We start from the raw sequence: 72,089 nt of genomic DNA, 5'->3' as shown, positions 1-72,089 counted from the left end.
CTTGAAAAACCAGCCTTTGAGAGAAAGGACTTATGGCTTATTTGTTTCTATATGTCAGTAAGTTTTTAAAAAGTGGCATTTGATTAAATTTCCCTCTTCTGCTATTTGGGTCAAATCAACATTGTGTTCTGTTCAGGATACCATTTAACAGATATTTAAGTGAATGAATGAAGGAGGAGAAATGTATTGGGTGGAATTTATAACAAGTAAAAAGGAAGGGGACCTCACGAAAAGCCATTAGAATAGCTACCTTCTTGTTTCAGCTCATATGTCATATTCTCATACTAACTTCCTTTGACTACTCTATCTTAATTAGCACCCTCCAGCTTTCTCTTATGTATCTGTTTATTTTATTATACCACTTATCACATTATGAATTTATTGCATTCTCTGTGTTTGTTCATTGTGTATCTTTGGCCTTCTGGTGGAAACCCTATTTCTTTTTTTTTTTTCCCTTATTTATCATTGTATCACGAGAGCCTACAGAGTGGCATCCAATTTTTGAATAAAGGAAAAAGACGTTCTTAACTAGTTTATAAATAGATCACATAATTTCATTCGAGGGACATGAAAGGCCCAAAATATCTCTTTTCTATCTACTACTGATGCAAAAGTTTTCAATATTGGAACTTCATTACACAGCTGTTGGGTTGGAAACGCTTAACCTGTTAATACCATAAACTGTTAATACATAATGTGCATTTTTTTTTTTTTTTTTTTTTTTTTTTTTGCGTTACGCGGGCTTCTCACTGTTGTGGTCTCTCCCGCTGCGGAGCGCAGACTCCGGACGCGCAGGCTCAGCGGCCCTGGCTCACAGGCCCAGCCGCTCCACGGCATGTGGGATCTTCCCGGACCGGGTCACGAACCCGTGTCCCCTGCATCGGCAGGCGGGTTCTCCACCACCGCACCACCAGGGAAGCCCCCATAATGTGCATTTTGAGTTCCTTTTAAAAATGGCCTCTAGTGGACACAATATTTGATTGCACGTAGAGGGGATAGAGAGAGGAAGAATTAAAGAGTATAGAACACTCCATGGAAGAACTAATCAGAATAGGAATCAGCTCCCTGAACGTATGAAATGGGGAGAGGGCAACAGAATGGAGAGACGTGTACTGTGTCTTACACTTTCTGATATGTGCAGCTCTCAGACAAGGCCTTCAACAAATGTTTCCAGCAAGGCACCAATTACTGTTCTAACAAATACGTATTTATCTCAAACTTCTTTCAAAACATTCTGCAAGATACTTTTACAGATTCACATGGAGAAGATTTTCCTGTCCTGTTGGAAGCTGTAATCTAATAAGTTGAAAAAAAAAATGTACAGAAGCATTAACTGAGTTTTCCCTAGACTCTAACCCGAGTTTTTTGTCACACTCAAAATAGAACTCACCTTGGAGTCACCAGTAATGGGGACCTGCATTACAAATACCGAGGGGAGTTAAAAAAAAAAAAAAAAAGACAAAGTTTCTAGTTCTATCTAGTTTTATAATGGTGTGATACTGTACTTACCAATTTGTATGTAATTGGCTATTAAAAAACAAAGTGTTTTAATAGGTGAAGTTTCTGGAGAAATATCATATAGTAAGGGAGATATAATTGACAAAATATTTGGAAAAGTGCAATTCTTTGGAAAAGTGCTATTTCTACCTTCTATTGAAAACAATTGAAAATGTTCTTGAATAGGCAGATTTATGACTATAAGTTTCTTAAATCTTGATGGAATTTGTGGCTTTAACTCTTCCTGAACTCTTTCCTCAGGAGAGAGATTTTCTAAATTATTCCATAAGGACAGCATTACCCTGATACCAAAACCTGTCATAGATATTTTAAAAAACTATAGATTAATATCTCCCATGAACATAGATGAAAAAATTGTAATCAAATTTTAGCAAATCAAATCTAACAAAAGATAAAAAGAATAATATATGGTGGCCAATGGAATTATCCTGGGAAAGCAAGGTTCACTTAACACTTGAAAAATTGTTCAGTGTAACTTACTATGTCAACAAACTAAAGAAAAATCAGATGATAACTCGGTAGAATCAGAAAAAGCACTTGACCAAATACCACATTCATTCTTCATAAAAATCGTCAGCAAACTAGAAATAAAAGGAAGCTTGTCCATCTTGATAAAGAATGTCTACAAAAATCCTACAATTAACATCTCACTGATTGGTACAAGATGGAATACTTTCTAAGATCAGAAAAGAGTCAAAGATGTCTGATTGCACCACTTATTTTAAGCATTATATTGGAGGTTTTATCCAGTGCAATAAAGCAAGATAAAGGCATACAGACTAGAAAGTAAGATGCAGAATTGTCTTTTTTTTTTCTGTTTTCTTTTTCACACAATCATCTATGTAGAAAATCCAATGGAATCTTAAAAGCAAACAAAAAATCAAACGAAAAATTCTAAAACTGCTCAGTGAGTTTAGCAATTTTTCAAATATACAAAAATCAAATGTATTTCTATATGCTACCAAGAAACAATGAGAAACTGAAACTTTAAAGTACCATCTAAAATAGCATCAAGAAATACTTAGAGATAAGTCTACCAAAAAAAAAAAAAAAGTAAAACATCTGTATCCTGAATACTATGAAACTATGCTGAAAGAAATTAAAGGTGACCTAAATAAATGGAATGATATATGATTTTCATGGGTCAGAAGGCTTCCAGCAAATTTTTGGAGGGATAATGGAACAATATGACTACTGTTAATAATACTGTATTATAAACTTCATTTTAAAATAAACTTTTACTTTAGAATAGTTTTAGAATTATACAGAACTTGAGCAGATAATATAGAGTTCCCGTACACCCTACACTTAGATTTCCCTCTTGTTAACAAGTTATATTAGCATATATGTCAGACCTAATGAACAAATACTGATACATTATTATTAACTAAAATCCATACATTATTCAAGTTTCCTTAGTTTTTACCTAGTAACCATTTAAATATATTTTTAATGAGAGTTCCATCCAGGATGTCACATTACCTTTAGTAGTTACGTCTCTTTAGGCTCCTCTAGCCTGTTACAGCTCTCAGACTTTCCTTGTTTTTGATGGTACTGGCAGTTTTGAGGAACACTGATGAGGTATTTTAGAATGGCCTTCATTTGGGATTCATTGATGTTTTTCTGTGATTAGACTGAGATTATGGGTTTTTATGAGGACAGTCATAGAGGTAAAGTACCATTTTCATCACATCATAGAAAGGGTATATGCTATCAACATGCTCTATGACTGTTGATGTTTTCATTGCTCTCTTGGCTGAGATAATGTATGTCAGGTTTCTTCAGTTTAAATTTACTCAGCTCCATCTCCTTCCTTAGTGTTTAATCACTGAAAGGAAGTCACTGTGTGAGCCTACACTTAGGGAATAAGGAGTTATGTTCTACTTCCTAGAGGGGTGAGTATCTACACAAATTATTTTGAATTCTCTGCAAAGGTCTATTCTCTCCATTTGTGTGTTCAATCATTTGTATAAGTTTGGACTCATGTATATTCTATACTTTGAGTTATAATCTAATACTACTTTATTATTTTTGTTGCTCAAATTGTCTTGACATTGGCTACTGGGAGCTCTTTAATTTAGTTATTGTCTCCTTTGACATACTTCCATTATTGCTGTATTGCTTTTTAAGCACTTCCATTTTTTAGCACCTTCCATAGAGATGTTTAGGCTTTATCTTATATATACTGTGTCCCAATACTGGACTGAGCCATTTCTCCAAAGAACCCTGGTTCTTTTCATTGGAAAATGGTATTAGAAACCAAGATCTGGGCACTAGATGTGCTTAGTGTTACTTGGGTGCGTATCATTGCTTCTATGCTTCTCAGCTCATAGAGCAAGGAAATATGTGTGTATACTAACCCATGTATATGCAACATGTATAAATATTTCCAAAGGTATTCATCTGTATCTATACTAAGCTAAACATGAATTCATACCAATGTTTTCAACTACCAATATCATAAAGACCATTCTTTCCTTTCACCCTTGCTTATCTGTAACCTCCTATGACAGTGATAAACCTGGCTATCACTGTCTACCATGCATTAATTTTCAATTCATATACATTTATAGTAGTCTCAGAATTTTTAAACCATAACCTTGAGAAAACAGCTTTACAAACTAGAGGATGTTGCTTTTGTACAGCCCTTTTGCCTTTGGTCTTGTAGTCACTGATGTTTCTTAGGTCAGCACCTTTTCCCCCATCCCTTCAGTGAGAGTATTTCATAGCCTTATAATATTGTTAGATTGTTTTGTCACAGTCTGAATTTTACCCTGAGATCCTCTATCCTCCTACATGTTTTTAAAAATTTGCATAATTAAGGTTCATTTATTTGTGCAAATTCTGTGGTTTGACATACACATGGTACCATGTATCCTTCATTACAGTATCATATAGAATAACTTTGCCACCCCTAAAAAATCCTCTTTTGTCTATTCAGCCTTCCTCTTCTCAAAACTCTTGGTAAAAACACTGAATCTATTTACTACCACTATAGTTTTAACTTTTCCAGAATGTCATAAAAATGGAATTATATGATATATACCGTTCTTTTACTTAGCAAAGATTCACCTATGTTTCTGTATGGCTTGATAGTTCATTAATTTTATTATTGAACAATATTCCATTGTTTCTTTATTCATTCACCCATTGAAGGACATTTTGTTCCCAATTTTTCGTGATTATGAATAAAGTTGTATATATCTTTACAATGCATATTTTTCTGTGGACTTAACATTTTCAAAAAAAAGATGGATCAGTATCTGAAAGCACAGTGGCTGGATTATATGTTAAGATTATGTTTATCTTTGTAAGAAACTGCCAAACTTCCAGAGTGGCTGTGTCATTTTTCTATTCCCACCAGCAATGAATGAGAGTTCCTGTTGCTCCATGTGCTCTTCAGCAACTGCTGTTGTCAGGTTTTTTTTGGTTTTTTTTTTGGTGTGTTTTTTGGCTTTTAGCCACCCTAATAGGTATGTAGTGGTATCTAATAGTGTCTTTAAATGGAAATTTCCTGATGAGAAAGGATGGTAAGCATCTTTTCATATACTTATTTGCCATCTATATATATCTTCTTTGGTGAAGTGTCTGTTCAGATCTGTTGCACATTTTTTAGTTAGGTATTTTGTTTTCTTATTTTAGAGTTTCAGTAGTTCTTTGTATATTTTGGATACAAATCATTCCTCTGATATGTGATTTCCAAACATTTTCTCTCAGTCTGTGACTTGTCTTTTTATTCTCTTAACACTGTCTTTTATATAGCACTTAATTTTTTTTTTCATGAAGTTCAGCATATCAATTTTTTCTTTCATGGATCAAGAGCTGACTGGGAGTCAGATTATGTTTAATATTTGTTTAGTTATGTCTCCCACTTTGGCTTTGCTACTCTGACATGTACATTACTCAGTTACTCCTACAACTTTTTCATTAGTAACACACTGTTAATATCCTGGAGGCTTGTTGGTAGGGTGGTAGCATGTGGGTGAGGCTGATTCTAAAAATATTCTGATTTAGTCTCAGTTGTTTAGTGGGCCTGTATCTTGGGGCAGTAGTGTTCACAAGTGTTTTTTTTTTTTTTTTTGCGGTACGTGGGCCTCTCACTGCTGTGTCCTCTCCCGTTGCGGGGCACAGGCTCCGGACGCGCAGGTGCAGCAGCCGTGGCTCACAGGCCCAGCCGCTCCGCGGTATGTGGGATCTTCCCGGACTGGGGCACGAACCCGTGTCCCCTGCATCGGCAGGCGGACTCTTAACCACTCCGCCACCAGGGAAGCCCTACAAGTGTTTCTGTTACACCTGTAGTGATACATAGCTTTTTTTTTTTCCTACAGTGTTCCAAATGTATTTTTTGAAGCCCTATTCTCTGTTTTGTTTTCTTTTTTTTTTTTTAACCTCTTAAGTGAGACAGGAGGACTGGAGGGGTTGGAGTGGGGAGGATTTACTTTCCTACATCTGAAATAAAGTTTCAGAATTGTGTTCTGATGAAGTCCTTTTGTTATGGACAAATCTCCCTGTTTCACATTGTTACTCTTCTTCCTCTTCTGCCTGGGTCAAGAAAGGGATATTTATTGAATCCTCACTATGAAAGTGTGCTGGGGTCCTAGAAGGAAAGCTCAGGTAAGTGTCAAGACTGCCCCCTCACAAAAGAATGCAGTCCCTAGACATGTTTTACTCTCATCCTGGTCTTCACTGAGCTTCTGTTAGCTTGTCAAAATTATTACTTATATATTCTTACCAGTTTATGACTTTAAGTGGCTTCTGCTCAGCAGATCTTGGTTGGACATTCATCTTTCTGGATATGCATGTCTGTCTGGATTTGGGTGACAATTTGCCCTGTAACCTAAGTTTTCTGATGGATCCACAAAGTCACTGATTTTCAATTTCTGAAACATTTTCTTGTTGTAAGGATGGCAGTAATATTTCCAAGCTCTTTACAGTTGGAGCTAAAACCAAAATTTCTCTTTTCATTTCTTTTTCTTTTCTTTCTTTCTTTTTAAAAATCCTTCATCTAATACCCCACCTCCTCCCCCTTCTCACTACTGGTGACTACAAAGTTGATCTCTTTTTCTATGAGTTTGTTTCTGAAGTATAATTGACCTACAACACTATGCTAGTTCCTGGTATACAACATAGTGATTTGATATCTTCAAACATTACAAAATAACCCCATGATAAGTCTAGTTACCATCTGTCACCATAAAAAGATATTACACTATTGTTGTCTGTATTCCCCACACTGTACATTTCATTTATTTTGTAACTGTAGGTTTATACATTTTAATCTCCCTCACCTATTTCTCTCACTCCCCTACCCTCCTCCCTCTGGCAACTACCTGTTGGTTCTCTGTATCTATGGCTCTGTTTCTGTTTTGACACATTTGTTCATTGTTTTGTTTTTCAGATTCTACATATAAGTGAAATCATATGTTATTTGTATTTCTCTGACTTATTTCACTTAGCATGATGCCCTCTAGGTCCATCTATGTTGTCACAAGTGGCAAAATTCATTCGTTTTTTATGTCTGAGTAATATTACATTGTGTATATATATAAAACACATCTTTTTTTTTTTTTAAACACATCTTCTTTATCCATTCATCTATTGATAGGTACATAGATTGTTTCCATATTTTGGCTATTGTAAATAATGCTGCAGTGAACATGGGGGTGCACATATCTTTTCTGATTAGTGTTTTCATTTTCTTCAGATAAATACCCAGGAGTGGAATTGCTGGATTGTATGGTAGTTCTATTTTTAATTTTTTGAGGAACCTCCATACTGTTTTCTACAGTGGCTGTACAAATGTACATTTCCACCAACAGTGCATGAGGGTTCCCTTTTCTCCACATTTTGTCCAATGCTTGTTATTTTGTCTTTTTGATAATGGCCATTCTGACAGGTGTGAGGTAATATTTCATGTGGTTTGATTTGCATTTCTCTGATGATTAATGATGTTGAGCATCTTTTCATGTTCATGTTGGCCATTTGTATGTTGTCTTTGAAAAAAATATCTGTTCAGGTGATCTACCCATTTTTTCAATTGGGTTGTTTGTTTTTAATGTTGAATTGTATGAGTTCTTTATATATTTTGGATATTAACCCCTTATCAGTATATCATTTGTAAATATATTCTCCCATTTAGTAGCTGGCCTTTTCATTTTGTTGATAGTTTCTTTTGCTGTGCAAAAACTTTTTAGTTTTATGTAGTCCCATTTGCTTATTTTTGCTTTTGTTTCCCTTGCTTGAGGAGACAGATCCAAAAGAAATATTGCTAAGACTGATGTCAAAGAGTGTACTGCCTATGTTTTCTTCTAGAAGTTTTATGGTTTCAGGCCTTATATTTAAGTCTATAATCCATTTCAAGTTTATTTTTGTGTATGGTGGGAGAAAGTAGTCCAGTTTCATTCTTTTGCATGTGGCTGGTCAGTATTTCTAACATTATTTATTGAAGAGGCTGTCTTTTTCCCATTGCATAGCCTTGCCTCCTTTGTCATAGATTTATTGACCATATAAGTGTGAGTTCACTTCTGGGCTCTCTATTCTGTTCCATTGACTTATATGTCTGTTTTTGTGTCAATACCTTATTGTTTTGATGACTGTAGCTTTGTAGTATAGTTTGAAATAGTGATGCTTTGTTCATTTTTCCCAAGATTGTTTTGGCTATTTGGGGTCTTTTATGTTATATACACACAAATACATACATATTTTTGGAATTATTCTAGTTCTGTGAAAAATGCAATTGGTATTCTGATAGGAATTGCATCGAATCTATAGATTACCTTAGGTAGTATGTTCATTTTAATTATATTCTTCCAATTCATTAATATGGTGTATCTTTCCATTTGTGTCATCATCAATTTTGTTCATCAGTGTCTTATAGTTTTCTGAGTACAGGTCTTTTACCTCCTTAGTTAGATTTATTCCTAGATATTTTATTCTTTTTGATGAGATTATAAATGGAATTATTTTCTTAATTTCTCTTTCTCTAATTCACTGTTAGAGTATAGAAACACAACAGAATTTCTCTATATTAATTTTGTATCCTGAAGCTTTACTGAATTCATTGAGGAGTTCTAATAGTTTTTTGCTGGCATTTTTAGGATTTTCTATATATAGTATCATGTCATCTGCAAACAGTGACCACATTGCTTCTTTCTTTCCAATTTCATTCCTTTTATTTCTTTGTCTTGTCCAATTGCTGTAGCTAGGGCTTCCAATACTATGTTAAATAAATGTGGTGAGAGTGGGTATCCTTGTCTTTTTCCTGATCTTACAGGAAATACTTGCAGTTTTCACCAATGAGTATGATGTTAGCTGTGGGCTTGTCATACACGGCCATTGTTATGTTGAGATATGTTCCCTGCATACCCACTTTGTTGAGAGTTTTTATCATAAATCAGTGTTGAATTCTGTCAAAAGCTTTTTCTGCATCAAGATGATCATATGATTTTTATCCTTTAATTTGTTAATGTGGTATATATCACAGTGATTTTAATTCATTTTTTCAAAATTATTTGTCAAGGGTTTATTTTGTGCATATAACTTTTAAGCACTAAGAATGCAAAGGTAAACAAAATAAATGTGAATTTTGCCCTTATGGACCCTATGCAAAAGGAGACATTAAATAAATAATTATACACATAGCTAATCAATCTCATACATATAACAATAAATAAAACAAAAGATAAATACAACAAAGGAAAAACAGGGGTTGCTGTGAGAATGCATATTAAGGTAACCTGCATAATCAATATGCTAGAGTATCAAGAAATTAAATGAAATTAAACCACTGAATTATCATACATTTATTAGATACCTGCATGCATGTATCTTTAGCATATTTTAGCAGCAATCACACAGGTGAGAGAGGAGCGAATATGATTTCTGCATTTATTCAAGAAAATTTAAAAAATATGAGTATTGGGCTCATTGTAATCTTCAGAGTATAAAATAATGATATATGGGAAGAATGTTAAATGCTCAGTTAAGGCATTTGATTTACTATAAAAAGTATATCAGCTTGGGCTTCCCTGGTGGCGCAGTGGTTGAGAATCCGCCTGCCGATGCAGGAAACACGGGTTCGTGCCCTGGTCCGGGAAGATCCCACATGCCGCGGAGCAACTAAGCCCGTGAGCCATGGCCACTAGGCCTGTGCGTCCGGAGCCTGTGCTCCGCAACGGGAGAGGCCACAACAGTGAGAGGCCCGCATACCGGAAAAAAAAAAAAAAAAAAAAAAAAAAAGTATATCAGCTTCATTTCTTTTAAGGAATCAAATGAACATTTTTTGGTTAATTGCTGCTAATGGGGGCCAAGTGAAACGTGTGTTTCTAGTTAAACATCAGATTTTTAAAGGACAAAGCAGTTTTATATAAACAACTTTTGGCAGTAGCCTTTTAAAAGCTTGTTATGCATTGAAAAAGTGAATAGCATTATTTGAGAATGTTAAGCATTTCCCAGAACAACTGAGCACAAAGCCATTTATCTACAGTTTCATCTAAAATTATACATAAAGACAGGGTTCTTGGGTAGGTCGAGGTATAGAGGATTCTATATTTCAAGATTAAACTTTTTAAAGTAGCATTTAGTCCTTGACCATTAAGGTATTGATAACAGAGCCACCATTTCTTCACCAACTTTACAAATCAAATGAACAAGCATTTACTGAATTCTCACTATGTGCTTAGCCTTATGGTAGTCACTTTGGTGTATTAGAAGACAAGGTTACGGTTTCTGTATTGAGATAAAACAGTATTTTGGAGAAAATATGTGTAATTCAGGAAATCCAGTAATACATACTTAATTGTTAAATTATTTGAAAAAGACAAGTTCACAACAGGTTTAGAAAATGAATAATGGAGAGAGTCTTTCTTTTTCTTTTCTTTTTTTTTTTTTTGCGGTACGCGGGCCTCTCACTGTTGTGGCCTCTCCCGTTGCGGAGCACAGGCTCCGGACGCGCAGGCTCAGCGGCCATGGCTCACGGGCCTAGCCGCTCCGCTACATGTGGGATCTTTCCAGACTGGGGCACGAATCCGTGTCGTTGCATCGGCAGGCGGACTCTCAACCACTGCGCCACCAGGGAAGCCCGGAGAGTCTTTCATGGCGGGAATTGTCAAACGGTTTGACTGAGGAGGGAGGAAATGTGCTGGATTTGACTTAAAGTATGCCTGAGATCACCAGAAGAGAGGAAAGGAAATTATTCAGGTCAGGATTCAGTATGTGTGGAGGTTGGGATAAGATTAATGAACTTTGAATCCATTAGGCTAGTACCTGGGAGGGCCTGAATGGTCTGTGTTACAGAGCAGGGTTCACTCTAAATTCTAAGACTTTATTTTGCTTCCCAGGCTGGAAACTACTCAGAAGAGACGTGTAGACTCACTGATCTTTTTTTTTTTTTTTTTTTTTTTTTTTTTTTTTTTTTTTTTTTTTTTGCGGTATGCGGACCTCTCACTGCTGCGGCCTCTCCCATCGCGGAGCACAGGCTCCGGACGCGCAGGCCCAGCGGCCACGGCTCACGGGCCCAGCCGCTCCGCGGCACGCGGGATCCTCCCGGACTGGGGCATGAACCCGCGCCTCCTGCATCGGCAGGCGGACTCCCAACCACTGCGCCACCAGGGAAGCCCCTCACTGATCATTTTTGATACATAGCAGATCAGTCTAATCCAAAACATTGCCCAGAACAATGACCTGGCTGGTTGATGGCATTTACTTGGGTGATTTAGTTTCGTGTGTTCAAGTAGAATAGGACATTTTAGTGAGTAAAATTTTGTAATCCCAGACACACAGATTCTTTATCTCTATTCATATCAAATATCCCTATATTTTAAAAGTTTTTCTTTGTGGTCTTAAGAATGGAGCATCAAAACAAGTCATTGACTGTAATTCTGCATTTTAGTGTGGGAATTATAAGAAATGGTAGCAATTTTCATGAACCCTATAGACAAATTATTGATAAATAATTTGTAAAATGTTTACCATATGCTGGCCCTTGTGAGAGAATTGTGTTGTTTTGGTGGATTATGTGAAGTTAAAGAGCCTGTGTGTTTTATTCTCTCCAGAGTGCTACTGACATTTGTTAACCATAGGTGTTTGGGTACACTAAACACTAACCACAAAATAACATACACACCTATAGAAATACAATTTAGGTTTGAAAAATAACACAAATAGCCAGCTCAGACCCTCACATTAATTCCTTTTCTGGTTTTTGATACAAAGTCCCTGTGGACAGAATGAAAGAAAGGCATACTGAGAGAGGGAAGAGAAAATCAAGCTGCCAGCAGATAAGATGCTTGAGTGCTTCATGGAAGAGAGATTAAACCTCCAGCTTTCTCATGGGTGACAAGGGGTGAAGACTGCTGCATCACCCACTGCTCAGTGTTGTTTGGGGGCTGATAACAGGCAGAACAGAGCCAATGTGGAGCCTTTTCTCTGACTCGCTCACAGAACTCACTGTGAGTGAACAACACAGTGACCTGGCAACAGAGCTGCATTACTTGGAGCTTGTTTTCTGTTGTTACTTTGCTTTAAATCTCAGTTGTCAGCTAAGCAAACATTTGATGGCAGGAAGCAATCCGTTGAACATGCAGGAATCAGGATGGACAAATGGGCTTGTTACTTAATCTTGGCCATAATTTGCATATTCTCACCAGAGGAGACATAAAAATACTCCGCAGATTCTTCTAGAGGCCTCATGTTCATTAGCAGAATTGGCATTAGACATTAGTTACATTTTCTGGGTATTACCACTTGGTTCCCTGCAAAATCAAATCTGGAATTCTATTAAAACATAATTTGCATGTAGAATCCATATAATTGATAGGATATTTTGCAGGCATTCCAATGAGGTAGCTCTCTTTATATTGGCATGTAATATTTTTTGAGAATTATTAAGTAACCAAAGGAACAGAACAGAGCTCAGAGTAAGGAATATTTGAGTTGCAAAATGATAGATCATACATATGTATTATCTATTGACCTGAAATAAATTGCCAGATATTTCTCTAGCAAAGGTGGGTTTACCTGGGATCAGCAAAGCATTGCAGTTCAAGGTCTGCAACCAGGGAGAGCCATGTGCAAGCCCCCACATGGCAAGGGAAGAATGCTTTTACAGAAAGGAAAAGAAGTTAGGAGGGCTATAGCAAACAGAGTCCATGTCTTTTAATTGGCTAAGACATTGCCAGGAAAGGAGTCTTTCTTTTCTATTGGTCTCTGCTATCTTCCCAGGGCTTGAGAGCCCCCCCTTCTCATCTCCTGACTCTATTTGAGATCTCTCCTGACTCTATTATAGATTCCAAATTTATTTGAGATAGATTTTTTACATATCTACTCTGGAAGGATAATAAAAATGTCACTATGCAGGCAGACAGGGAACGAGTGTGTGGTGGAATTTATAATTTATATATATATATAATTTATAATTTATCTGAAATGATGAACATTATTTTCACATGTGATTTATGAACATAGAAACATTTAAAAGAATACCAAGGAAATATAGTACAAATATTAATGTTTAGCTATTTAATATTGAAATTGAAATTACAAATTCAGGGGATGATTTTTCTCCTATCTATATTTAAAATGGTATTGTGTTCTCCATTATCTCCTAGGGAAGTTGAAATCTTCATGAAGTTTCAGGAAAGCCGAGCACTGTATTTTTAAAGTGCCATGTAATAGGAATTAGCATCATTTGTGCATAAGTAGTTGATGGACTCAAATATATGCAAGATCAAAAAATAATTTATATTTAAAGAACAAATATGTAATGTTATATCAAGACCAATGGCTGTATTTTATTTTATTTTTTTACTTCTATGTAATTTCTTATACTCTCATTCTCTCCTTCCCTTTTCAATTCTTTCTCCTTTACTTCTCAAAAGGCACATAAGTTATACGTATGGCAGTATTTGATCATTTACACTCCTTTGTTTGCTGATGATGGTGAAAGTAATTTAATACAGGAATTCCTGGTTTTACTGTGCTTCACTTTATTGCAGTTTGCAGACACTGCGTTTTTTACACATTAAAGGTTTGTGGTAACAGTGTGTTGAGCAAGTCTATTGGTGCCTTTTTTCTAACAACATTTGTTCACTTCCTGTCTCTGTGTCACAGTTTGGTAATTTTTGCAATATTTCAAACTTTTTCACTATTATTATATTATGGTGATCTGTGATCAGTGATTTTAAAATTGTTTTTAATATTAATTTTTATTGGAGTATAGTTGATTTACAATGCTGACTTAGTTTCTGCTGTACAGTGAAGTGAATCAGATAGGGACTTCCCTGGTGGTGCAGTGGTTAAGAATCTGCTTGCCAATTCAGGGGACACGGGTTCGATCCCTGGTCGGGGAAGATCCCACATGCTGCGGAACAACTAAGCCCATGCACCACAACTACTGAGCCTGCGCTCTAGAGCCTGCGAGCCACACTACTGAAGTCCACGCACCTAGAGCCCATTCTCCACAACGAGAGAAGCCACCACAGTGAGAAGCACAGGCACCACAACAAAGAGTAGCCCCACTCGCCACAACTAGAGAAAGACTACATGCAGCAACGAAGGCCCAACGCAGCCAAAAAAAAAAGTCAATCAGTTATATGTATACATATATCCACTCTTTTTTAGATTCTTTTCCCACATAGGTCATTGCAGAGTACTGAGTAGAGTTCCCTGTGCTATACAGTAGGTTCTTATTAGATATCTATCTTATATATAGTAGTGTGTATATGTCAATCACAATCTCCCAATTTATCCCTCTCCCCACTTTCCCCCTTGGTAACCATAAATTTGTTTTCTACATCTGTGACTCTATTTCTGTTTTATAAATAGGTTCATTTGTACCATTTTTTTAAAGATTCACATGTAAGCGATATCATATGATGTTTGTCTTTCTCTGTCTGACTTACTTCACTCAGTATGACAATCTCTAGGTCCATCCACGTTGCTGCAAATGGCATTATTTCATTCCTTTTTATGGCTGAGTAATACTCCATTGTATATATGTACCACATCTTCTTTATCCATTCCTCTGTTGATAGACATTTACGTTGCTTCCATGTCCTAGATATTGTAAATACTGCTGCAATAAACATTGGGGTGCGTGTATCTTTTTGAATTATGGTTTTCTCCAGATATATGCCCAGGAGTGGGATTGCTGGATCATATGGTAGTTCTATTTTTAGTTTTTTAAGGAATCTCTGTACTGTTCTCTTTAGTGGCTGTGCCAATTTACATTCCCACCAACAGTGTACAAGGGTTCCATTTTCTCTGCACCCTCTCCAGCATTTACTGTTTGTAGATTTTTTTATGATGGCCATTCTGACCAGTGTGAGATGATACCTCATTATAGTTTTGATTTGCATTTCTCTAATAATTAGTGATGTTGAACACCTATTGTAATTGTTTTGAGGCACCACGATGTGTGCCTATATAAAACAGTGAACTTCACTGATAAATATGTGTGTTCTGACTGCTTCACCAACCAGCTGTTACCCCATCTCTCTCTGTCTCCTCAGGCCGCCCTAGTCCCTGAAACACAACAATACTGATATTAATTGATATTAATATTGGGCCAATTAATCATTCTGCAGTGGCCTCTAATGTTCAAGCAAAAGGAAGAGTCACATGTCTCTCGCTTTAAATCAAAAGCTAGAAATTATTAAGCCTAGTGAGGAAGCCATGCCAGAAGCTGAGATAGACTGAAAGCTAGGCCTCTTGTGCCAAACAGTTAGTCCAGTTGTGAATGCAAAGAAAAAGTTCTTAAATTAAAAGTGCTACCAGTGAACATGAGAATAAGAGAGGGAAACAGCCTTAGAAGATCAAAACAGCCACAACATTCCTTTAAGTCAAATCCTAGTCCAGAGCAAGGACCTAATTCTCTTCAATTTTATGAAGGCTGGGAGAGGTGAGGAAGCTGCAGAAGTCTGAAGCTAGCAGAGGTTGGTTCATGAGGTTTAAGGAAAGAAGCCGTCTCCATAACATCAAAGTGCAGGTTGAAATAACAAGGGCTGATGTAAAAGCTGCAGCAAGTTATCCAGAAGATCTAGCTGTGATCATTAATGAAGGTGGCTACAGTAAACATCAGATTTTCAATGCAGACTAAACAGTCTTATAATGGAAGAAGATGAAATCTAGGACTTTCATAGCTAGAGAGAAGTTAATACCTAGCTTTCAAGCTTCAAGGGACAGGCTTACTCTCTTATTAGGGACTGATGTAGCTGATGACATGAAATTAGAGACAGTGCTCATTGACCATTCTAAAAACCCCAAGACCCTTAAAATTATGCTAAATCTGCTCTACCTGTGCTCTGTAAGTGCAACAGCAAAGCCTGGATGGCAGCATGTCTGTTTATAACATAGTTTACTGTTGAGACCTACTGCTCAGAAAAAAATAAATTCAAAATATTATGTCTTATTGACATATGGTCACCCAAGAGCCCTGATGGAGATGTACAATGAGATTAATGTTTTCATGCCTGCTAACAAAACATCCATTCTGTAGCCCATGAATCAAGGAGTCATTTCAACTTTCAAGTCTTGTGATTTAAGAAATAGATTTTGTAGGGCTATAGCTGCCATAGTGATTCCTCTGAGGGATCTTGGAAAAGTGAATTGAAGACCTTCTGGAAATGATTCACCATTATAGATGCTATTAAGAACATCCATGATTCATGGGAAGAGGTCGAAATATTAGCATTAACAGGAGTTTAGAAGAAGTTGATTCCAACCCTCATGGATAACTTGGTGGGGTTCAAGACTTCAGTGGAGAAAGTAACTGCAGATGTGGTAGAAATAGCAAGAAAACTAGAATTAGAAGTGGAGTGACTTGCTGCAATCTCATGATGAAACATAGATGAGGAATTGCTTCTTTTTGATGAACAAAGAAAGTGTTTTCTTGAGATGGAAACTACTGGTGAAGATGACGAGAAAGTTGTTGAAATGACAAAAGGATTTAGAATATTACATCAACTTAGTTGATAAAGCAGTGGCAGGATTTGAGGGGATTGACTCCAATTTTGAAAGAAGTTCTGCTGTGGGTAAAATGCTATCAAAAGCATTGCATGCTACAGAGAAATTGTTCGTGAAAGGAAGAGTCAATGGATGCAGTAAACTTCAATTGTTGTCTTCAAGAAATTGCCACAACCATAGCAACCTTTAGCAACTATCACCCTGATCAGTCAGCAGCTGTCAACATCGAGGCAAGACCCTCCATCAGCAAAAAAGACTACAAACACTGAAGGCTCAGATGATGGTTAACATTTTTTAGCAATGAACTATTTTTTTTTATTAAGGTATATACTTTTTAAAAGACTTAAAGCTATTGTATACTTAATACACTATGGTGTAAAAATAACTTAAAAAATTTTTTTAAAATTTTTGTTTTGTTTTTATTTTTTGTTCTTTTAAAAATAACTTTTATATGCCCTGGGTAACTAAAAAATTCATGTGACTCACTTTATTGTGATATTCTCTTTATCATGTTGGTCTGGAACTGAACCCACAATATCTCTGAGGTATATCTGGTTAAATATTTCATGATCGTTGACTACTAGTTGATACCAGCAAATATCTCTACCTTTACTCAAATGTCTCCAAATCTCCGAACACTGTGCTAAAATTGTAACTCCCCACCTGGACTCCAAACCATCACACATGTACTGTCCCCTCTACTGTCTCCCTGACTCCATACATACTTGTTGAATACAAGAAAAGTTTAAACTCTGAAGTCTAAATCACTCTTGGATTTTCAAGCTTTTGGTGGATGAAAGCAACAAAGCAATAAATTGATTCTTTTCTCCCCTCCATCCCTAATCATAGCTTTTCTTTGGAACGCCAAGGTTTTCATTTCTCTGGATAATTATGTTCCTTCTGCCTTCACCTACTATCATTCACTCTCTTAATATGATTTTCTCTATTTATTCATGCTTTTTAGTTGTCAAAAATACATGAAGCTCTTTTCTCTTTCAAGCAAGTTAATCCTAGCCTAGAGCTACTATTTTCTTTGTTTCTTTAAAGGGTTTGCTAATATTTTTTAAACAGCATAAAATAAATTATTGCTCTTGGTTAAAAGCAAAAGTAGAATTTGCTGAGCACAAAAACAAATGAATTGGGGCTTCCCTGGTGGCGCAGTGGTTGAGAATCCGCCTGCCGATGCAGGGGACACGGGTTCGTGCCCCGGTCCGGGAAGATCCCACATGCCGCGGAGCGGCTGGGCCCGTGAGCCATGGCCGCTGAGCCTGCGCGTCCGGAGCCTGTGCTTCGCAACGGGAGAAGCCACAACAGTGAGAGGCCCGCATATCACAAAAAAAAAAAAAAAAAAAAAAAAAAAAAAAAAAAAAAACAAATGAATTATCTAGTTTCAAGACCCCTTAAAAATCACTAATATATTGATATTTTGTTTATTCAAAAATATTGACCACCTACTACATGTAAGATACGATTTTAGGCTCACATGGATACATATATTTCAGCTAAAAATTAAGAATAAAAATTAGTTCTAAAATTTCATTTTATTTCATGGTCTCTTTTAGAGTAGGGCACAAAGGACAATCATTTAATCTTTTTCCTTTTTCTGCCACTAATAATTTGACTCTGTGAACTAGAACTTTCTTCTTCTTTAGGCCATTCATATGAAAACATTCATATGAAGGCATTGTTAAATATATCATTGGAGGGCAAGAATTTGTTTTCATAAGTTGTATTTGTCTCTCTTTGTAAATACAAAACAGTTTTTTAATGAAGATTTTTTTTACATTAATAATAGAATTTTGTTTTGTTTCCTTTCATCAGTGATGACATATATGTTATCATATATATAATATACAGAACAAGGAATAATCACAATTTAATAGATACTTTGAGCAAAACATCATAAAATCAGTATATGTTTACTTTGTAATGTAGACCCCTAAGCAGAAGTTAACATTGTAGATGAAGGAACACATTATTCAACATTTATATTCTAGCAAAGTATATGCTCTGAGTCAGCCTCTGGCTACTTCTAAAAAAGAATTAAACTTTCTTGATTAACTAGTCATACCTCCCTAAGAAAATATCAAGCAATGCCTTTATTTCTGCTATAATATGCACTAATTATTACCATACAGGCTTAATGATTAGTAGCACTGACTGGAGATGTGACTATAGTACATTAAAAATATCAATGTAATATAGGTTTTTAATTTATTGCATTTTAAATCTGGTTTGATGTGCACAAGGATGAGATTATAGTTTTTTAAATATAATCTATTATAGGTTTTTAGTAAAGTAAAATTAATATGGCTTTTTAGAGTAATGTCAACATTTACAAGAAAACCAACCAAAGCAAACCACTGAGAATGTGAAAAAAAAAAAAATCCGTGATTTAATGGAAGGTAAATTATCTTATTTAATATATTTCTAACAGTGCATTAAGCCAATGGGAATAAATTAGGGCAATGCTATTATGGAATAATTACATAATCTTAGTAATGAGGTTAGTTTGAAGAAACTAGCTGATATAAGACTGGATTTTAAGACATTAATATGGTTGCTTTGGTGAGAGTATTCCAAAGTTTGGAAAAGAAGAGGTATATCTAGGTGTTTTTATTACTAAGCTTAGAAAACTGTCATTTTCCTTTTGTAATTCATTACATTACAATTGAGAGCTTTGATTTCTTTGTGTTTCTCCTTATGCCTCTTTCTACTGCTCCCTATGCCTCCTGTGTGCTGGACCTTCCCCCTTTCAACCCTCCCTCCCTTCACCATTTACACAGCTATCCCTGCTGCTGCTCGGCTGTACGTCTCTCAAATGAAAGGGAGAATTTTCTCTCTCAATATAAGAGCTGAAAAATCATTCCATTTAATTTAAGGCATCACACATCCATGATCTGATATTAGTAAAGTATATGTGAATGTTTAAATCAAATTAAGTCTAAGGAATCTTTTTCTTGCCTCACTAAGATGTTGGTATAATTACTGTATGTTGGTGGTTTATGATTTCTTTAGCAGAAATATTAATTCCTCTCCTAAGGAATAGTGTTAGAGAATAATTACCGGAGTTGTTAATAGTAATCTAATTAGAAGTCTTAAGAGTGTTGCATCGAATGAAGTGAGCTTGGAAAAAATGTAGCATATTTTAAAAATGTAATAGAATGTATTCAACAAATGTTATTTGTGAATCTTCGTCCATGTTTTGGAAACATGCTAAAACTTAAATGGTATGTTAATCAGAATTATACTATTAAAAGCTGAAAATAGAAGTTTATATGTGATTTTTTTGCATTGTTCTTGGGAAACTCTTGGGAACCCATTCTTTTATTACCTACATCTGTCTTGTAAAATAAGTACCCTTATTTTCTTGTTCAGAGAAAAATGCAATTTACATTCGAATGTGGTATCTAGACAAGTCTAAGTGGAAGGAATAATAAGTGATCACTGTTGTTTCAAAATGGATACGGCCCAGATTCATTGGCTACCGTGATGATTCATTGGCTACCATGTATACACCCTTTTGGTCAGTTTTGTTGGTGTTTGAAACATTATCTTTTTTTCATTGTGAGATGAATATCAAAACTGCTCACCTCTTTTGGTGGCCTTTCAGGTCACTGGGTCAGTTGCTGTGACCCTATGCAGTCCTCGGTCTTACCACCTTCAATTTAAAACTTTTTTGGTGTGCCCTCCTGTTTGTCCATTGGAACATTTCAGCTTGCAGTTGTTTTGCTAGCCTGTGAAAACTGGGCATTGGGAAACTGGTTAGTTGTACTCTAAGGTCTTTTTATTACTGACTCTCATCTTAATTTTTTGTGTTAACCACGGGTTATGGGTGATACGCCCTCCTTTTCTACTGCCTATCTAAGTCATTTCTATCCTTCAATGTCCAGATGGAATATTAACTCTCTCATAAAGCTTTCCCTGATGCTCTCAGCAAAAAGTAATGGATCTCTCAGTACCCAGTGAAATCTTCCTTTTCATCTCCTATGGATTTTTCACTTTCTGCTGTCATTGTTTATGCTAGACCAGTGCTTCCAAAAGGAATGAAGCATGGATGCTTGTCAGAATTGTTGTTTTAGAATTTGAAATTCCTTTAGTACTTTCAGGGATGTATTTGTTGCACTATAATGACTTCAGATTTCCTCTTTTCCAGTGTGGAAATGTTGGTTTTGGTCAAGCTGATGATATTGCCAAACAAACAACCAAATTAACTGACAAAAAACAAAACAAAACAAAAAATTGAGGTGAGAAATGTGGTCTTTTCAGCAGAGATTAGAGTTCTGGAAAGATCATTGATAAATCAGCTTCTCTGGGAAGCATGAGATCTGAGAGAGACTTCAAACTATGTCTTGAGGAAGGATCTAGGGAGGATTAACAAACACATCTGGGCTGGGGCTTGGAGACTGCATCAGTAACAGTAGGAGCTGCGACTGTTCTAACGATGTTTTCTAGCTATTGGTGAGAAAGGTTCTTATAGTATTTTCTTCCTTTTTGATCCATGGACAGTTGAGGTCTTCTCTAATTAGTTCTATTCAGAGTTACACTCTTAGAAAAACCTTGTGATTCATGTTCTTCCTGAATCCCCTTAACAGAAATGAAAGCAATTTTTGTGGGACTGGGAAGGTCAAGGCCCTGTGGTAAGTCTATTCAGAAGGTTAAGAAGATCCATCACTGCAACAATTACCTCAAGAAGCAGGTTGGGGGAATTGGGAGCATTTCTCATACTAGAAAGTGGAACTCAGTGAAAGCCTAGGTGGGGTATAGAATGGAAATCTGTCTCTTGGTATTCTTGAGTGCAGATGATTCAGAGTGTTTTTATTTTTAACAAGGAGGACTCCTTGATGGTGGAATATGAAACAGTAATCCCTGGGAAGAGGAAGGAAATGAGAAATCCAGAAAAGTTACTTCTGAAGGCCTGCCAGTCTATTTTATAAATAATATATTTTATTTATTTATTTAAATCTTTTTAAAATTTTTATTTTATATTGGACTATAGTTGATTTACGTTGTGTTAGTTTCAGGTGTACAGCAAAGTGACTCAGTTATACATATACATATATGTATTCTTTTGCAAATTCTTCTCCCATTTAGGTTATTAGAGAATATTGAGCAGAGTTCCCTGTGTTTTACAGTAGGTCCTTGTTGGTTATCTATTTTAAATACAGTAGTGATGTATATGTCAATCCCAAACTCCCAATTTATCCCTTACCCCTGCCTTTCCCCTTTGGTAACCATAAGTTTGTTTTCTAAGTCTGTGAATCTGTCTCTGTTTTGTAAATAAGTTCATTTGCATCAATTTTTTTAGATTCCCCATATAAGTGATATCATATGATATTTGTCTTTCTCTATCTGACTTACTTCACTTAGTATGAGAATCTCCATGTCCATTCATGTTGCTGCAAATGGTAGTTTTTCATTATTTTCTATGGCTAATATTCCAAATCTTTATCCATTCCTCTGTCGATGGACATTTAGGTTGCTTCCATATCTTGGCTATTGTAAATAATGCTGCAATGAACACTGTGGTGCATGTACCTTTTCAAATGATGGTTTTCTCCAGATATATGCCCAGGAGTGAGATTGTTGGATCATATGGTAGTTCTATTTTTAGTTTTTTTAAAGAACCTCCATACTGTTCTCCATAGTGGCTGTACCAGTTTACATTCCCATCAACAGTGTAGGATGGTTCATTTCTCTCCACACCCTCTCCAGCATTTATTGTTTGTAGACTTTTTGATGATGGCCATTCTATCTGGTGTGAGGTGATAATGTCATTTTAGTTTTGATTTACATTTCTCTATTAGTGATATTGAGTATCTTTTCATGTGCCCCTTGGCCATCTGTATGTCTTCTTTGGAGAAATGTCTATTTAGGTCTTCTGCCCATTTTTTGATTGGGTTGTTTGTTTTTTTGATATTGAGCTGCATGAGCTGTTTATAAATTTTGGAGACTAATCCCTTGCCAGTTGCATCGTTTGCAAATATTTTCTCCCATTCTGTGGGTTGTCTTTTCACTTTATTTATGGTTTCCTTTGCTGTGCAAAAGGTTTTGAGTTTAATTATGTCCCATTTGTTTGTTTTTGTTTTTATTTCCATTACTCTAGGAGACAGATTGAAAAAAATATTGCTCCTGCCTGTCTTTGAGTCCAGTATTTGACTTTCTTAAGGCTGCTCATGATAGAACATGGGGCTTTATACTCTGGGCAGAAGGACAGTTTTAAAACAAGCCATTGTTTGTTTAACAATTCTATTATCTGCACTTAATTTTTAAAGCCTCCCAGTATGTCTAATCATTACCAAGGAAATCAGGTGAAAGTATTTTGGGAAAAAGTTAGGGTCGAGTATAAAATTATGGGGAAGGGGATTCTAGGATTCACTGTTTGGGAGATAATATTTAACAATGTATGAAATTCCCCAAGGTTAAAGTAAGACTTAAGGGGAAATAATTGGGGTTACTTTGACATATGGAACTTTTTTTTTTTTAGTAATTAACATTTAAATGTCCTGTGTTATATTTGTTAAGCATGATGATTTCCATTATAGACCAGTAGGATCTGGTCCATTTCACATCCTTTCAAAGAAAAGTGTGAAATGGACAGATACATCCTCCAAGGAGATTCTGAAGTCAGTTACTGGGGTTGTGACCCTCATGTGTGGATGAATTCTTTAGAATGCTTGGCCTAATTTGGGGGATTTTTTTAAAATTAAATAAAAATTATAACACTGTATTTTGGGGTTTATGATGTATTTAGATGTGAACTATATTACAACAATAATATAAAGTCTGGGGGTATAAACAAAATTACACTATTCAAGATTCTTACAGTTTGCCTGAAATGGTGTGGTATTGTCTAAGTAGACATTACATTACTTTACATAGTGTAAAGTCTTTAATCCATTTTGAGATGATTTTTCTGTATGGTGTAAGATAAGAGACCAGTTTTCTCAATACCATTTATTGAAAAGACTATCTTTTCTCCATTGTATATTCTTGGCGCTTTTGTCAGAAGTTAATTGACAATGTGATGTTTATTTCTGGGCTGTCAATTCTGTTCCATTATTACATGTGTCTGTTCTTTTAGTTGAATAAATTTGACATGTAATGTGTAAATTTAAGGTGTACAGCATGTTACTTTGATACTTTTATACACTGTAATGTGATTGCCAATGTAGCAATATTTATCAAATTATATAATTATAGTGCAATATTATTGTCTATATTAATTATACTGTGCATTAGATTTCTGTTGCTTATTTACTCACTGTATCAAGTTTGTACCCTTGAATTATCAATCTTATCCTCCCTACCCTCCCATCCCCTAGTAGCTACCATTTTACTCTCTGTTTTTTAAAGGTTAAATTGTTTTTAGATTCCACATATAAGTGATATCATACAGTACTTGTCATTCTCTGATTTAACCTCACTTAGCATAATGTGCTCAAGGTCTATCCATCTTGTCTAAAATGGCAGGATATCCTCCTTTCTCATGGCTGAATAATATTCCATTGTGTATATGTATCACATCTTATTTATTCATTCATCTGTTGATGGTCATTTGGGTTGTTTCCAAGTTTTTGGTCATCATATTGTGAAAACTGCTTCAGTAAACATGGGAGTGCATATATCTTATCACAATTGTGTTTTTATTTCCTTTCAGTATATAGTCAAAATTGCTTGATCCTGTGGTAGATGACTTTTAATTTTTGAGGAATCTCTATATTGTTTATAGTGGTTGAACCAATTTACATTCCTGCCACCAGTGTACAAGGGTTCCCGTTTCACCACATCCTTGCTAGCACCTGTTGTCTCTTGTCATCTTGATGATAGCCATTCTACAGGTGTGAGGTGATATCTCATTGTGGTTTTGATTTGCATTTTCCAGATGATTAGTGATGTTGAGCATCTTTTCATGTTCTTCTTGGCCATATTGATGTCCTCTTTGGAAAAATGTCTATTTAGTTCTTCTGCCCATTTTGAATTGGATTGTGTGTTTGTTATTAAGTTGTATGAGTTCTTTACATTTTGGATATTAACTCCTTATCCAATATATGGTTTGTAAAAATTTTTTCCTATTCTATAGACTTTACATTTTGTTAATTAGTTTTTTTTTTCTGTGCAGAAGCTTTTGAGCTTGATGTAGTGCCATTTGTTGATTTTTGCTTTTGTTTTTTGTGATTTGGGCATCACGTCTAAAAAATAATTGCCAAGACCAAGATTGATAAGCTTCTTCCCTACATTTTCTTCCCTACCTTTCTTCTATGGTATCAGTTCTTATGTTAACATCTTTGATCCATATTCAGTTAGATTTTGTGAGTAGTGTGAGATAGGGGTCCAATTTCATAGTTTGTATATGTTTTTTTAGTTTTTCCAGAAGCATTTGTTGAAAAGACTATCCTTTCTCCCCTATCCTTTCTTTGCTTCTTTGTCAAATATTAGTTGACCATGTATGCCATGATTTAATTCTGGGCTCTCTATTCTGTTTCATTGCTCTATGTGTCTATTTGTGTGCCAGTACCATACTGTTTTTATTACTATAGCTTTGTAGTACAGTTTGAAATCAGGAAGTGTGATGACTCTGTCTTTGTTATTCTTTCTCAGGATTGCTTTGGCTATTCAGGGTCTTTTTTAGTTGCACACAAAGTTTAGAATTATTTCTTCTATTTCTGTGAACAATACCTTTGGTATTTTGATGGGGATTGCATTTAATCTGTAGATGGTTTTGGGTAGTATGTCCATTTTAACAATATTAATTCTTCCGATCCATGGACATGAGATGGAAAAATATGGAATGCCTCACAAATTTGCAAGTCATCTTTGCACAGGGGCCATGTTGTTCTCTGTGTATTGTCTCAATTTTAGTATATGTGGTGCCGAAACGAGCTCTGGGGATCTTTAACAGGGGGACACTTCTGATGGCATGCCCAGCAACAGAGGCCCTAAAACTCAGGGCTGTCATTAGTCCATAAATAACCTTTACCTGAATTAGACAAAAACCTATGGACAAGGCCCAATGCCAAGGTGTGTAGTTCTACATATGGACTATAAGCTGGATCTTATCTTTACATACCCATTTTGCCAGGTAGTTTTGAAGAGTGCATGACCAACAAAACAATGTATAATCTTTGCTAATTCTTCTATTTTTATTTAATTCCAGGCCACATAGAAGAGATTGGCAATATAATTTCACAGATTAATATACAGTCACTTTCTTTTTGGCTTTTCCCCTTGTTTAAAACTCATGCCTGGTTTGCAAAACAACAAATAATTCATAGGAAAGTTATATCCTTTGTTGTAATCTTGACATCTTCAAAAGCAATACATTGTAAATAAGCTGTTATGAGATAGGACAAGTAGAAGCTTTAAGACAGAAGTATTTAGGCTCTTGTACATTTCTTACATACAAATTTCATAATAATTATGTTGAATTGAAATTGTATGTATATTTTTCTGCTTATTCCCAAAACACTCTCCTTAAAGGTAAGGAGAATGCATTTCACATTTGAGTTCCAATCAAAAAGCACAGTGCCTGGCACATAGTTGGCGTTGAATGAATGCATGATATTCCTTATTTTTCACTCTCTTACTTCCTTAAGGAATACTAAAGGAAAGGATCTGAGATAAAAATTTTGAAATCACAACATGTAGATTCTTTGTAATGAGACAAACATGTAAGAATTTCCTGTACTCCTTCATTTCTTTTCAAGACTACTATAGTTGTGTAGCATAAATTATATTTATAAAACTTTACCTTACATTACTATTTATTATAACTAATGGTTAAAACTTTAATACCAAGGCTCTTTTACTTTACTTTATAAAGTTTTTCTCTTATTCCTGGACTTTGAGTGAGAAAATTGTGTCAAGTCTCTGTGTCAGTCATTACTAATTATATGATATTGAGTACCTAATGACTCTAAGCTCAGAGTTATATTTCTTTATATTAGAAATATATGAGAATATATTTTCATTTGCAATTGTGTTACATTTGTTCAACTTCTACACAAATGCAACATATAATTATTGTTATTGTTGTACTAGTACCCATTGAATACCCACTGGTAACATTGCTGTGTGATAAAAATATAATAACTTGGCAAATTGTAGCTTGGTTTTGAAATAAAAAAATGGATTTGAAATTGCCTAGAATAGGAATAAACTGGAAGAAACAACACACTGTATTCAAAGTATAATTGTATTCAGCCCATGATTTAACATACCTTGCAGCCAATGTTGAGTTAATTTTTATGTAATGCATGTGGTACTCATTTGTTTACTTTTTGATCTCTCCTTAAAAGTATTCTGTGTGAAGGACATTATAGAATTTGTAAACTACATTATAGAAAAGGACACTTTTAAGACATTTAAACTTGATCTTATACTATCCCAGAAGTACCATGATCTCAAGGCTACAAATTTGTAATAATCCAATAAAATAAAACTCTCTTCTCTGCTATCTAGGTTTAGTGCCTGCACTACGAAGACAATTTTTGTAGCCTTACCATTGGAAGTTGCCATGTTTAAATCCTTTCCATTTGCTGGAAAACTTCATTGTTGCTGACAAGGAATCAAGTAGAAAATTGGAGGCTTGGATATGAAACTCTCTCTGGTGATTGTTTAGCATAAGTGAACATTTTTGTTTGGGGATGGAAATAAACTCCCTGCATCTATTTTTAAGAAATACTTATAGTGTAAATATGTCATTCATGATTTTTCAAACATAAGCTTTGAAAAATGAGCTTGGGAATGGTCTATATTTAAATCTAAAAAGAACTCATGACAAAATGATACTAACTATAGTGCTTTCAATGTTTTGTGTCATTTAGAGAGAAAAATATAAAGCTGTCCTGACTTTCTGTGGTAATTAGTGCCTCTTTTATGGTAGCATAAAATGCTCTAATGGTAATGTTGTAAGAAGTCATTTGGTTTTATCAACTGCTGAAATTACTTTTGATGTTGTTACTAAAAATAGCGGGATATGTAGGTGTGTAAGGACTCAGGGTGCAGCAGCTTGGCACATGCCTGTCTAAAACTCGCACTCTTCTGAGGTTCAGATGAAAGGCCTGATTTTGTAGTTTTGTCCCTCACACTGAGGGAAGGTCATTGACTGATATTCCTTCAGCTCCTTTTATGGAGGTGACAAAAGGAGAGTGTCTGACAAAAGGAGGTCAGGGTGGAAGAATGAGGGAGAAAGCAAGAATTAGGGAGAGACTTGAATTTTTAAACCAGTTTTTTCTATTTACCATTATTTTTTTACCCTCCTAACAAAGATTAATCTGGCAAGTTCCCTAAATTGGATGGCTGAATTTATCCTTTTAAGCTTTTTAAAAGCAAGAGAATTTTTCAATGATACTTCTGTATAATTGTGAATAAGACTAATGCCAGAGAAGAGAAAACAAAACAAAACAAAAACAAAGCAAGATAAAAGACAGGAAGAGAGAAAGAAAAATGAGAGTGAAAAGTCTTCAAACTTCCGTACTTTTAAAGATGGTGAGAGGCTGTGCTCTTTTTCAATTCAATGACTCTCTTAACTTTTTTTTTCTTGCTATCACTGCTCATTCTTGTCTCGTTGCTCGTTCCTGTCTTCTCATTTCCCTTTCCAAATTTTCATCTTTACAAAGTTCTCATGTTACAGTTAAAATTATTATTGTAATACTGACTGCTAGGACCTTTCCATTTATTCCAATTTCCACTGGATGGTTAGGGCTAATGAACCTGTGAACACCAAACCTTTCTAATTCTGGGTGTGGTGACAGGTGGAGAAAGTAGTCCTGATTTTGGAATAAAAGTGTGAGATTGCTTGTAATTAGTAGTCATGAGAGTAGGTTCATAGGACTATGAATGGATTTAAATGGATAACGTAGTTTATCCATTTAGTGAACACAGTTCTAATTGTTCAGCTGACTATTTTCACTTTCTGGGCAGACAGGATGACCACATTCACAAGCCTAATTCAGAGTCCATTTGGGACTGCGGGACTGCAAGAGGAACTGATGTGTCACTTCTCGTCTGCGGCAGTTATGAGTTAGTGTGTTTCTTCCTCTGTTACATCTCTCTCTTGCCCTGCCTTGGCAATCCTAGAAACCATGGAAGGCAGCCATCAGGAAATGGAGGCATATTTCAGCTGCATTGAATTTTTCCTAAATGAGAAATAAATTTTTATAGTAGTAAGTCCCTGATATTCCAGGATTTGTTTGTTACTACAGCAGAACTTACCTGATCATGACAGCTACATTTAGTATAGTATCCTGGCACATACTGTCCATTAAATGATATTTATCATTATTATGATAGTATTCTGTGGGCCTATTGGGAGATGTTATACAATTATTCTTCCTTCATTGATAATGATTTTTATTAAAATGAAATTAAGATATATTATGCAAATATGATGGAATATATATTAGATACTTATTACAATTTTTGACTCCCTGTGGGGTATGGTTTAGGATGAGAGCAACAGAATCATTTTCACTTAGGTGTCTTTTTATCTGTGCAATATCTTATATAAGTAGTAATTAATTTTCAGAGCTATGACCTAAATAACTAAGAAAATAGAGTTTTAGAAGATAAGGGAAAAAAGTGGAAAAAAGTAAGATATACAAGAAAGAGAAGAAAGAAAAAAAATTGTCTGTGGAGTTATTTTATAATATCACCTCCCTTAATAGACTACAACAGTACCTGTGTATGTTTCTAAGACTAATAAACAGGGGAGCCCAAATCACTGAGTAAAGTAAATGGCTAAAATAATAAAGAAGCTGAGTAGTGAATAAAGCACTTCTAAGTGTCAAAGTTGTGGCCATCAATCACAGTTTGGCCCACCTATATTGCTGGAAGTTTTGGGACAATATTCAGTAAAAATGACTAGACACAGATAGGTCCTATAATTAGATTATTTGTCACTCTAAAGAATCAAATTTGTCAATTAGTGAGTCTAACTTCAGTTTTTTTAGCTGAACCTCCAAAGTACACATTACACAGTTATGATCTCAACACCCCAGTTGTACACTTTGTTGAGAACTGCACACATATTTGACATCCTCAAAGTACCCTCCTGTTAGAAAAATGTAGCAGTGTGCTTTAGCAGTGAATGTAAACTCCACTTCCTCTTAAGATGCTCATGATTAGTTTGACATCTGGGAAATTGTTCTTTAATATGAATAGAGGAGTTTTATATCCTATTATATAGGATAGGTATTTAGATATTTTGGAAACCTTTTAAATTATTATACTTTTTCATGTCATCTTGACAGAAAAATGGCTATCTACATGAAGGAAAGTAAAAAGGGATTCATGTATCTGTTAGTTAGATTTCATTGTAGCACACATATTTCTTGCCTGTGGACTAGATAATCTGTGGGTTGGCTGAGATCAGCTAGGATTGGATTGGGGGTTGTTCCATGTATCTCTCATTCTGAAACAGAGGTGAAAGGCATTGCAGTCATTGGGGGTGTGCTCTTTTCATGGTGGATAGCAGGAAGGCAAGAGGAGCCAATGGAAATACCTGATGCCTTTCAAAGTCTCTGCCTGACATTTCACCATTTCATATCTGCCCATATTGCTTTACTCATGTGAGCAACACCAGAGTAGTCAATGGGGGTAGAGATGTATAGTCCTCCTCTAGAGGCAGTTCTTATAGCCTCTGTGATATGTAATTCTATCATCGGGAGAAAATGGAATAGGAGTGATCAGAATCCATTCATTCACATTAGCTAACACCACATATGATGGTGGCCTCTAGACAGATGAAAGACCTAAAGTTGAAAGGTAAAAGTATAAAGTTAATAGAAGAAAATCTAGAAGACTATCTAGGGTAGTAGAACTTCTTAAAAATGTAAAAGTACAAACCAAAAGAAAGAAAATGAATAAATCTGACTATATCAAGAAAAATTTTAATGAAAGGCACCATGTATCAAGTTAATAAACAGATAATAGATTGGGGGCATATATTTCTGACACTTAAAATCAACTAAGAATCAATACCTAGAGTATGAGAAATTCTTCTGTAAAGAGAAATTCTGATACAATTAAGTGTGAAAGATATGAGATGGAATTTTCAAAAAATTAAAACTAAAAAGCTACCAACCATGCATAAGGGGAAGTCATAGAATCATTAGTGATCATAAATATGTAAATTAAAGCAAGAATATCACTTTAGAGCCATTAGCGCACTACATAATACTAAGAACGCAATAATGTAATAGGAACGTTCACACACATCTAATGGAGTGTAGATTGTTGTGGACATTTGGAAAGTAATCTAGTACCAGGGAGTCAGTTTGTAGACACACACCCTGTGATAAATCTGTTCTTTTACCAGGTATAAAATCCAAATCTATCCTCATATAAAGTAAAAAAGGGACATGTAAAAGGTTGTTCTTGGTTGTGGACTAAGAAATATTGTGTTTGTTCTTGGTTGAGGACTAAATTGAGGTAAGTGAGGCAACTCAGGTGCAGATTTTAAGGAGGCACTCACTCTAAAGGTCATGTAAAACATGAGTACAGGATAGCACACTCACCCTGAGAGTAAGTGCCTCCTTAAGTGTTGTGCCCCATCTGCCTCACTTGCCCTACCCTACTATCAGCTCAGCTGGTAAACTGGAGTCAGATTAAGTGTATGTCACATGGAGAGTGGATAGATGACATGAAATAAATGCACAGGAAGGAGAATTACACATCATTTAGAAAGAACGGATGAAAGATAAATATAGTTGTAGGAGTGAGTTTTAAGTTGTTTAATTAAAAAAAACCATTATTGTCTGTTCATCATTTTGAAAGTGAACACATCAAATGGTATTTTATTTACTTAAGCAAATATTAATTAAAATGAAGCCAAAATAAAAATATTTTGATAAATATACTAGGAGGAAAATTAAATAGTACAGCCTATTTTAAAATGTTCATAAAGCAATGTACTTAAAATTGATCAAGCGAAAACATATATATTTTTACAATGTTAAAATCAAAATCATTTTATGTATCAGAAGTTTTTCAGTATGTGGGGAAAAGGTTTATATTGTTCAATGAAACCTTAGCATATACTTTTTTACTCTCCCCATAATAACTGGCATATCTATTTCTCAAGCCAATTTAAATCTAAAATGTAAAACTGACTTTGAAGTGATGGCTCACTACGATCTATTTCACCCAAAAACTTTGCTGAGTTTTTGGTATAGATTCTCTATATCTGCAAATTATGAATGGTTTAAAATATAGAAATAATATAACTACAAAATTAAGGAAAATGTGGATGGTTTGGAGACTTTTTAGCAGAATTATGAGTTAAAATTCATTGTTGTGGTCCACTCTAAATCTGACTTTTTAATAGCTTTATCAACTATCATACCCTAGATAAGGATAGTAACTGAAGAAGGTAGATTTTAGTATGGCTGAGAACTGCCAGATATCCACGAAGGGATACTGGGTATCTGGAAGAGATCCCTGGTGGTCCCAAAACAAAATCTGTTCTTTCATCTGCTCCAGTCCAGCTTTCTGACTCTGTCTCTCCTTTCTTCAGTATTTTCACATTCTTCTGTGCTGTCATTTATAAAATATATCTGTTAATTAAATGTGTCCTATATCTCTGGGGAATTGATAAATTGATTTGAAAGCACTTAAAAAAATAAAGTTCAGGCCCCAAAATGGCGGCCAGCCGCTACCAGAATTTTCTCAAACTCTGTGAGGAATGGCCAGTGGACGAGACCAAACGAGGCTGGGACTTGGGCGCTTATCAGTGGGAGCGGGTAGTACACACCTTTCGGGAGGGAGAGAACACCCAGATTGCAGAGCCTGAGGCCTGTGATCAGATGTACGAGAGCTTAGTACCTCTCCATTCAAACTACTACAAACACAAGTACCCTCGCCCCAGAGACACAAGCTTCAGTGGCCTGTCCCTGGAAGAACACAAACTGGTCCTGTGCACAGATACTTTGGAAGAGTTTAAGGAGATGAATAAAGGCATGTGGAAGAAACTTTAGAAGTTTGGCCCCAGGGATCCTGAGGAGAAGCATAAGGCCTGGGCTAGGGCCCTATTGCGACCGCGTTACCTAAGCGTGAAGTCGTGTACGTTGCCATCATCAATAAAATGCCCTGATTTCTCCATCAAAAAAAAAAAAATTATATACCTATAATAATTTTTTTAACCTTTTTATTTTATATTGGAGTATAGCTGATTAAGAATGTGATAGTTTCAGGTGCACAGCAAAGTGACTCAGCCATACATACACATGTATTCATTCTCATATACCTATATATAATGATACTGAGTGTTGAAATAGTTATTTTTGGAATATGTTTTAAAATGATGGGAGGGAGACGCAAGAGGGAGGAGATATGGGGATATATGTATATGTATAGCTAATTCACTTTGATATAAAGCAGAAACTAACACACCATTGTAAAGCAATTATACTCCAATAAATGTTAAAAAAATGGAACAGTAAAATAAGGTCACAGTCTAAATTTTCTTACATAAGAGGTACTTTTTCTCACCATGAGTTTGTTTTTCAGCCCTATTTAATTTGGAAACTGGCCTGTTTGAATACCTAGAGCGGAAACTTCCTCACCCAGCAATTAAAGAAGGGCATAATGTCAGATTTTAAACTTTGTTTTCCATGTAGGACAGCAAACTGTTACCTCCTTGTATAGGTGCTTTTAATTACAGACTAGATTGGTCAATGGGATAGTGCCACCCAAACGATATACATAAAATGACCAAGATTTAGAGACATCAGGTTTTACCGTGTGCAGAGTAATAGCAAGATGGGTGTCATATTCACCTCCTTTTCCTTGTACACAGATTACATGTTCATTAGGTTACAGATATCATGATAGTAATCTAATTTGGGACAAACGGAATAGATTTCATGCCAGGTTTGTGTTTGGGAAGCCACAGGGTTGGTGCAATGCTGCTTCCTGGGGGGATCTACAGAGAAGACTGACCAAACCTGGGGACAAGGAGATATCTTTCTCACCTTGTAATTCTCCCCTTCAAGATGTGCAAGACTCATAAATGTAAGGAAAAGAACTATCAAGGATAGTTCTTTAGTATCTTTAGTATCAGAGTAAGGCTAGTCTTTCCCCTGTTGCGAATACTATTACTATGATTATAACTACCACTAGTACTATTATTTATTAAATACTTATTTTTAAAAAGGTTTATGTGGATAATGTTATATGTATAAAGATTATGTGTATTATAATATTATTGCTCTTTTAAATAAGAGAAAAAGCTAAGCTTGGAGAGGTGAGGTGATTTACTCAAAGTCATACTTCCAGGGTTAAAAGAGAAGCATTCTGAATTATGAATCCACATTCTTGGTAAATTAAAAAGACAAGACTATTAGCACTTTAAACTTTTTATTTAAAGCTTTTTTATTTCACCAAAAATTATCTAGTTTTTTCATAATATTGTCCCTGATATAAACCAGATACTAGAAACTACCATGCATTACCTCCATGTATATACTATACACATTTTCCATTCAAGTTGTACCACAACTCATGATTTATAGTTTGGTTGGTGATGCTTTTAATACATGAAATGTTTTCTGACTGGAAGCTACAATTTTATAATTTTAAGAGGCATAGGCAATCATATGACTAATCATCATAGATGTCACTCCTATTATTTATGTCACATAAGTATATGCATTTTATTTTATATTCCAACACCAAGAAAAAGTGGATGAATTAACTCTATAAGGAGCTGATACTTTATTTAAAATTGATAGAGAATAATGTGTTGCTTTTCTCTACTAGGTGAAAGTTCAAAATTATAATTTAAATGCATCATTTGTAAATTAAGGTTAATTAACTGCATTCATTAAAGCTATACTTATCTACAATGATTCTGACTTGATTATGAATGTTATGATTGAGTTATAGTTATGCAAATGCCACTGAAACTTATTGTCATGTGTTACTTAAGTCATAACCTCATAGTTATGGTAAGTTACTCAAAATATATTTTCTTGTAAAAATATAATGATGTCATGTCTAGTATCTGTGGATATTTATATATATATTTATATATAGTCTATGACCAAAACCTAGTAATTTCTCTAATAACCACTAAATAACTAATAATAATAATACCCTCCAAGAGAATGATGAGTACTTGAGTTTCATGGTGGTGTTAAGTGTTCTCTGAATGGAGTTATATAAAATAATACAAGACAATGTGTACCATCTATTTAGCCTGTAGTCTGTACCAGGTTCAGTGGCAAGCACCTTACTTGCACCATGTCTTTTTATCTTCTCAAGAGCTCCATGAATCCAAGTAATTTTTAATGTGGAGTTCTATGGGCAAGTTCCTTTCTAGACACTGGGGAAGCACCGCTGAACCAACAGACATCTCTGCCCTAGTAGAGCTCACATTCTAGTTGAGGAGAAAGATAAGAGACAAAACAAGTAAAATATATAAACAAAACAATTATAATATTTGTTTTAAGCAGAAGAAGGAAGTAGAGAATTAGGAATAGGAAGTGTCATGGAGAAGGGACATAATTTTAGGAAGGGTTCAAGGAAATTCTCATGAAGAGGTAACACATGACTGAAGACCTGAAGAAAAGCAGAATGAAAGCCGAATACTTATCTGTCAAAGAGCTTTCCAGGCATTAGAGAGAAAATGCAAAGCTCCTAGGATCAGACTTTGCCAGCTGTGATGGAGCCCAATGAGTGGGAGAGTGGTGTGAGATGAGGTTAGAGAGGTAACCTGCTCCAAATCACATGACACAGGTGATAAACCAACAAAGCAAGGACTTCAACTATAAGAGATAAATGACAGGCAATCAATAAGTTAGATAGATTAATGAATAAATGAATTGATGAGTGAATGAGCAGATGAATGATAGATAAGTAGACAAATTGATTAATAACTAGATACCCAGTTTTTTTTATTATTCCTTTAAGAATATTGTTCAGTTTGTCTAAAGCAATGGATAGTTATTAAAGGAGAAAGAAACTGAGTATTTATATGGCTGCCCAGTTTTACACAAACTGTTAGCATAAGAGTTAGATACAGAATTGAATGCACTAGAGAACCTCTAGAATCATTAGAAGAAAGGATAAGAAATATCCTTGAATTTTTTTCTTCCAAAACAAGAATAAACATTTTGCATAACACTTTCATGTTATACTCTAACCAGCACAGCCTACTTTAAAGCACACATAGGGTTACTATTTATGTTCTGGCAGCCTTACTGTAGATCTGATCCTTTCTTACAGTTCTGGAATCTTTGAATCTTTGCCTTGATAAAGAACTAAGCCTCTGTAACAGGCTGTTCTGTGTTGGTACTGCTCACGCTTTATAAATGGAGAAGTCAAACAGAGCGATGAGCAGCAAGACGCAAGACAGGGTAAAACCGGACAAGCTTAGTGGATGGGAAGATATGGCCAAGTGGATGAGAAAGATGGCAATCTGCTCTGTAGTTACCAAAGAAATGTGGTTTTTATTATAATAAACTCTGTTGAGCAGTTATTTTAGTGGTTATTTTAATACCCTGAAAGAACTAGTATGCTAACTTTTTTCCAAGGATAAGTAATTTACAGAGAGACTTTGCTGATTAGATCTTCTGAACTGTAAAGGTTCTTTATTTTTTGTGATGCCAGAAGTGAACAAATCAGATACTCACCTCGTCAAAGGAGAGCATACACCATGGAGGAACGTGGAGTTTCTTATAAGAGGGTGTTAGAAAGAATCTGCATTGGGATTTAAATTCTGGTTGGGTGATTTGGGAAAGGGTATAAGGAAGAGACAGCTCTCAGGAATGAACACAGTCAGAAAGCAGGGGCAGTGCTAGGGGTAAAGAAGTAGCAGGTACTCGTTTAGTGTCTGAACAAGGAGAGTGTTTTCTTGTGGGTGGTGGAGTTACAATGTTTTTGTTTGTTCTTAGACAAAATTATGAATTGGCCTTGCTGTTTTTCATGATTGTGTCTCAGAGTAACCTTGTCTGAAATTGGTATATTGTGAAATCGTTTGTCAGATGGGAGAATAAGTGGCTTAGATGTGACTGTCCGACCAGCTTCTGAATGTCAGGGGCTTCCTTCTCTCTCTTTTTTTCATATATTTCTCAGAACTTTTTAAGCAAGGAAAATTAGCCTACCTCTTGCAGACATATATAATTTTGATAAACTATGTAAATCATATGCAGAGTCTAAAAATATCCCACTCCATGAATATACAGAAGGAATAAAGATTATTCAGCATAGTATTACATTATTAAATATAATCCTAAACAATCTTTAACTTTGAATATATCATTTTCAGAAGCTGTTATTTCCTCTAGTGGCCAAAAAATAATTTCTAGTAATAAAAACTCCTTCAAATCTTGGAAATATATGCCATAACAGTCGTTCACAAACTAGCAAATTCAGTAAAATCAATATTTACATATATATATTTAAAAAACCTCACAGAATATAATTTTTAGTGAATGTACTATTTATTAATAATATGAAATATTCTATACAATGTAAAATACACTTGATTATTTGTCATTTCACTCATATTCTTTGCAGTTCAGTATCTTCAGAGATTTAAATGACTAAGAATTTTTCTACATCTTTTTATCAGAGGCAATATGTTTCTCAGTTTTCCTTATTTCTTCTTCTGAACCTATCTTTTGCCACATTAACTTTTTAAAAATAGACTCTTTTGGAATGGCTTTAGATTTGCAGCAACACTGAGAAAATAGTAAAGAGAGTTCCTATTTACCCCACACCCAGTTTCCCCTAATAACATCTTACATTAGTATGGTACACTTGTTATAATTAATGATCAAATATAATTGTTTTCTTTCTTTGTAATTTATCCCTCCTCCACCCCCTTTCCCCTTTGGTAACCATAAGTTTGTTTTCTATGTCTGTGAGTCTGTTTCTGTTTTGTAAATAAGTTCATTTGTGTGTTATTTTAGATTCTACATATAAGTGATAACATATGGTATTTGTCTTTCTCTTTCTGACTTACTCAGTATGATAATCTCCAAGTCCATCTGTTGCGGCAAATGGCATTATTTCATTCTTTTTTTAATGGCTGAGTAATATTTCATTGTATATATGTACCACATCTCCTTTATCCATTCCTCCGTTGATGGACATTTAGGTTGCTTCCATGTCCTGGCTGCTGTAAATAGTGTTGCAATGAACACTGGGGTGCAGGTATCTTTTCAAATTATAGTTTTGTCCAGATACATGCCCAGGAGTAGGATTGCTGGATCATATGGTAATTCTACTTTTGGTTTTCTGAGGAATCTCCATACTGTTTTCCATAGTGGCTGTACCAATTTACATTCTCACCAACAGTATAACAGGGTTCCCTTTTCTCCATACCCTCTTCAGCATTTGTTACTTGTAGACTTTTAATGATGGCCATTCTGACTGGTGTGAGGTGATACCTCATTATAGATTTTATTTGTATTTTTCTAATAATTAGTGATGTTGAACATGTCAGAAATGTCTAAGAGAAATGTCTGTTTAGGTCTTCTGCCCATTTTTTGATTGGGTTGTTTGTTCTTTTGTTATTAAGCTGTATGAGCTGTTTCCAAATATAATTCTTATTATTAAAGTTGCAGTTTATTCATACTTCCTTATTTTGTTTTCACCCAGTATCCTTCATCTATTCCAGGATCCCATCTAGGATATGGTTTTACATTTAGTCATGTCTCCTTAGGCTCCTCTTGCCTATGACATTTTCTCTGATTTTTCTTATTTTTTTTTTGGATGGACTTGACAGTTTTGAGGAGCACTTTTCAGGTATTTTGGATGATACTGATCTGTTGGAATTTTCTAATGTTTTCCTCTTGAGTAGACTGGGCTTGGGCTTTAGGGAGGAATACCACAGGTAAATTGACATCTTCATCATATCATACCAAGGATATGCATTATTAACATGATTTATCATTGGTGATGTTAACCTTAATCATCTCTGTAAGGTACTATTTGTCAAGTTTCTCCACTGCAAAGTTATTCCCACCCAACCTTTTTTATACTCCATATTTCAGTCTTTGGAAGAAAAGACACTATGCATAGCCCCGTCTTAGGAAATGGATTTATGCTTTTCCTCCTGAGGGCACAGTGTCTATATAAATTATTTGGAAATCTTTTGCATAGCAGATTTGTCTCTTCTCCTACTCTTCTTTAAGTATTCAACCATTCTTTTACATCAGTATGAATTCATGACTAGTTTATACTTAGGGTTATAATCTAATACTACTTTATTGGTTTTCTTGCTTAAATTGTTTCAGCTTTGGCCATTGGGAGCTTTCAGCTGGCTTCTTTGTTTCTTTATGCCCATCAATGTGTGTGTATTTATGTATATGTGTGTATGTTTTTTTTGTACATCCTTATTTTTTGGCAATACAAGATGCTCCAGGTTCAGCTTGTATATCTCCTACCCAGGTTTATAATCAGTCATTTCCCCCAAAAATCTCTGGTTCCTTTTATTGGAGAAAGGTATTAGAAATCAAGGTCTGGGTGTTGGGTGTGCTCATCGCTGCTGGGTTATCATTTCTTCTAGACCCTCTCAGCTGAGATAGCAAGAAAATATGTATAGCAACTCATGTACATGCACACAGCCATAAATAGCTGTATATCTATCCCTCATTATTCATATATGGTACATATTAGTTCATATTGATGTCTTCAACTCAAGATTATTACCACATCAGTCTAGTCTATTTCTTTTGCTTATTGTAAATACTCCAACAGTGAGAAATCAGGTTCCTGTTATTCACAATTCATTTAACTTCTCAGTTTCAGTATACATGCATAACAGTGTCAGAGTTTTAAACTCTTATTGCCACAGGACAAAACTTTATGAATTAGAGTACAGCATTCATGTTCAGTTCCTTTTGCCTTTAGTCTTACAGAAGCCACTCATAAACTAAAAAAGTTACTAAGGTCAGCACCTTTACATCCCAGCCATTTCCAGTAATGCTGTTCAATATGTTTCTAATATGGATACTTTTGTCACAGTCTGTATTCCATTTTCAGATCCTTTGTTGTCTTAAATGATGTTTTTTGAACTTGCATACATTAAGGTTTGGCTTTTATGTTGTAACATTGTAAGGATTTTGACAAATGCAGAACGTCATATATCCACCATTACAGTGTCATACATCATAGTTTCATCACCTGAAAAAAAAAAAAAACACCTATTCAACCCCTCCTTCATACTCCCAAATCCCTGGCTCTGAACATTTTATCATTTCTGTATTTGTTCTTTTCCAGAATGTCATATAATTGGAATCACACAATATATAGCCATTTCAGACTGACTTCTTTCACTTCAAAATGTGTTTAAGATTCCTCCATGTCCTTTCATTCCTTGATAACTCATTTCTTTTTATCACTGAATAGTATATGGATATACCACAGTTTTGTCTATTTGCCTATTGAAGCATATTTTGGTTGCTTCCACTTGTGACAATAATGAATAGGGTTGCTATAAACCATCCTGTGCAGGTTTTTGTGTAGACTTAGATTTTCAAGTAAATATGTAGGAGAGTGACTGCTGGATTATATGGTAAGACAGAGTTTAAATTTCTAAGAAACTGCCAAACTGTTTTCCAGAGTGGCTGTACCAGTTTGCATTCCCAACAACAATGAATGAGAATTCCTTTTTCTCTACATCCTTGCTAGAATTTGGTATTCTCAATTTAAAACTTTTATCCATTCTAATAGGTATGCAGTGTTCGGTCATTGTTGTTTTAATTTGCAATTACGTAATGACAAATAATGTCAAACATTTGTCATGTGCTTATTTGTCATCCATTGTTTTCTTTGATGAGGTATTTATTTAGGTCTCTTAAATTTTTAATTGTATTGTTTTCTTATATTTGAATTCTAAGAGTTCTTTATGTATTTTGGATAGAAGTTCTTTTCAGATACATATTTCCCAAATATTTTCTCCTAGTCTGTGGCCTGTCTTCCTCCTAACAGTATCTTCTGCAAAGTAGAAGAGTCTAACTTTTATAAAGTTCAGTTTCTCAGTTTTTTTCTTTCATGGATTATGCTTTTGGTGTTGCTCACATCATCATCTTTTTAAAAAAAAACTGAGGTATAATTGACATACATTATAATAGTTTCAGGTGTACAACATAATTTGATATTTGTACATATTGTGAAATAATTGCCGCAATAAGGCTAGTTAACATCCATCCCCATATACAGTTACCAAATGATTTCTTGTGATTAGAACTTTAGATATCTACTACTCTCTCAGTAACTTTCAAGTATGTATGTAAAACAGTATTGTTAACTGCAGTTGTCATGCTGAATGTTACATCCCCAGGACATTTATTTTATAACTGGAAGGTTGTATATTTGTTTTCCCCAGTCTGACTTATTTCACTTACCATAATGCCCTCAAGGTCATTTCATGTTGTCACAAAATGGCAAGATTTCATTTTTTCTTATGGCTGAATCCATTTTGTGTGTGTGTGTGTGTGTGTGTGTGTGTGTGTGTGTAATACCCAGTGGGCATGGATTCACTGGGGCCATTATTATAACAGTTTACCTCAAGGATAATTAAAATTTTAACTGGAGTTGAAATCTCAACTAAAAATTTTATGACAAATAAAATTTGAGTCTTACTATCCCTTTAAGATTATAAGCCTTTCGTCATTTCAGTTTTAGTTTTAGGTTTTACGATGTTTGCATGAGAAAATTAGGGAGTGTGAAAATTCATGAAGTGACATTTACAAATTCTTCTTGGCATGACTAGTGTATTCTTTTTCTTTCCCACTGTCCCAGAGGTGACTTGACTTATCCTTCCTAGAACAGGCCCCCTCCTGGCAACTGTTTCTATCCAAACCCTTTAATCAGTGCTCAGCTCTAGGAATTCTTTATAAGGTCCTATCTAGAATAGTCTCAACAGTGCTACATGATTGTTTCTTTTGACCGCATGGAGAGCAGTAATTGGGCAATATTCATGGAGAATGCAAAATGAAATCTGTGTGGTAGAAATATTCAGAGCTGTTGTGTATCTGTTTTATTTCCATTTGGTGCCAGTTTTTTGCAGCTACTTATAAAGATTCTTCTTTGTCAGTGTAGATTGCTAAAAGATCTACTTCCAAATAGCAAAACTAAAACTATAAATGTGTTTCTGCAGTGGTCTGACCTACTATTATTAGTATATAACAAAAAACTCCCATCCTGATGCCTAAAGACAAAGGCTCTCAAGGGTCTCACCCATTAATTGGAAGCTATTTATTTTGAGTATTCCCCAGCCACTTGACTTGCTATTGCTGCCATGGTTCAAAAGTGAATGGTTTTTAATATCTAGAACATTAATTTGAGTCAAATTATATATGCAGCAACATTTGTGCAGAAGGTAAGAATATAATTTAGGTCATAATGGAACACATGGTGAACATCTGAAAATCGGTCAATTGTCCTTTGAAACAGAGGTACTTATTTCTATTTTTGAAATATTGGCAAGTTAAAGGTTTTCTGGCACTGTTTCCTTTTTCATGTGATATGAATGCAGATGCTGTTAGAACTGAAAACTTTTTTTTGTTGTTGGTAGTGCTGCTACTGTTTGGTAAAGAAGGAACTTTGAAATTCTATATGGAGCCATTGGTAAAATGCACTTATAGAAAGATTCTAATTATTGTATGTCAGAGTAATAGAAAATACAGTATTTCTATTTGAGTGACTTGAGGAGTTTGCTGAGGAGTTTGCTGAGCTCCTTAATATGAGTCCTTTATAAATTCCTCTTGATAGGAAACACACTTTAGAATAAATGTATCACTTATTTATGAATATGTATATAGCAAAAATAAATCACTTATTTGAAGTCAGTTACCCATTTGGGTCTCCAAAGGCATTTTGTTTCTTGTTCTCTTCTTAATGTATTTTTGCATTTTGTGGCCATGGTGTATAGCTGTTACACAGCTCTGGGAGGGAGCAACTGTGTATGTTTAATGACAGTTTTCAAACAAATGGAAGTAGGATGACTTGATGAAGAGGCAGATATTTCACTTTACCTGGAGGCACCATTTGGGTTAGATATTTTTATTAAAAAATTCGCTTAATATATTAGTTGGATTCCTTTCATTGTATTTACATTCTTGAGATACATTAGTTTTTTTTGACATTAAAAGGTATTTATTTTATGTATTGCATTATTCATTTCTACAGGACTTAGAAAGAGCAAAGGCTTAAAGCCTTTTCATAAAGAGAAATACCTTTGGATTTGCCTAAATTTTTTTTTTCACACACACACACTGTATTTTATTTTTTACAAGAGATAAATAGACTGACACCAAGCATTGTAAATGTATGACCACAACAAAAGCAACAATGATTGCAATTACCAAACACGAAACACACTCATACTATGTCATAATATTGACATTCAGTCCAGTAATCCTCCAGTGTAACAGCTCCTTTACTTTGCAGTGAAAATTGATTTGTATATTTTTTGCCTCTGTGTCCTTTTGGGATTTTTTTTTATTCAAACAGAAAGTCACAAAAATTATAATCATCCTCATCAGTTCACTCAGTCCCGTGTAATTAATTTTTTTTTCATCTTGATCGTTTGTTAGCACTTTTATGAGTTCATCAGTTTTCCATTAGAGTTCTGAAAATGCTTATTCATTCAGTTCAGCAGTATAGTCAGTTACCAGAAACCTGTACTCGTCAGAGACTTTTCTATGAATTCCTTGAAGATGAAACCATTTATAGGAACATATTTGCAAAAGCATCAGAGTACACCCAGAACTGTCTGTACATGACAAAAGACTTAAAAATGACCATGGTTAAAGATTTGATGAAAGTTCATAATAATGCAATTGACAAGGAAATTTAGTTATTTCTGAGATATACATTTTAAAGTAATAACTAGAATTATGACTTACAACATTATACCAGAACATATAATATTTTTAGAAATTTCATGTAATGTCTGAAACATTTATAGTAACATATTTCCATACAAATAACCCAAAGAAAGTTTAGTATTCATTGTTTGTTTCTTTCTTTATACAGCAGGTTCTTATTAGTCATCAATTTTATACACATGAGTGCATACATGTCAATCCCAATTGCCCAACTCAGCACACCACCATCCCCACCCCACCGCAGTTTTCCCCCCTTGGTGTCCATACGTTTGTTCTCTACATCTGTGTCTCAACTTCTGCCCTGCAAACTGGTTCATCTGTACCATTCTTCTAGGATCCACATACATGAGTTAATATATGGTATTTGTTTTTCTCTGTCTGACTTACTTCACTCTGTATGACAGGCTCTAGATCTGTCCGCGTCTCAACAAATGACTCAATTTCATTCCTTTTTATGGCTGAGTAATATTCCATTGTATATATGTATTACAACTTCTTTATCCATTCGTCTGTCAATGGGCATTTAGGTTGCTTCCATGACCTGGCTATTTTAAATAGTGCTGCAATGAACATTGGGGTGCATGTCTTTTTGAATTATGTTTTTCTCTGGGTATATGCCCAGTAGTGGTATTGCTGGATCATATGGTAATTCTATTTTCAGTTTTAAGGAACATCCATACTGTTCTCCATAATGGCTGTATCAATCTACATTCCCACCAAGAGTGCAAGAGGGTTCCGTTTTCTCCGCACCCTCTCCAGCATTTGTTGTTTGTAGATTTTCTGATGATGCCCATTCTAACTGGTGTGAGGTGATACCTCATTGTAGTTTTGATTTGCATTTCTCTAATAATTAGTGATGTTGAGCAGCTTTTCATGTGCTTCTTGGCCATCTGTATGTCTTCTATGGAGAAATGTCTATTTAGGTCTTCTGCCCATTTTTGGATTGGGTTGTTTGTTTCTTTAATATTCAGCTGCATGAGCTGTTTATATATTTTGGAGATTAATCCTTTGTCCATTGATTCATTTGCAAATATTTTCTCCCATTCTGAGGGTTGTCTTTTCATCTTGTTTATGGCTTCCTTTGCTGTGCAAAAGCTTTGAAGTTTCATTAGGTCCCATTTGTTTATTTTTGTTTTTATTTCCATTATTCTAGGAGGTGGATCAAAAAAGATCTTGCTGTGATTTATGTCAAAGAGTGTTCTTCCTATGTTTTCCTCTAAGAGTTTTATAGTGTCCGGTCATACATTTAGGTCTTTAATCCATTTTGAGTTTATTTTTGTGTATGGTGTTAGGGAGAGTTCTAATTTCATTCTTTTACATGTAGCTGTCCAGTTTTCCCAGGAGCACTTATTGAAGAGACTGTCTTTTCTCCATTGTATATCCTTGCCTCCTTTGTCATAGATTAGTTGATCATAAGTGTGTGGGTTTATCTCTGGGCTTACTATCTTGTTCCATTGTTCTGTGTTTCTGTTTTTGTGCTAGTACCATATTATCTTGATTACCATAGCTTTGTAGTATAGTCTGAAGTCATGGAATCTGATTCCTCCAGCTCCGTTTTTTTCCCTCAAGACTGCTTTGGCTATTCGGGGTCTTTTATGTCTCCATACAAATTTTAAGATGATTTATTCTAGTTCCGAAAATAATGCCATTGGTAATTTGATAGGGATTGCATTGAATCTGTAGATTGCTTTGGGTAGTAGAGTCATTTTCACAATACTGATTCTTCCAATCCAAGAACATGGTATATCTCTCCATCTGTTGGTATCATCTTTAATTTCTTTCATCAGTGTCTTATAGTTTTCTATATACAGGTCTTTTGTCTCCCTAGGTAGGTTTATTCCTAGGTATTTTATTCTTTTGTTGCAATGGTAAATGAGAGTGTTTCTGTAATTTCTCTTTCAGACTTTTCATCATTCGTGTATAGGAATTCAAGAGATTTCTGTGCACTAATTTTGTATCCTGCAACTTTACCAAATTCATTGATTAGCTTTAGTAGTTTTCTGGTGGCATTTTTAGGATTCTCTATGTATAGTATCATGTCATATGCAAACAGTGACAGTTTTACTTCTTATTTTCCAATTTGTATTCCTCTTATTTCTTTTTCTTCTCTGATTGCCGTGGCTAGGACTTCCAAAAGTATGTTGAATAATGGTGCTGAGAGTGGACATCCTTGTCTTGTTCCTGATCTTAGAGGAAATTCTTTGTTTTTCACCATTGAGAATGATGTTTGCTGTGGGTTTGTCATACATGGCCTTTATTATGTTGAGGTAGGTTCCCTCTGTGCCCACTTTCTGGAGAGTTTTTATCATAAATGGGTGTTAAATTTTGTCAAAAGCTTTTTCTGCATCTATTGAGATGATCATATGGTTTTTTTTTGTTTTGTTTTGTTTTGTTTTGCGGTACGCGGGCCTCTCACCGCCGCGGCCTCTCCCGTTGTGGAGCACAAGCTCCGGATGCGCAGGCCCAGCGGCCATGGCTCACGGGCCCAGCCTCTCCGCGGCATGTGGAATCCTCCTGGACCGGGGCACAAACCTGCGCTCCCTGCATCAGCAGGCAGACTCTCAACCACTGCACCACCAGGGAAGCCCGATCATATGGTTTTTATTCTTCAGTTTGTTAATATGGTGTAGCACGTTGATTGATTTGCATATATTGAAGAATCCTTTCATCACTGGGACAAATCCCACTTGATCGTGGTGTATGATCACTTTAACGTGTTGTTGGATTCTGTTTGCTAGTATTTTGTTGAGGAATTTTGCATGTATATTCATCAGCGATATTGGTCTGTAATTTTCTTTTTTTATAGTATCTTTGCATGGTTTTGGTATCAGGGTGATAGTGGCCTCATAGAATGAGTTTGGGAGTGTTCCTTCCTCTGCAATTTTTTGTAAGAGTTTGAGAAGGATGGGTGTTAGCTCTTCTCTAAATGTTTGATAGAATTCACCTGTGGATTCATCTGGTCCTGGAATTTTGTTTGTTGGAAAATTTTTAATCACAGTTTCAATTTCATTACTTGTGATTGGTCTGTTCATATTTACTATTTCTTCCTGGTTCAGTCTTGGAAGGTTATACCTTTCTAAGAATTTGTCCATTTCTTCCAGGTTGTCCATTTTACTGGCATAGAGTTGCTTGTAGTAGTCTCTTAGGATGCTTTGTATTTCTGTGGTGTCTGTTGTAACTTCTCCTTTTTCATTTCTAATTTTATTGATTTGAGTCCTCTCCCTCTTTTTCTTGATGAGTCTGGCTAATGGTTTATCAATTTTGTCTATCTTCTCAAAGAACTAGCTTTTAGTTTTATTGATCTTTGCTATTGTTTTCTTTATTTCTATTTCATTTATGTCCACTCTGATCTTTATGATTTCTTTCCTTCTGCTAACTTTGGGTTTTGTTTGTTCTTCTTTCTCTAGTTCCTTTAGGTGTAAGGTTAGATTGTTTACTTGAGATTTTTCTTGTTTCTTGAGGTAGGCTTGTATAGCTATAAACTTCCCGCTTAGAACTGCTTTTGCTGCATCCCATAGGTGTTGGATCATTGTGTTTTCATTGTCATTTGTCTCTAGGTATTTTTTGATTTCCTGTTTGATTTCTTCAGTGATCTCTTGGTTATTTAGTAACGTATTATTTAGCCTCCATGTGTTTGTGTATTTTATGGTTTCTTCCCTGTAATTCATTTCTAATCTCATAGCATTGTGGTCAGAAAAGATGCTTGATGATTTCCATTTTCTTAAATTTACTGAGGCTTGATTTGTGACCCAAGATGTGATCTATCCTGGAGAATGTTCTGTGTGCAAATGAGAAGTGTAATCTGCTGTTTTTGGATGGAATGTCCTATAAATATCAATTAAATCTATCTGGTCTATTGTGTCATTTAAAGCTTGTTTCCTTATTTATTTCCATTTTGGATGTTCTGTCCATTGGTGTAAGTGAGGTGTTAAAGTCCCCCAGTGTTATTTTGTTAATGTTGATTTTCTCTTTTATAGCTGTTAGCAGTTGCCTTATGTATTGAGGTGCTCCTGCGTTGGGTGCATATATAATTGTTATATCTTCTTTGTGGATTGATCCCTTAATCATTATGTAGTGTCCTTCCTTGTCTCTTGTAACATTATTTATTTTAAAGTCTATTTTATCTGATATGAGTATTGCTACTCCAGCTTTCTTTTGATTTCCATTTGCATGGAATATCTTTTTCCATCCCCTTACTTTCAGTCTGTATGTGTCCCTAGGTCTGGAGTGGGTCTCTTGTAGACAGCATATATATGGATCTTGTTTTTGTATCCATTGAACAAGGCTGTGTCTTTTGGTTGGAGCATTTAACCCATTCACGTTTAAGGTAATTATTGATATGTATGTTCGTATGACCATTTTCTTAGTTGTTTTGGGTTTGTTTTTGTAGGTCCTTTTCTTCTCTTCTGTTTCCCACTTAGAGAAGTTCCTTTAGCATTTGTTGTAGAGCTGGTTTTATGGTGCTGAATTATCTTAGCTTTTGTTTGTCTGTAAAGCTTTTGATTTCTCCATCGAATCTAAATGAGATCCTTGCCAGGTAGAGTAATCTTCGTTGTAGGTTCTTCCCTTTCTCTCTTTAAGTATATCATGCCACTCCCTTCTGGCTTGTAGAGTTTCTGCTGAGAAATCAGCTGGTAACCTTATGGGAATTCCCTTGTATATTATGTATCATTTTTCCATTGCTGCTTTTAATAAGTTTTCTTTGTCTTTAATTTTTGCCAGTTTGATTACTATGTGTCTTGGTGTGTTTCTCCTTGGGTTTATCCTGTATGGGACTCTGCACTTCCTGGACTTCGGTGGCTCTTTCCTTTGCCATGTTAGGGAAGTTTTCAACTATAATCTCTTCAAATATTTTCTTGGGTCCTTTCTTTATCTCTTCTCCTTCTGGGACCCCGATAATGCAAAATTGTTGTGTTTAATGTTGTCCCAGAGGTCTCTCAAGATGTCTTCATTTCTTTTTATTCTTTTTTCTTTATCCTGTTCTGCAGCAGTGAATTCCACCATTCTGTCTCCCAGGTCACTTCTCCATTCTTCTGCCTCAGTTATTCTGCTATTGATTCCTTCTAGTGCAGTTTTCATTTCAGTTATTGTATTGTTCATCTCTGGTTGTTTGTTCTTTAATTGTTCTAGGTCTTTGTTAAACATTTCTTGCATCTTCTTGATCTTTGCCTCCATTCTTTTTCTGAGGTCGTGGATCATCTTCAGTATCATTATTCTGAATTCTTTTTCTGGAAGGTTTCCTATCTCCACTTCATTTAGTTGTTTTTCTGGGGTTTTATCTTGTGCCTTCATCTGGTATATAGCCCTCTGCCTTTTCATTTTGTCTATCTGTGAATGTGGTTTTTGTTTCACAGGCTGCAGGATTGTAGTTCTTCTTGCTTGTGCTGTCTGTCTTCTGGTGGATGAGGCTATCTAAGAGGCTTGTGCAAGTGTCCTGATGGGAGGGACTGGTGGTGGGTAGAGTTGACTGTTTCTCTGGTGGGCAGAGCTCAGTAAAACTTTAATCCACTTGACTGTTGATGGGTGGGGCTGGTTCCCTCCCTGTTGGTTGTTTGGCCTGACATCACCCAACACTAGAGCCTATCTGGGCTCTTTCTTGGGGCTAATGACAGACTCTGGGAGTATCCCCCAGAACTTCTGCCGCCAGCGTCCCTGTCCCCATAGTGAAACAGAGCCACCCCCACCTCTGCAGGAGACCCTCCAACATTAGAAGGTAGGTCTGGTTCAGTCTCTCCTGGGGTCACTGCTCCTTCCCCTGGGTCACAATGCACACACTACTTTGTGTGTGCCCTCCAAGAGTGGAATCTCTGTTTCCGCCAGTCCTGTCAAAGTCCTGCAATCAATTCCCACTAGGCTTCAAAGTCTGATTCTCTAGGAATTTCTCCTCCTGTTGCCGGACCCCCAGGTTGGGAAGCCTGACGTGGGGCTCAGAACCTTCACTCCAGTGGGTGGACTTCTGTGGTATAAGTGTTCACCATTCTGTGAGTCACCCACCCACCAGTTATGGGGTTTGATTTTACTGTGACTGTGCCCCTCCTACCGTCTCATTGTGGCTTCTCCTTTATCTTTGGATGTGGGGTGTCTTTTTTCGTGAGTTCCAGTGTCTTCCTGTCGATGACTGTGCAGCAGCTAGTTGTGATTCTGGTGTTCTCACAAGAGGGTGTGAGAGCACATCCTTCTACTCTGCCATCTTGGTTCCTCCTAGAGATACATTAGTTTTTGAACTCGTGATTATTACTAATAAACTGAAAGCTTTGAGAATATTGTCTTGTTTGTTTGCTCATTACCTGAAACTGGGTATATCAACTTGCTTATGATAATGACACAAAAATATTGGCTAAACTTGAGTCAAACTGAATTCAAATTGAAATTGCTAGGGCAGAGAAAGGAGGATATAAGAGTAGCTAAATCCTTTGCCCTTTCCAAAGCTACCTCGTTATTCCCTTTCCTACAGGGACTTCCGCAGAGGGAAGATTGCTAACTCTCAACAGTCACCAGCCAATTTTCACTCCTTGGAACAAAGCAGAGGAAGATGTTTTTCACCACAGCAAGCTGTGTGACTCGACTATAGCCTGCCCCACTCTGGACTTGAAAGACCTCCCTCATTTAATGCATCAGGTAACTCAGGCCAGTGGTTGCTGGAACAAGCATTCCTCTGATAATGAGCTTCCTTTTTCTGGTAGCTTTTTTTTCCTTACTTTTTTTTTTAAGCAAAGTCTGTGGTTTTACATACCTATATATATTCAAATTACCTTAGTAGTCAAAATCTTCAGTATATGTGAGTCTTTCCACACTGTCTGGAAAGGATATTTTTGGATCAGAAATAAATAGAGACTTCCCCACCAGCAGGATTTTTCTTTGTGTAGGGAAAGTTTGTTTTCAATTCTAGCAACTCTGTGTGTTGTACTCTATGCTCACATTTTACTCAGGCCAAAGTGGCTTTTGATGGAGAATATTGCAGCAGATGGTGATTTTTTTCAGCCTGATAAATGGCAGTTTGGTACAGTCAGAACTTCTTATTTATCTGTGGTGGAATAAGGGGTCCAGGTCTAATAGAATTCTCCTAAATTTCTGGTCGAGACATTTCTGTTAGCTTCATTGTACATTTCTCTTTGCCTGATTTTAGGAATTAAGTCCATTTCCTGGGAACTGCTTAAGTTAGTAAGAAGTAGTGTTGCAGGAAGGGAGACCCCTTCCAGGGCCCAAGAGTGGGCTCTTTTCTAACACTCAGAACTGAATTGTCCGAGGAGACACACATGCTGACAAAGCAAGAGACTTTATTGGGAAGGGGCACCCGGGTGGAGAGCAGGAGGGAAAGGGAACCCAGGAAGGGAAAGGGAACCCAGGAGAACTGCTCTGCCACATGGCTCGCAGTCTCAGGTTTTATGGTGATGGGATTCGTTTCCCGGTTGTCTCTGGCCAATCATTCTGACTCAGAGTCCTTCCTGGTGGCGTGGGCATCACTCAGTCAAGATGGGTTCCAGTGAGGAGGATTCTGGGAGGTTGGTAGGACATATGGACTGGCGTTCCCTTTTGACCTTTCCCGAATTCTTCTGGTTGGCGGTGGCTTCTTAGTCCCATGTTCCTTACCAGGACCTCCTGTCATAAAACAACTCATGCAAATGGTTACCTGGCAAGGGTGGGCAGTTTCAGTCAGTGGTTCCCCTAAGAGTAGGACTTTACAATCCATTTTTTTGTTGTTGTTAATTTAAGATGGCCACAGACTTTTTATTTTGATAAAAATACATAGTCCCATTATATATTCCTTTATACTCTGGTTGTGTGAGGTTGTCTGTATCTTTTATTAATATGGTTCACCAATGACTTTCTCAAGTTGCAATTTTATGGTGTGTAGGAGATTGGCTTGCAGTTGAGTTGTGGGTATCATACCTAGCATATTTAGTTGCCTTTTTTTCATGTCAACAAACCATTGCTCTGTCTCAAGGAAGACAATTTCCCGTGGATCTGAATGACTGATTAGAACAACAGTCACAGGGATAACAAATGACACAGTCCTATTTAATACCTTAGACTGCTCAAGATAATTGGAAAAACTGTCTTAATTATAATATTTGTTTTTCAAATGCCAATTTGGGACATAAATATTGGTAACCATAGAACCTCAAAATTATGTGATGAACCCAAAAGGCTTAATGACCCCAAGGGAAAAAGTGGTTTTATAACCACATAGAGTCTAGTACAATGGATACAGTTTAGTGTATAATAGAGATTATTAAGGTTATTTGTGAAATAGGTACCTTCTCTCTGCCCTCACTTCTTTTCCTTTTTGCATTTTCCCTCCTAACTAGCTGTGTGTGTGGAGTGGGTTGCCCCTGGATTCTGTGTAAACTGCTTTCAGTATGTCTGTACACAGGGAGGGGCTATTAATCTTAGGTAAATCCTAAATATCCTATGCTTTCTTTTTCTCAGACCTTAGCAAAAGAAAAATAAAAACCAAAAAGAGCTGGAGAGCCATATTCTGCCTTGAATATGATCTGTATGTTTTCCAGCCCCCAAACATTCTCTCCATGATGCTTACCTGTCCTTCATGAGTGAGTAGTGAGTCACAGGTACAAAAACCTAAGAATAAATCACACTGGGAGAAGCTGATTAAGGATCCCTGCATAATTACCATGTAGAAAAAAAGCAATTCTTTCCATTTCTAGAAAATATTTCTTTAATTTCCTCCCTTATATTATGAGGTGATTGGGTGAACTAATCTGTAAATCCCTTTGGGAGCAAGCTTTCTAATTTTCTTTTAAGAACCTTTATTGTTATGTAAGAATATCTCATTAAGCTTTACCTTTCCTGGGGAGCAAGAAGGCAGCCGATGATGATGAAATAAAGATTTTTAAAAGGTATGCTTTTTACCAATGAAAATAAAAAGGTGTTAAATACACTTTTAAATAAGCATTTTCTTAAAATCAGGAGTTGAGTGAGCATCTGCTCGATTTCCTTTCTAGAGGCTTTTAATGGCAATTTCTCCTCTTATAAGGAGGCAATATGAAATGCATTGACATTATTAAGGCTGCAAAGCCTATTCCCAAATTCAGTACTTATCTGGTAAGCTGACTAAAGAATAATTTCCCTTTTGATTAGAGTCAATTTTATAGAAACTTCTCATCTCTTTGAGTTTTAATATCTTGTGTTTATCATTTTTATTCAAGACTCTAAAGTAGGATGCATTTTTTGTAGCCTTCAGGCAGAGATATTATAAGCAAGATGAACAGTGAAATCAAATTCTTGTTGTATATTAAAATCCTAATCATGTTTGAAAATGCTTCATCACCCGAAATGGTGTTCTTGAACAAAACACCATAGTGGATGTTAAATTTGCATTCCTTTAAATTCTAATTCGTGATTTTCAAGTGAAACTATCTTGTCTTTCACATATAAACATGCATTCCCCATTGTATATCAAGTACTTTTGCCATATATTCATAAAATGTTGGTAAACATTCATGCAGTATGTATGGTTTTCTTTATCTCTTAGGATTATACCCCCTTTATAACTCTTACAATGTAACTCTTTAAAAATCAATTCACGAAAGGGTTATAATGGATTGACAGTGATTTACATGAAAAGCCTGTTTACTTCTCAAAAAGTCAATGTTACAGGATGGTGTAGCTATATATCTATATTAAAAACTTGGTAAGTACAGTTTAATAAATACACATTTCAGTGGTACTGTAAATGAGTATTGATGAAAGAACTTGTACTTTTGTGAGCGGTATGATTTTCTATGAATTGTATTTTGAAAAAATATGACTTGGAGAACTTTGTCGTCTATATGAATCTAATTATAGTCTATTTTTAACCGTGTACTATGATATTTTTGTACCACAATTTAATGAACAATTCTGAGAGTGGACGTTTAGTCAATCACCAAGGTTTTTAAAAAAAATATTATAAAAATGGAATGTATTATTCTTTGTATGCAGACTTTCCAATATATCTTAAGGAAGCATTTCTTAGTTTAAAATTGTATGCATTTTAAACATAAATATATATTGTGATAGTGTTTTCCAAAAATGTTACACCAGTGTTTATGAACATTTTCCAATTTGACCAATTCTGAACATCAGATATATCAAATGTATCTATTTTTCTTCCTTTTCATTTTGTAGTGTGGTGGAAGACATAAATAAATTCATTTGATTTTACACTTCAGATCACATTTGAGATTAATTTTTATGTACTGTTTTGTGATTTGTCTGTTCATAAACAACATAACCAAATAAGGAGAATGGTTATCTTATTTTCTTCATTCCTTTAGTTTCTTATAAGTTCTGTCTCATATAGGTTTTAAATATTTTCTCTAGTCTGTTACTAGTTTTTTAAAATTTGTTTAATATTATGTAATCAAATGCATTAGTCTGTTCCTTTGATTCCTTCATCTTGTAGCTTTTTAAATGGATCTTCCTTATAAGCATATTTTCTTTTGCAATATGTTTGAAGTTTTATATTTTACATTTAGAATCTGAAATTTATTTATGTAATAAAAGGTAGATTTTGAAAGCATTTTTATTCTAGAAGCTTAAAAGTTTGGCTCCAATACTTTGGTCTATGATCCACTTAAAGTTAATTTGTTTTTGGTGTGAAATAAGGATTAAGCTTTTTCTTTTTCTCATGTGGGTATACATTTTTTCCAGCACTATTTATTGAAAATATTTTTCTTTTTCCACTGGCAACTGTGTCAAAAAAAGGAGCAAAAGGAGGAGAACAAGAAGATGCCTGTGGGGAGGATGGCCCTGGGTACTGGAAAAGGGATGAACCTGTTCTACAGTGAGCACACAAATGTGCACGTGTAAAAAAAAAATGCAAAGAACTAAACACACACAAAATACCTTTAAAACTGGTGAAACCTGAATCAAGTAAGTAGATTGTATCAATGTGATTTTCTGGCTATGATAGTATACTGTACTTATACAATACGTTTCTAGTACAGGAAACTGGGCAGTACTATGTGGGATCTTTCTGTGTTAGTTCCTACAACTACATGTGCGTCTACTATTTTCACAAAATAGAATGTCCAAATTATCTGTGAAAACGTTCTAAAAGAAAGGTTAATATTTGTCACAAAAGTAACTTTAGAAAGTCCTAAATCCTTGAAATGAAATTCAGGGATTATATGAATAAAATATGGGTTTATCAATGACCATAAGAGTGCTAGTAGAGTGAAACAAATTTTTCAAATCAAGACCTATTAAATAAACAGGTAACAATTAGAGGAGGAACTGTTACTAACCTTCGCAATGATCTAATTTGCTAGAGTAACCTTTTTCATCTCTGAAGAATGACCCAAAAGGTACAGTAGAGGGTGAAGGTCAGCAGGAATTAGTTAACACTTTCATAAAGCAGGCTAATGACCAGTTAAATTCCATAAGAGGAGATACTTACTCCACATCTCCATGCAGCATTGGTTTGATTATTTGACCCTGCAGTCAATTAGTTCAAAACACTTATTCAGTAAAAAGCTATTAAACCAGTTGTGCACATAAATGGATTAGATAAAAAATTCAGTTGCCACATAAAAGTAATGACATGATTAATTAGGGTTCTATTTCCATTACAATTATTGAAACTTATCATTTTGAGCAAAATCTTCTGTCTTCAGGAAGTTTATAAGATGCCTGGAAAAACGATAGTACAACCAGTTTCCATGAGACATTTTTTAAAAAATAGGCATATCACCATATCCATGAAAATGCTCCAGGAAGGTAGATTACCATTCAGACAAGATCAAAGATGAAGTGAAGATAGTAGGTTCTCTCTTTCTGAATGTGTTCAGTCACAGATGTAAAATGTTCAATCATAACAGTAATATACATTTGGCCTGGAATAATTCTAAATTGTTTTAAACATGTAGATTGTATCAAAAAAAGGTCCGTCTTAAATATATTTTTAAAAGGGAGAACTTTACAGCTGGATGGACTCAGTAATAATCTATTAACTCTAGCCCCAAACTACATTTGAAAATGAGAAAGGAGAGGCATAGATAAATTAGTGGTGTTCAGACTAGAACCCCCTCCCCTTTTTATAAATTATGCTATACTTTACTTTTCAGAATGCTATTACTTCGTTTGGTTTTTAGGACATTCCTTGGAAATAGTCAAAGGAGGCATTCTGACTCTTCTTTATACTGTTTAGGAAAAGGAAACTCAGAACTAGTGACTACAGAATGTGTCACAGTGGTACTAGCAGAGCCAGAGCTTGGATCCAGCATTTTTTCCATGTACAATACTCTAGGGTAGTACCTTGTTTTCCTAAAATAAGCGGTGCCATTATTATGCCTCTTGTAGTAGGCAGAATAATGGTTCCCCCAAACATGTCCATTTCTAATCTTTACCATCTGTGGATATGTTATCTTACATGGCAAAAAAGATTTTGTAAATTTGATTACATTCAGGATCCTGAGATGGGATATTATTCAACATTATCTGAATAGGTTCAGTATAAGCACAGGGGTTCTTTTAAGAAAAAAGGGAGGCAGAAGAGTCAGAATCAGAGATGTGATTAATGGAAGCAGAGATGTGAGTGATGTGGGACTGGGAGCCAAAGAATGGAGGTGGCCTCTAGAAGTTGGATAAGGCAAGAAAGAGCTTTCAGAAGGAACACATGCCAGCTGACACTTTGATTTGAACCCAGTATAGCCCATTTCAGACTTCTGACCTCCAGATTTGAGAGTAAATTTGTATTGTTTTAGCCACTAACTTTACAATAATTTGTTATAACAGCAACAGGAATCTATTACAAAAGTCTTGAGATAAGGCTTCTTGTAAATAAATATCTCAGTAATTTTGCTCTATATATAATATTTTGATGAGAAATTTGTCTCTCAATAGAAAACCATGAAATAATCAAAACTAATACTTTCATCTTGATTTGTGTTTTTTTTTCTCTTGGCTTCTTTCATTTCTTAAATCAAACTTTTTTCCCCCATTAATCATACCTGAGGAATGTATTTTCCATGTTTTTAATACCCTTCCAGTTTTTAAAATTATTTCTGGGTAATTTTATAAAAAGGGAGGATTATCCTTTCATCGTAGTATGACAGGTTACTGAATTGTGTGTTGTTACAACTTCCTATCAGCAGATGCCAGTATGGCACGGTATGCTAAGAACCTTAATCCTGGGTTCACTATAACGTGAGATGTGAGTATTAATTTTATATAGTCACATTCATATGTATAAAAACATTACTTTAAATTACTAAGATTTGTTTTCTTATGGGCCTCCATTATATTTTGTCTATGAATTAGTCAAGTGGCACTAATTCTGATCATATCTGTTAAAAGACTGTTAATACAAGGTTTGTTACCATGAATTTGTGTCACACCCCCTTTGCTCCTGACATGGCATGAAAGTGCCAGGAATGCTTATGCAGTGTCCTGGATTCAAAGATGTCTGAGGTCGACATCAGTTGAATTATAAAGAACCACTCACTGTAAAATGTTAAAGTACTGTATAGTAATTCCTGGAGTGCAGGACCTTTATTGAACTTATCCTGTCCTAACATGAAGCACTATATGTTTGCTGGGAAAATAAATGGTTGTATAAATGGACCGTGGTACAACTCTCTGTATTCTTCAATCCATCTTCTATTTATCATATTTTTTAAGTGAACATTTGTAGATTCTCCCTAAGGATTTGAGGAGGAATGAACATGAGATATTCAGTGTCCTCAGTAAGTGAACATATTAATGCATTCTAAAGAGTAAAAAGCCCAAGTTCAGTTTTTTTCTTGTTCAGTCACCATGAAACTATGCTTGATTTCCTCTCAAGACCATTTTTTAAAAAGTAGGTAGTATTTATTGGGTCACTCAGTTTTTCTGCTCTTAAAAAATATTCAGCTATAAAATTTGGACATAAATTATAATCCTTTAATTCACCCAGAAAGATGTGAAGTGAAAACAACCCCAAATTTTATGGAAAAATATATTACTATCTTTATCTTGAATATAAATTATATATAAGGAGTGAAAAAGACAAAAATATTATCTTATTTGAAAAACATTTAAATTACCCTTCCTCTCATGCATAAACAAAATATATCTGGTAAGAAAATTTATTATTATATTTGGGTTTAATTCATCAGGCCATCTAATATGCCAGCTGACATGGACTTGTAATATTTGCCAACTCAGAATTCATTCCTTATAAAAAATTACTGTATTGAGATATGATTTATTAAAAATTATACTTAAAATAGATAACCAACAAGGACCTACTGTACAGCACAGGGAACTCTACTCAATATTCTGTAATAATCTAAATGGGAAAAGAATTTGGAAAAGAACAGATATATGTATAACTGAATCACTTTGCTGTATACCTGTTACTAACACAACATTGTACATCTATACTCCAATATAAAAGAAATATAAAAAATAAAAAATTGTACATATTTATGTATACAACTTTATGAATTTGGAGATAAGCATCCATTCATGAAACCATCACCACAGTATATGCTATAAGCATATTCATCACCTTCAAAAGTTGTGTTATTATTTTTGTTGGTATTTATGATAAGGACACTTAATATAAGATCTACCTTCTTAGAAGAATTTTAGGTATACAGTACAGTATTGTTAACTCTAGGAACTATGCTGTAAAGCAGATCTTTGGGAGTTACTCATTTTGTCTACATGAACTCTTTGACTAATGCCTCTTCCTTTTCCTGAGGCAGTGTTTATTCTTAACCTATAAGCTGTGCACATCTTTCAGACATCTAGAGAACCCAGTGTTAAATTATATCTGTTTCATTCTGTTTACCTTCAGTTATCTTCTGTGCTTTTATGAGCTCATTGACTGCTCTAAATCAAATCACTTAAATAGTCTTACAAATATCCACTTGCCTACTCATCCAGAACTCATTATTTATGTTGAGAGAATTATGAAACCTCTAGCTCATTGACATTATGATTTATACCACCTTGAGGCGTGAAGGAAATTACAATAACTTAGTTGTTACCATAAAGCATTATATTTTCAATGCAGACTTCAACATATTTGCAGTTAATACTTCGTCTTTTTTTTTTCCCTTAGTGATAGACTTTGGAAACTTTAGATGAATCAGTATACAAAAATCCCTTGTTTCCTGAGAGCAAATCTCATTTTCATACCCCTAGATTAACAGGATTACATTTTAAAATTTTCAGTTAACCCCACATACATGGACTCATGTCAGTAATACTGATGATATGGCCAAGAGTATTAGTACTTTAGTATCAGGGCTACATAACAATATTCACATTGGGGAAAAAATTTCAAAAGTTTAACGTATACAGGAATTAAAATTATACTTTAAAAGGTGTTGCTCAGAGCTACCAAAAGGAAGAAATGCTAAAAATCACATAGTGTTAAGCAAATATAAGTCCGATAGCTAATGAGTGATCTTGGCATTCCAATTTGTGAAATTTTCAGTATATTCACAATAATGAGAAGTGATAATGCTGAAAGAGTCTCCCTCTAAATTGAACATGGTACAGGAATCCATGTGTTCCACAAAGCATAAAAACACCTATTGACTATATAATCCTTAATGTACATTTTTAAGCTTACTAATTTATAGGTTCTTTTAATGCATATAGGTGATTAGGGAAAATGTTTATCAGGATAATGTGAGTTAAATAGATGCCTCTAAATATATCAAAAGCATGTTCTATGTCCAGGTCCACTCAAATTAAAGGTCTAAATTTACATTTTAATTTTCAAATGAGAACACAGCTCAAATAAATTTAATTACCTATTAAGTTGCACACTCCAAATGCCACATTATTCAACAATTTTAAAACCTAGTTATATACATAACTTTTTCCCCTCCAAAGGATTTCTTTAAACATTTTCTAGCTCCAGTTTGAGTCATATATGTATATGACATATTCAAAGTATTTATTAGTTTTGTTAGAAGGTTTAAAAACATATATAGATCTACATTATGTAGTTTACCTAACCCATTTTGCAACCTCTCTTCTAGGAGTATAATATGGAAAATAAGTAAGTCATTAATATTTTAGTTGGAATTCAGATAAATGGAAATGTATGATTCAATAGGACATGGAGGAGGTAGACATCAGCTATCAGAAGATAACATTTGTAAATATTTATGTACGCAACGTAGAAGCCCCTCCATGTATTAAGCAAATAACAAACCTAAAGGAAGAAATGATAGCAATGCAATACAGTAATATTAGGGGACTTTAATACCTCATACATCAATGGATAAGTCATCTAGCCAAAAAAATAAGGAAACACAGCCTTTAACAGCACACTAGACCAGATAGACTAAACATACATACAGCACATTCCATCCAAAAGCACCAGAATGCACATTCTTCACAAGTGCACATGGAACATTCTCCAGAATAAATCATATGTTAGGCTATGAATCAACCCTTAAAAAATTTAAAAGGACTGAAATCATACCAAGCAACTCTTTTGACCACAATGTTGTGACATTAGAAATCAATTATAAGAAGAAGACTGGGAAATTCACAAATATGTGGAGATTAAACAACATGCTACTGAACAACCAACAGGTAAAAAAGAAATTTAAGGGGAAATCAAAAAATATCTTGAAGCAAACGAAGATTGGACACATACCAATACCTATGGTATGAAGCAAAGTAGTTCTAAGAGAAAAGTTCATAGCAGTAAATGCCTTCCTCAAGAAAAATCTCAAACAAGCTAACTTCACACCTCAAGGAATTACAAAAAGAACAAATGAAGCCTAAACTTAATAAAATATATGAACAAATAGAAATCAGAGCAGAAATAAATGAAATAGAGCTTAAAAAGACAAACCCCTAAACTTCAGGCTAGACCCACCAAAAAAAAAGCTGGGGGGAGGGGAGAGACGACTCAAAATCAGAAGTGAAAGCAGAGACATTACAACTGATACCACAGAAATACAAAGGATCATAAGAGACCACAATTATACACCAACAAGTTGGGCAACCTAGAAGAAATGGATAAATTCCTCAGACATGCAACCTGCCAAAACTAAGTCATGAAGTAATCTGAACAGATCAATTACTAGTAAGTAGACTGAATCAGTAATCAAAAACCTCCAAAACAAATAACAAAAAAACAGTCCAGGATGAGATGGCTTCACTGGTGAATTTTACCAAACATTCAAAGAAGAATTAAATCTCTACTCTTCAAAAAAAAAAAAAAAACCAGAAGGAACAATGCCAAGCTCATTTTGTAAGACCACCATTATCCTGATACCAAGACCAGAGGAGGATGACACAAGAAAATTACAAGCCAATATCCATGATGAACACAGAAGCAGAAAACCTCAACAAAATATCAGCAAATCAAATTCAGCAATACATTTAAAGGATAATACAATTTGATCAAGTGGGCTTTATTCCAGGGATGCAGGGATGATTCAACATCTGCAAAAAATCAACGTGGTGCACCACGTTAACAAAATAGAGGATAAAAAATTATATGATTATCTCAATACATGCCAAAAAGTTGCTTGACAAAAGTCAGCATTCATTTGATAGAAATACGCAACAAAATGGGTATAAAAGGAATGTACCTCAACACCATATATGACGAGTCCACAACTAACACCATACTTAATGGTGAAAAGCTAAAAGCTTTTCCTTTAAGATCAGAGACAAGACAAAAATGCCCACTCTCATCAATTTTATTCAATACAGTATTGGAAATCCTAGCCAGAGTAATTAGATAAGTAAAAGAAATAAAAGACATCCAAATTGAAAAGGAAGAGATAAAACTATCACTATTTGCACATGACATGGTATGCTATAGAGAAAACCCTAAAGACACCATGAAGAGACCATTAGAACTAATCAAAAATTGCAGGATACATAAAATATACAAGTATCTGCTTGCATTTCTATATGCTAATGATGAACTGTCAGAAAGAGAAATGAAGAAAACAATCCCATTTACAATTGCATCAATAAGAATAAAATTCCTAGGAATAAATTTACCAGGGATGTGAAATAACTGTTCCCTGAAAACTGTAAGACATTGATGAAAGAAATTGAAGAAAACACAAATAAATAGATATTCCACGCTTATGGACTGGAAGAATTAATACTGTTATTGTGTACATACTACTCAAAGCAATCTACAGATCAATGCAATCCCTATCAAAATTCCAGTGGCATTTTTTCAAAGACATAGAACAAACAATCCCCAAATTTGTACGGATCCACAAAGACCCCAAATAGAAAAAGCAATCTTGAGAAAAAGGAACAAAGCTTGAGGTATCATGCTCCCTGATTTCAAACTATATCACAGAGAGAGAGTAACCAAAACAGTAATCGTACCAGCACAAAAACAGACAGATAGATCAACGGAACAGAATAGATAGCCGAGAAATAAACCCACACTTATGGGGTCAATTATTTTAGGAGAAATGAGCCAAGAATATACAGTGGGGAAAAGACCATCTCTTCATTAAATCGTGTTCAAAACTGGGCAGCCACATGCAAAAGAACAAAATTGGACCACTATCTTATGCCATACACAAAAATTAAAATGGTTTAAAGACTTGAGTTTAAGACATGACACCTTAAAACATAGGTGTTAAGCTGCTTGACATCAGTATTAGTGATGATTTTTTTGGATTTGACACCAAAAGAAAAGGCAACAAAATAAAAAATATGGGAGACTACATCAAGCTAAAAACCTTCTGCACAGCAAAGGAAACCATCAGCAAAATGACAAATCAACATACAGAATGGGAGAAAATATTTGCAAATCATATAACTGATAAGGGGTTAATATTCAAACTATATAAAAAACTCATACAACTCAATGGCCAAAAAGCAATCTGATTAAAAAAATGGGTGGAAGATCTGAATAGACATTTTTCAAAAGACATACAAATGGCCGACAGGTACATGAAAAGGTGCTTAACATCACTAATCAGTAGGGAAGTGCATTTCAAAATCACAATGAGATATCAATTTACACCTGTTAGAATGACTATCATCAAAAAGAGATGACAAGTGTTGATGGTATGGAGAAAAGAGAACCCTTGAGTACTGTTCATGGCAATGTAAATTGGTGCAGCCACTATGCAAAATTATGTGGAAGTTTCACAAAAAATTAAAACTAGAACCATATGATCTAGCAATTCCACTTCTTGGTATTTATGCAAAGAAAACAGGAACATTAACTCAAAAGGAGTATGTACCTTCATGTTCATTAAGGCATTATTTACAATAGCCATGACATGGAAACAACTTAAACATTCATCAATAGATAAATGGATAAAGAAAATGTGATTATACACATATATACACACACATTCATACATATATGCATGCATATATACACACTATGGAATATTATACAGCCATAAAAAGAATAAAATCTGGCTACGTGCTACATGTATGGACCTTGAGGGCATTATGCTAAATGAAATAAGCCAGACAGAGAAAGACAAATATCTTATGATCTCACTTACATGTGGAATCTTTAAAAAAAAATGAAACAAATTTTAAAAACCAAGCTCACAGATACAGAGAACAGATTGGTAGTTGTCAGAGGTGAAGAGTTGGGGGGGGGGTGGCTGAAATGGATGAGGGGAGTCAAAGGGTACAAACTGCCAGTTATAAACTAAGTAACAGGAATCTAGTATACAACACAGCGACTATAGTTAATAATACCATATTGTACATTTAAAAATAACTAGTAGAGTGGATGTTAACTAAACTTACTGTGGTAATCATTTGCTCTTATACAAATCATTACAATGTACCTCTAAAACTAACATGGTATGTCTACTATACCTCAAAAAAATGGTATTTGGGCAGGAAGATAGAAAGAGGGAGATAGAGAAAACTCTGCTGCCTTTATTTTATTTTTTTAAAAAAATATTTATTTTTGGCTGTGCTGTGTCTTAGCTGCAGCACATGGGATCTTTTTAAGAAGTCCGCATGATGTCTCTTTTTATAAGGACACTAATCCTCTCCTATCAGAGCTTCACCCTTATGACCTTATTTAATATTAATTACCTCCATATACGCCCAATTTTCATATATAGTTACACAGAGGGTTAAAGCTTCAAAATATAAATTTTGGGAGGACACAATTCAGTGTATAGCACTGGTTATGAAATTTTATGTTGGTCCTTATTTCATGCCATTATTTTGTGGGATTGTTTAATCTGTAAGTTTTATGTTTTTCCCCTTAAAGGTATTATTTTCTTCTTTATGCTCTTTGAATATTTCCTTCTTTTAAAAAAATATTACAAATATGTCAATTTTAGTTAATAGCAAATGCATAAATTTAAGACAGCATATAAATAAATGAGCAAGGAGGTGGGTGAACTTTATTTTTAAAAATTTTTATTGAGGTATACTTGATGTACAATATTATCTGTTTCAGGTATACAATATTGATTCACAAATTTTAAAGGTTATACTCCATTTATAATTTATAAAATATTGCCTACATTCCCTGTGCTGTACAATATATCCTTGTAGGTTACTTATTTTATACATAGTAGTTTGTACCTCTTAACCCCTTGCCCCTATTTGCCCCTCCCTGCTTCCCTTTCCCCCCTGGTAACCACTAGTTTGTTCTCTGTGAGACTTTATTTTAAGATTTCTTTTTTGATGTAGACAATTTTTAACGTCTTTATTGAATTTGTTACAATATTGCTTCTGTTTTATGTTTTGGTTTTTTTGGCCATGGGGCATGTGAGATCTTAGCTCCCTGACCAGGGATAGAACCTGCAACCCCTGCATTAGAAGGTGAAATCTTAACCACTGGACTGCCAGGGAAGTCCCGAAACTGTTTCTTTTTGTGTTCACTAGTTTATTTTTTAGATTCCACATGTAAGTGATATCAAACAGTATTTGTCTTTCCATGCCTGACTTATTTCACTAAGCATAAATACCCTCCCAGTGCATCCATGTTGTTGCAAATGGCAAAATTTCATTCTTTTTTGTGGCTGAATAATATTCATTATCATATATACATATCTTTATCCACATCTTCTTTATCCATTTATCTGTTGATGGACACTTAGGATGCTTCCATATCTTGGTTATTGTAAATAATGCTGCTATGAACATTGGGGTACATGTATGTATCTTTTCGATTAGTGGGGGTTTTTTGAATATACAACAAAAATTTAAATTTCAAAAGAAATCTAAGTTATACAAGAAAAATTACCTAATTACCTTGTTGCCCCAAATCATGCTTCAGCACCACAACTCAGCCCCATGCCGGGCAGCAGAACCTGAAGGGTTACAGACATGTAAGCACTGGTGTTTCATTGCCTATGTGGTCGGCCTCAGCATTAGACACTTTACCCTTACAGATGTACTAAAACACTCTGAAAAATATTCCAAGTGTCATAATAACCTTATCTATCAAGGTAATGATTTCCTGAACATTATTATATTGTCAAATTCCTACTGACAACATTATTATTATATGGGAGCTTAACTGTATAAGGAAATATATTTTGACACTGATATCTTATTAAAGTATTCTGATCCTAAAAAAACCAACCTTTTTCTTTCTTAAACCCCACAGTTTTATACATCAGAGGCAGCAGAACAATGTTATTATCCTTTTGTCATTATTTTGTTTTCTTTAGCTTTCTCTGAGCTAATAGCTAATGAGTTGGTCACTCGACTGTCTGCCCAAGGGCACGGCACAGGTCTAAGGGTCATCTAGAGGAGTAGTGGTTAGGCATTCCCTTCCCAATATGGTGGAGGTTTTTACTTTATTCCAGCAGGAAACATCAGGAGATACAGCCCTTCGAGACTATAAATTGGATGTCGGCACCTATCCATCTTCTCTGATGGAATAAACCTGCAATTCTGACCCAGCTCACCTTGCGATCCACTGATTTTCCTACCTGTTTCTAAGAAAAGCTAGGAGAGAGGACAACAAATCCAGAAACAGACATTAAGGACTTTACTCCATTTTTTTTGTACTTAATGATGAATATATTTTAGTTTTATATTAGAGTTACAAGTATAACAATACTATCCATAATTTTATTGTTGAGCTTACATAAATAACAAAGTGATTTAGGCCTATTTTGTAAAGGATCCATGATTATTTTTTTGTTCTTGTTAAACTGGGAAGAGAAGAAGGCTTAGGGATCTGCTGTGACCCGGAGAAACTCTAACAGGGCTTTATGTATCACTAGCACAAGCCTGCTTTAGATGGCCCTCAAAAGTTAAGTTATTCATCAACATATTCAGTAAGGTTTTGTTGAGTGCTAAATGTGTTCTACATACTGTTTACTTGTGCTAATCACTTGTCATGGAATCACAAAGTTAAATATATTACCTGCAACTGAGAGGTTTGTAATCAAGAATCTGTAAGCAGGCATGGGACTAAATTGTGCAGTAAAATGTTAGAAATTCTATGTAAAAAGTAGGTAGATGGAGCAATGGGAGTGCAAAAGAGGGAGCGATACACCTTTAATTACATCTGAAATTTGAGGGAATATGAGTAATGTCTACAAAATAGGCACCTGTCAAACTTGCTTAGATGCTAAAAGAATAGCTTCAAGGTTTACGGGGAGCCAGCCTGCAGAGAAGTGAAGTACATCCCAGGAGTAGGAAGCTGGGGAGGTCAGGATCAGTTCTCTAGAGCAGTTAAGGTCTGAATGTAGGCATGTTTCAAAAATTACAGTTTATTATATCTAGTACATGGTTCAAGGCCACTAGTCAACAGGTAAGAATTGGCCAGATCAGGAAGCACCAGCCTGGCTGTTCAAAATTACACTAACTACACTAGGCATGAAGGACATCATGAATCTCAAGTCGACATATTTCTCCAGATATTTTAATACAATATTTAGAAATACTGGACTGTCCTAGAACTTTGTAACCTTTAGTAAAGGGAGAGAAAGAATACCCATGCAGGCATTCATCCTTCATTGTCATAAGGAAAGCTGGCTTATTTGATACTCAAAAGAAATGGAAAAACTCTGGTGGATGAACGTTTTAGGTATAGTGAGGTGTTAGTTGAGCTCATTTTACAACTAATTTTTATTTAAAATAAAAAGAATAGGGAATTCCCTGGTGGTCCAGTGGTTAGGACGCCACGCTCTCACTGCTGAGGGCCTGGGTTGAATCCCTGGTCGGGGAACTAAGATCCCACAAGCTGCATGGTGCCGTCAAAAAAAAAAAAAAAGAATGAGAGAAAATAATAGCTAAGTTTTCATAAAGTATCACTTATCCTCTGTGTTGCATGTCATGAAGAAGATAGTTTAGAATTTTTGCAATTATTCTATTATGCTTAAAGCAAATGACAAATGCCCCATGTGACTATTGATACATCATAAATATAATCACTCAGCTCAAATAATTGAACTTCAATCATTTTTTTCAAATATTGCTTTTAAGAAGAAAACTTTCCTAGAACCAGATACTGGCAAATAATTAAATTCGAGAAATATACATCTAGTATATGGTTATACTAGATATATAACAAATACATTATTATAATTATTTTATAAATTTACCTTGACCCTAAATAATATCTTTACACTTAGGATAGATTCGTAAAATTGCCTTTGTGTCTATAAAAATGGTATAGTAGAACTTTGTCAGTTCAGCCAAGGTGGTTAGATATCTACTTTCATGATCATTAACTTCATTTCCCAAATAAACAAAACACTTGGAAAAACTCATGAAATTATGCCTACTTAGTAATCATTTGCCTGGCTATCTGATCACCTTTCAGAATTGAGAAACTCAAGTAACTATCCATCTTACATATAGAGTAATTGTACTTTGAATGTGTCTCTAGAGCAGAACTCTAGTAATTAACCACGTTTTTTTTGGCACACTGCTTTTTTTCAGCATGTTTGTCTTCAAAGCAGAACTAAAATTGAAATGACATCATTTTCAGTTTAGTATTTTATTTCTGAAATAGTCTGTAGCAATTAACTTACAGAGTACAGGACAGTCAATGTGCTAGAATACTCATGCCATGTTAATCCATACTCTTATTAACTGCATTTTATGTCTCTGTATAAAAATATTAATTACTGTTTACATAAAGCTTTATGTTTGAGTGTTTTATAACATTTTGATTAGGTATTTCTCAAGCAAGTCTTAAAATTAGGTTTATATCACTCTATCCATTTTATTGAGTTGTTCACAGTCTTTATCTTCATGTCGCCACTGACTCCAAGAAAACATTTGGCAATGACTTACATACCAGTGAGTGAGTGAGCCAAACAGGCTAAGACAAAACAAACATATGTCTCTGGTCTAATCTGCACATCTAACTGCTTGTGTGATTCCTGAGGCAGTGGCGGTGCCCTCCCAGCTGTAGTGTATAAAGGGCTTAGCTCTGAAATAAGATCCCTGAAGTAATGACTTTGACTTCAGATATGATGCCCTAGTATGCTTTTATCTGCTCTATACATGTCTGATGAAAAAGTTATAAAAATGTTCCAATAAACAGGTATAGTCCACTGTCCTATTTTCTCTGACCCGTTTAAGTTCTATTGTCTTTTTCCTCTATAAGAGGTAAGAGTTTGCTGGTTCAGCTTCATCAGTATTCTCTCTCCTGACCCCATTGCTACCTTAAAATAACCCTGCTCTCCATTTCACATTAGTCTACCTGCTCATTTCACCAGTTCTTTATCTATCTGTAAACTTTATGAACCTAACGCACTGGGTTTATCGTTGTAGTGGTGTTTATTTCAAGGAAACATGATCCAAAGCCCTAAACTGATTTTGAAATAGGTCAACTCATTTATAATATCTTTAAAAAACTAAAGGGTGTTGTTTTAGGAATAGTCTTTTTTTTTTTTTTTTCCTTTTTATTGCGGTACGCGGGCCTCTCACTGCTGTGGCCTCTCCTGTTGCGGAGCACAGGCTCCAGACGCGCAGGCTCAGCGGCCATGGCTCACAGGCCTAGCTGCTCCGCGGCATGTTGGATCTTCCCGGACCGGGGCATGAACCCGCGTCCCCTGCATCGGCAGGCGGACTCTCAACCACTGTGCCACCAGGGAAGCCCAGGAATAGTCTTTTAAAAAATTGAAAAAGACTCCCTTCTTCTTGTTAGGGTATAGATCATTTAATAAGTTCTTTATATAAAATAGTGAATGAAATAAGCAGCTCTCCTAGACAGAAGGGTATTTTAACAAAGTACCCCATATTGTGTTCAAAATGAGAAAGTCATTATTGGATACTGCTTCTGCCGATATCACTCTTCTTGAATAACTTCAAATGTCTGAGCACCTGTAATCTTAATTTAGGATACACAAACCTTAGCACTCTGACATAACTTGCCTCAATCTTTTATACCTAAGGCCATCCACAGGAAAGATCAGTCACAACTTTTCCTTGTAACTCCAAGAGATTCTACAACATAGCCTGACTGTGCTAGGCTCTCTCAGCAGCAGTTTTCCAGTCTATATTCACCTATGGATAAAGCATTGCCTTACAGCAAATGGCCAAGCCTGTGGCCTGTCACAGTTTTATGCAAGCACCCCATAATCCAGAAGACCAACTATGTAATGCATAAAATTTACCAAAATCTCCTTTCATGGACTCAGAAATTGTTTATCTACTTCCCAAACCCCAAAGATTTTCACTATCCAAACTCCAGAAGAGCATCCCTTCCACATCATCCTCATGGCCATCTCATGTTAATCTTACCCCCTCCATCCTCTCTCACCTGCCTCTGTACCCAGAATTCCTAGCACTTCTTTTGCTCTCACAACCTTTCTATCTAGAATACGCTAGACTATTTTTGTTGTGTCTATTCCTCTACTTTTGCAAACTGTACATCAAAAATTTATTGGTGATAGGACCCTTTCTCACTAAAGTGAGAAATCATTGAAAAAAGGCAGAACTCTCTTTAGATCGTGAGAAAGGGGCAAAGCGTCGAAAAAGACATGTTAAAATATGTGTTCCTATTAATAGATTTTTTTCTCTTTTTCAATACAGCTGGACTTGAATAAAACGGAGACAGTCATTTGGTGACTTGTGGTCAAGGAAAGGGACCTGAAAGCAGCCACTTTTTGGGACCCAATAGGTACATACTCTGCTTAGGATGAGTGCCAAGTTACTGACCTAATGAAAAGTACTATTATAATTTTTACTATCCATTAATGCATAAAAACAAAGCAGACTAATAATAGAGGACCAATTAATTCATTGTTTTTGACACTGTCTCCTAGTGGCAACATGGTGCAAAAGAAAGACCACAGCTTTGGGGCCATAAAGACTTGGTTTTGAATCTGGTTTCTTCCCCTTTAGTTTTAAGTTTCATTTATCTTAGTTTTAAACATAAGGCATATTCAGCACCTAACCATACGGCTGGCATTTACTGCTTCCCTGATGGATCGTACCAGTCTTCTTCCTTTGTTTCTTTTTTGTTAGTTACCTATCTATGTATACATGTATCTATTTATTCAAGGAGATTATTTTTTGGCTATCAAATAGGGGACAGCAATAAAGAATCCATTTATTTTAGATTATGACTTATTTGTATTTTCTATTTTGTATTTTGTAAGAAAACCAAGAGGTCTGAAATATGAAAACTGAATGGAAGAAAGGAGAAAGCTGCTGGTTAAGGGTCACTAATCAAACATTATATAAACTCCTGCTTCAGTATTATAACTCTAAATACTTAGAAGCTGACAATGAGGCAGCTGAAACTTAAATGATAAATGTGTCTAAGGCAATGAGTGTTTTAAAAACATTAATTAAATTGGCCACTTGGGGCCATGTAAGGAGATTTTTATTTAACAAATTGCAAAGGTTAAAAAATTTCACATCAGCCAGCTAGAAATTTCTGAGCAGGTGAACATATGAGCAGTTCAAAGTCAATTGAACAATGAATATAAAATTTAACTTCATATTTATACACACATCTTTTATTAGACATGGATTTCCTCAAATTATGGAAAATTACTGAATGATTTAAGTTAAATCAAAAGAGCAATTGCTGCTTGAAGTAAAGACAGTCTGCTTACATTTTAGTGGTTAAACTGCTCTTGCTCTTTTCCTAAACTGCAGATAACCCAAGATATGAACTGTCAGTGTGTGGTCCATGCTTCAGCTTAACATACTGCAACTGAATTCTTTAAATTTCATGTTCAGTTGGTGAAGTGGGCATTTCCAGTTTTTAAAGATGTATATCTAAACAGACAGGCAAATACTGAATATTTATTTTAAAATACTTGTTAGTTTTAGAGATTTTTTTTTTTACAATTACAAAGATTTTTTTAAAGTGCCACTTGATGAAAATTTTTTACATAAAGTTCTCAAATTTTATTTTGACCTTAATTTTTTTTATACCAACAAAGTCTATCCCATAGTGTCACATGCTAATGTTAAAGTTTAAAAACATTTTATGAGAACTAGAATTTGAGGAATTTTAGCTGGGAAAAAATACTGTTTGGTTAATTGCTTACATTAATGAGTTGTCTCCTTTCACCCAATTCCAACATGATCCACCAACTTTAGGCTCAATTGGCCTCCCTTCTTTACATGGAACATACGGAGCTCATTCTGGTCTCTAGCACTTGGCATCTGATATCTATGACCTGTGTCTTGAATGCTCTTCCTGGAGATATTCACACAGTGACGTCCTTTCATACTTAAGGTCAATGTACAAATATCATCTCCTCATAAGGATTCCCACTTTAAAGTACATACTTAATTTTGAATATACTTAATTTTAAGGAGCCACCATCAACCTCACGCTAATACTGTCCTGTATCATTTTATATTTATTTATAGCACTTCATACAGTTAATAATTCATTGCTTGCTCCTACTGGATTTTAACTTCAGTGAGGGCAAAGACCATATCAAACTTGCTTTGTATATATCCTAGGGCCTGAAACAGCAGATGAAGAGCTCAAGTAATGATGGCTGAAAAACAAATAATTAGCCATCTTTAAAAAATGACACATTGATTGTCTCTTCTGAATAATTTAGAGACTACTTGCTTTGCAAAGTCATACAAAATAAAGCAAAGATTGGGACTTCCCTGGTGGTCCAGTGGTTAAGACTTTGCCTTCCAATACAGGGGGTGTGGGTTTGATCCCTGGTCAGGGAGCTAAGATCCCACATACCTCACAACCAGAAAACCAAAACATAAAAAACACAGAAGCAATATTGTAACAAATTCAATAAAAGACTTTAAAAATGGTCCATATCAAAAGTAATCTTTAAAAATAAATAAATAAATAAAGCAAAGATTAACTCAACCATAATCTCTGCTATTTTGGTCATTTAGTACTATGACTTGGTGGAGGACTGTTTGCTTATTTATATATTAATAAATATCATAATGCCTTTAATGATAGTTTATGAACCAGAGTAAGAAATACTTATGAGGGATATTGTGTGTAACTAATTTTAGCCAAAACTACTTAGGATTGTTAAATCTGGGTTCATTTGTGCATAAGAGAGGCACAGTTTAAGTTTCCATTCTACAAACTTACAATATCTCTATTGTCTTTATATTGCCTTCTTTATTGCCACTGGAAGGTATTCATCTATCTCAAATTTATATAAGCAGGTTTTCCAAAGGAAGCAGCCCACATGACTAAGGATAATAATACACAGTGAATTATGTTATCAGCTATATGGATAAGTGTGTATATACAAATATATATAATATACAATAAAGTACACCAATTAAAATGTACAATATGATAAATTTTGTCAGATATACACACCTGTGAAACCATTACTACAATCAAGATACAGACCATTTTCAGCCTCCACCACAAAGTTTCCCATGACCATTTGCAGTCTATTT

At 35.1% G+C, this 72,089-nt stretch overlaps 1 non-coding gene and 1 pseudogene across 1 annotated transcript; one reads left to right on the top strand and one right to left on the bottom strand.

Moving 5' to 3' along the window:
- Nucleotides 1-25,259: 25,259 nt before the first annotated feature.
- LOC131756472 (U6 spliceosomal RNA) lies at nucleotides 25,260-25,365 on the bottom strand. Its single transcript, XR_009335651.1, has one exon. It is a non-coding gene; the product is annotated as a U6 spliceosomal RNA (small nuclear RNA).
- Nucleotides 25,366-32,120: 6,755 nt separating this feature from the next.
- Nucleotides 32,121-32,456, top strand: LOC131756210 (ubiquinol-cytochrome c reductase complex assembly factor 2 pseudogene; annotated as a pseudogene).
- Nucleotides 32,457-72,089: the final 39,633 nt, after the last annotated feature.

Source organism: Kogia breviceps, chromosome 4 (assembly GCF_026419965.1).
Source record: "Kogia breviceps isolate mKogBre1 chromosome 4, mKogBre1 haplotype 1, whole genome shotgun sequence".
NCBI classification, from domain to species: domain Eukaryota; kingdom Metazoa; phylum Chordata; class Mammalia; order Artiodactyla; family Physeteridae; genus Kogia; species Kogia breviceps.
Note: the sequence above shows the minus strand (reverse complement) of the source record. Positions and strands in the feature narration are given on the sequence as shown.